The following is a 60,948-nucleotide window of genomic DNA, read 5'->3' on the forward strand; positions in this document are numbered from 1 at the left end:
GCTTGCTCCTAATGCTTTGATTTATTCACGGAATTTAAATGTTGCCAAGAAGATGGCATTCTCTTTATTTATTTTTTTAAATTAAGAACATAAAAGAAAACCTGGGAATTATGTGAGAAGAGCTCATTTGCTTTGCGAGAAAATAGCCCGCCACCCCGGTTGCCTCCAGGCATATTTTTTGTGTGTGTTTTTTTCCTGACGTAATTGATTTGCTTTTTTTGAGCTTGTAAAGGAGAACTTTGCCTTTTTTTTAAAATGGGAAATATGAGGAAAGTTAAAGGCTTCTATATTGTTTAAATACTCTGTTAGAAGTGCTTCATACCCGTGTCATAGGGCATGAATAAGGGCATTATTAATAAAGCTGAAGACAAAGCCAGAGGCTGCAGAGCAGGTACTCACCACCATCCATGGTCTTATTTCAAACAGAGATGAAGTCACAAGGTTAGCAAGAGCATCGTATGTCCCAGCGCAGCCTCAGCGCGTCGCAGCTCCTGCCAGAGACCCTCTTTGGGAAACTCTCTTTTATACTTCCTGCACCTCTGCAAGAAGCCGATGACACACCCGGGCGTCACTGACATTTAGCAGACCCTCCTCCTCCTCCTCGTGCTTTCGCCAGCACAGAGAAGTTGTGCTGTGCGCCACGCTGCCTTCAGACGCTCCGAGTGTTCAGGTGCTTCCTCAGCACTCGCAGCTGAGGGCTGCGCACACACACGCACTTTTCACCGAGACTCAGTAAAATGAAGCAGTTTCTGCTTTTCCACTAGCACATGATCACTTGTCTGTGGTAGAGGCAGAAGAGGAAAGAGTCTCCTTTCTTGTTATCTCTCCTCTCCACGGCAGATCCTGCTTCATCTGCCAGAGCATCCACCAGGACCCAGTGCTGTAGCAAACGGGGAGGATTCCCACCTCCTCTGCCAGAGCTTTTCTGGAGAGGTGTTCAAATACCACACGAAAAATCTCAGTCTGCAGGACTGCCAGTGGCCAGCATCCCTTTGCTCTTCTCCCACATGCTCACAGCGTCCTCACTAGATCATCAGCTGCTCAAGTGAGTAAGTGGACTTCCCCCCTCCTTTCTGCTTTTGGGTGTTTTTGTGTTACCATCTGCTGACTATCAGCACGCACCATCTTCCTCAAAAGGTTTTGCAGGTCTGTGGTCCCACGCCTTCCCCACCGTCACGTTACTGCAGAAGTTTCAGCCCTCAGGACGTAGCCCTGGGAGGACATGCAGTGCTGTCAGCTCCGGTCCCTGCCTCGACAGGGAGCCACTTCATCCAGTGCTGGTCCCAAATGGATCGGCTTCAATACAAATCAGTGGCTTTTGGTTTGTGGCTCTCAGAGGTAGACCCCCACTCTTGGAATGGGCTTCTCCGACAGGTGGGAACATCACCAGCTCCTCATGCACTTGCTTTCCTTCCAAGGTGACTCAAAAGTATTTGCTTTGGCATCTTGTCCTCTGCATCATCATCTTACAATATGCCAATGCTGTTACTGCAGCCAGGACAGATGGAAAAATAAAGCGTCACAGGATGGATCCCAGACAGAGCTTACAACCCCTAACAGCTTCAAAAGACCTGGCACTTTGGGGCGCATCCTGGGGTTATGCGTGCGGGTGACCTGCTCGGTGTCGGAGGAGGGTGAAGCAGCTCAGCCTGGACCCAGACAAGCCAGTTCACCGAGCAGGGGACTTCCAAAGCCAGCCGGAAAGAGCTGTCCCGTGGAAGAGGGAGAACACGGTTCAGGCAATGTTGATGTGCCTGGGAAACACCTAAAAAGGCACTATTCTGCTTCAGCAAATTGAAATAAAGGAAAACCTGTGCTACCTATGTTGCATTTAGGCTAATTTAGAGAGAATACATGAACTCTGCATCAGACAAACAATTGCATAATTCAATAGCTGTTAGAAAAGGCTTCTGCGCCAGGCAGCCAGTGCCTGGCTCCCGTGCATCACTGGCCTTTTCAGGGTAATCTGATCAGCGTCTTACTCAGTTGTCTGACCGTTACGTGGGATGCTTACTGCAAGGAGCAGGTAAGTCACATAGAGTTGATCAGTTATGTCAACACCAGCACCTCAGCCCTGCTGCTCATAGAGCCTTCAGAGGCGGAACCCAGCCCCCTGCAAGCACCTTCAGCCAGCGTCCTAGCAGGAATCGCCTTGGGAGTGATGCCCTTCCAAACCATTAAAGCACGGCGACCTACGAGTGTTCGTTAGCCCGTGGCTCTCGGGAAGAGCGAACGCTTTTCCCTGCTGGGGAGAGCCGATTTCTGTCCCTCGAGCACAGTTTAGCACTGGGAGATCTGAAGATTTCGTGCTGTTAAAACCCCTCACAATATTACAGTGGGATGTTTCTATTTAAATTACTTTAAGATAACATAATTACTAACCACAGCCAAAAGAGGACTTCAGTAGAATTTGAGTACGTGTAGGAGTCTGATCCTGAAAGTACTGATCACTCGCTGCCTTGCCTTTAACACCAGCTGCTTCAGCCTGAAGCCAAATGTTTCACTCCCTAATCTCTCAAATTAAATATATCTGAGGATCCTGTGGACGGTCTCAGATCCCATGTAAACACCCAGCCACAGTTTCAGACCCTCCTTAGCCATCGTGGCAGCCCAGCTGTCACTTAAAAACCTTCTCAGCGTTTCCCTCCCGGTAGGCCAGTGCCACGGTGGTTCTGATCCCATCCTGGGGCACGCAGTGCGCAGGGTGCTGGGGCTCAAGGGCTCTCAGCATTTTTACCTGGCTTCGCAGAAGATGACCCGCACTTCCCTTAGCACTCGTGAGTGGCTTTTCAGCGCACTCGCTTTTGACTTATCTCGGCAGGCAGATGCAGTTCTCATCTCTCTGATTATTTATTGCTGTTTTCCTTTTGTTCATCAATTATCCAAGCCGATACGCTGCCTTTGAGAGTTTTATCTTCTAACCGCTTCCGCCAAGAAGGACTAGAGATGAAAGACTTCTCTCAGGTACAGGCAGAGTACTTAGAAACGGTGGGTGTAAAGCCTTTAAACGTAGTCACGGTGCTGTCGTGGGAGCGGTGGGTATGTGGAGGTGGGCACGGCTGCCTGGATTCGCTCAGTGCTCACGCTGCCGTCGGCGCGAGCGGGAGAGGCTGGCGGGCAGCACGTCGGGGAATCCGGCCCCAGATCCAGGCTGGCTGGAGCCAACGACAACAAGAGAAAGGCAGCAGGCAGATGCTTTGCAGTTTGCTTTCTGCACGTACTCCCAAGCTTTAACTTCAAAGTTTCGGTACATGCCGAGTTCTGTGTTGTCGGAGCCAATTCAAGTAAATTGTTTTCCTTAAAAAAGAACGGGAATATTTTAAAATAAACAGTTTACTATGTCTTTATGACACTTAGTCTTCTTGTACAGTCATGTTTTGCACCTAGGGAGTTCTCAAAACATTTATTAAAGGCTTGCTTAATTTCATTGTGTATATTTGCAGTCTATTTCATGCCGTAGTGATTCTGTCTCTTTGACATATTCCCTTTAACGCATGTGCCCTGTGAGCCATCTTTTACAAAAATGTGATCCTGCATGAACAAACGTACCGCACTTCTCAACAGCTGCAGGCCTGATCTGTGCCCCCGAGAGCTACACTGTGCCGTTTGCTCGCTAGAGCACATTTGTTACCCTAAAGTCAAATTAATTAATTGGAAAAAAAAAAAAATCAAGTTAGCAGGTATTTTCAGTCTCATGTTAGAACCTAGGTTACTCTGCTCACCCCCACTGCAAGAAGAATGGAAACCAGCAATTAAAATTCATTGCCCAGGTCACAGTACCAGAGCTAGATGGCAGTTGTTCATCAGCACGGCTTCTCAAAAGAAAACGCAGTTCCTAATAAATTCCACAGGAAGTTAGCTCAGAAAGAAAGATTTTAGTTCTGGTTGGTTCCACTTGAACTGAAACATTGAATTTGCTGAACTGAACTGAAACATGTAATCTTGAATTGATCTGACATTGAATTGCAACTCATTCAGCGATGAAATATCTCATGGGAATTCAGTTCCCGTATTTCACATCTATGTCCCGTGTATAAAATTGGGCTTCTTGCAGTCTCTCCTTCAAGCGAGTCACACGGGCATCCAACAGCAGAAAAGATCCCAGTGCCTCACGGGAGATGGAGCCTGGCCAGCGCGTGCAGGCTGTAGGGAGTAACGGGTATGATCTTAGAAAGCAGAACTCGTGAGGTTCTACCACTCCTCAGCATGGTGTAATTCATTCTGAGAAAAGCGCAAAACAAGATGTTTTTACATCCTGAATTCAAAGCCTTCCTGTATTTTCCACGAATTTTGCTTTAAGTGAATAGAGATGAAAACAGACTTTGAAATACCATTTTGTCAGCAGGTGGAGAGTCCACGAGCTGCAGCCAGCCCTGCTCAGGGCTGCATAAGAACCCGCGCACCACTTCAGGAATCGGCTCGCGCGGCACAGAGAGCAGCACGAGCAGTTCCAGGTAGGCAAACGAAGATTACTGCAGTCCAGCTTCAGGCTGAGCGCCGAAGGAGGTTTTGCATGCAAGCAAAAGCATCACAGTTCACATCCAGGTATTGTGGGTCCCTCGCAAGCTGCTGACCCGTCCTGTCCCCTGCACCCTGCCACAGGCTGAGACAGCGTGGAGCACTGAGGGAAACACCAGCTACATCCTCCTGCTCTCAGTTCAGTTCTGCCGCTGACCCAAACCGCCGGGCAGGGTTTCTCCCCTTCGCTGTAGGGAGCCCCAGAGCTTTGGTGAGTGAAGCTGAACCTTGCTCAGCTGCCCGCTTCCCAGTAACGTCCCTTCTCGTACGTCAGCGGGGGACCCTGACGACTCCTCTGCGGTTTGGCTTTGCTCAGCGATGCCAAGCCAGGCCGCTCGGGATCTCCCACCTCCAGGTGCCCAAACAGGCCTCTCGGCTCTCGAGCCACCGAGCTGGCACTGGGGCGCATGCCGGGAAAGGTGTGTGTTGAAGTCAGTAGGTTTACTCCGGGAGGGGCCATGACACAGTCATTCCTCAAGCAAACAAAATAGCAGAAGTGAAATTGTGAGTAAATTCCTGACATTAAGAGTGGTACCGAGCTGGAATTCCTCAGAGAGGAGTTCTTAGGGCAGTTGTAGGGGATGCCCTGGAAAAAAAAAAAATCTCATGATTGTGATCTCACTGTGAGGTTATTAAAAGATCCTTATCCTCCCAGCAGAGGAAGTAATCGGTGCAGCAGGCAGGCTTCTGTCAGGGACACGCACTTGCCCATGTTGCCTGTTGGTCAGCCACAGGAGGGAAGGGCACACGCTTGGTGTCACTGGGAATTCACCTTCCTCACGCCTGCGTCATGTCATGGGTGATGGCCTTTCTCTCCAGTTCTTTTTCTGGAGGAAAAACAGTTTTACCAGATTGACGTCTGCTCTGCACTAAAGCAGCTTCCTCAACCTGCAGTCCAGGAATTGAGCTGTGAGGAGGGAAACATACCCGGGAACGCAAGTGGGGAGAGGTCAGGCTGGCACACACGCAGGCGCTCTGCTTGCCCCCGCCGAGGACGAGCCGGGTGATCGGCCACTGACCGCATGTGCTGCTGGTTCCTCCGTCCCCTCAGCCCTCAGGTCAGGGCTGGGTGGCTGCCCGCGAGATCTGCTCCGTTCTGTTTGCCCACAACACCGTGTCCATTGGTACACGGAGGGGCCTGTGAGGAACGGTCGGATCCCTCCTGGCCTGAACTAACACGAGAGGGACAGCGGTCACCCCAGAATGACAGGTGGGGAAAGCAGAAGAGATAAAAAAATAAGAAGAAAAACTCCCAGGACGTTGTAGGAACCGTACTGGGGACTTGTGCATGACCACTGGTTGTGACTAAAGAGGGTTTTGAAGTCTTCCCTGCACTTCGTTCCCACAGGATACCAAACACTAGGGAGCAATGAATTGTTTAGGGAGATAGAGAGAGCATTATGTCTGCGAGAAGACTTGAGGGTTAAAGTGCCCGCTGAGCATACAGCAAGCAACCTTCCCCTGAGCCTATGCTGTCCTGTTCAAAAGGTGCAAGATTTAACACCAATCCCCTGCGGTCTTCAAAACAAGGCTGGATATAGAAACGGGGAATAATCCCATCAGTGGTTCCTCCAGGAAGAGCTCATCCGGTCCTCTGTCACAGATCTGGCATTCTTCATTTCCAGGCTTAAAAAAACCCACTGCACCATGATTTTTCACTCTATCTACTCTATTACTGTCACTCTTTCTGGTTTGGTGTGTTCCCCCCCCCCCGGAATTGGTGCCAGGATTAAAATGTTTTTTTTCTTGCCTTTTTAATAGAATTGAGTGAAAAAAGGCAAATTGAAACTAGCTGTTTACAGAAATTACAGACTCCTATAAGTCACAAGTGAAGCGGTACGTGATAGTTTACAGCAAAGTAAGACACCAGCCCAATAACTGCAAAACCACTTCAAAAAAACCCCTTGAAGACCATGGAAAAAAAAGTGTCAAGGTGAAAGAAGGGAACTGAGAACAAAAACAGTGAGACACAGACCCAGACCAGAGCAGGATCCATGCTTTCAAGCCTCCAGTCCAGTAGCTGGTCTGCACTTGGTTATCAGTACGAATCCCGCTGGGCAGAGATTTGCAAGAATCACTGTCACTAATACTCTGCATACGCAGGGGAGACGTCAAATCCAGGAATCAAAGCACTTGATTAACATTCAGAACTGTGATCAAGTGTTGCAGGCTCCTTCAAGGCACCGTTACAGCTGCGATCGGTCGAGAGTGGAACTGGGACTCGGTGTGTGCCTGCCCGGGAGAACAGAGCGCAATTACAGCTCCTTCGTCTGTCTGACGTGATTAACCACCACACTTCTGCAGTGCAGCAATTGCAATTTATATCCAAGGTGCCTAGAGAGCTTAAAGCCGATTTCTAGCCTCTGCTGAAGTTGTACCAGCATCTCTTACAGCACTCACGCCTGCATTCCTCTGTCTAGGGAGGCAGGAGGAGGCACCGAACAGACAGCAAAGCCAAGGTTCAAATCCCAGATTCCCTGCTCTCCATCTCTAACTGCGAGAACCGTTCCCGACAGCTTATTGAGCACCACACTCGCCTGTCCCCTCTCCTGATGGGAAGCAGTGCCGTGCATGTTGTACAAGTACTGAATTAAAGATGTGGAGCATTATACCCAGTTCAGCGGAGAAGCTACCACAAGGCAAGGCTGAAGATGGTTTCTGTTCAAGGTGGGATCCAAGGCAGTAACAAAAACCACATTCTAGCTCACAGCAGGTTCACATGCGAGCACAAAATCTGCGAACTGCTCTCCTCAGCCCGTTACAATCTCATACTTCCCAGCGCAGTAGGTTACCAAAGGGAGATACCCAAGCCTAATGGCTGCAGGAAGCCTTATCTGCTACTCACGAGGTGCTGCAGGTCACTCACACGGCGGCTGTCGCACGGTAGAATCCTAGGAGGGCCCAGCTCCGTGGTTTTTAATGCAGTACAGTTAAAAAACAACAAACCTGGATTGTTTGTGCTAGCTATTGCTCCCACACATCTCATCTCCACAGCGCTGCCCGAGCCAAAACACTAGTGCATCCATGTTACCTTGCTGCAAAATCCTGCCCTTCCTCAGCAGAGGAGACAGTTTGTGGTACAAAACATAGGTAATAAATGAGATTTATTTAACACTTGCACTCAAAGAGCCCAGAAACTGTTACTAACAAGCTTTGTACTCGATTAATCTTTTTTCTCCTTAAGCATAGGAGCATATACTGATAAATTAACACTCACAGACTGAAGTGGGTTAGTTAAACTGCATTAAGCCCACGCAAAGGCACTCTTATTCAGAATTAGCGTGATCTTAATGCAATTCAGCTTAATTCACATTGAAAGTTAAATTAGCGTAACTATGAACTACCCTTATTGACTAATTGAATCAACTGTGGCAGGATTACTGGGAAGGTCATGTCAAGTTATCCGAGAGCAAAGGGGAAATTACATCAGTTTGCCCAGGAAAACAAGTCAGACCTGCAGCAACAGACTGACTTTTTCCCTCTCCAAACAGCAGAAAAGGTGTGCTGGGCTGCAAGATTCTTAGTGGAGCTTTTCCCGCGGTCAGCCCATCCAAACCTTTGCTGGTGCAAAATTGGTTTTGTGCTCTTCTCTTTGGTCACATTTATCCAAGAGCAACTTAAACATAAAATCTAGGGTTAATATTGGAATTTCTGCCATTTGTGCAGGGATGTGGCTTCAGATTGGTTCCATCTTCCGGACAAGACATGGAGAGACCCAAACCCCTATCCCGCAGTGTTTTCGTGAAGACAGTGCTGGAAGCCTGAGCCTTCCTCTTGGCATATACCACCTAAAGCTTCACCTACGCTCCAGTAAGGCACGTCTCTCCGCTTCCTTACAAGGTATCTTGTTCTTAAACAACCTTTCTCAATGCCCCCAGGATTCTTCCACGGGATGCCTTTGTCACAGGTGAAGCATCTCACACTACAGCTCACTGTTAGAAAGCCAGAAAAAGAAAAGGAAGATTGATTCCAAGTTCTTTTTAAGGCTTTTAATTTCCATTTGCCATAATCAATATGAAGGTAGAAACCCGTAACTGCCACTCAGTCCTAAACAGAGGCACGCAAGTCAGGCAGCCTGCGCACGTTACGCGAGGCGTTGGGATAACCAGCGGCCTTACAAGGTGGGGGGAGTTAAACTCGCTGACCGCAGTCATAAAACGTGTGCTGCAACAAATAGCGTTGCTGCTGGCTGGCACTTACTACGCATTATCCAAAAAAGAGAAATAACTACCAGGAATTTGCGGCCGGGGTAGGACGCTGTTCTTCTCCCGTAACGCGTCGCCAGCAGGCGCGCGGCGGGGAGGTTGAGAGACGCCTGGTGGCAGCGCTTGTTCCAGCTCAGGCACCTCTGCAGGCGCAGAACCTGCACCGGTTCATCTTGAGTCGGCGATGAGGAGCGTTTTGCTCAATATTCCAGCAGTCAGGACTGCTGGGAACACTTGTCAGTTAAAAGGATGGAGGGAGAGGGAAGCAAAGGAGCAGAGCAAGGGCAGTGCAGTTCGAATGGCGGCGTGTCGGGCACAGGGTTTTTAGAGTGACAGCCAGTCTGAAGGCATTTGCTTTAAGCAACTTTTGAGAAAAAAATCCAAAATGACTTTTTTTTTTTTTTAAAAAAAGCCTACCTAGGTGGGGGTTCAGGACAAAACCTGGTAGGAAGAAAAGGAGACATGAACCATCACCAATTCCTTTTGAGACAGGGTAGGCACAGAAGCTGCTCTGCCAGTGGAACACTCACAGCTGGTGGGAAATGAGGAAACCCCTCATGATGGGGCAGCTACGAGACCCCATCAAACGCCTGCTTTGGACTGAGCGGAGATCGGGTCTGGACCCCGCTGCGTGCCCCAGGAAGACCTACTGCTCATCAACACATCGCCGCCCTCTCGGGGGCTCCCTCAGCCTCAGCGCCGCACAAGGGCGCGCGTCCGCGCGTTAACCGCCCCTCGCGGGGCTCTAGACCTGCCCCACCTAAACCCCGAGGCGAGGAGGGAAACGGGGTCTTTCCACTTCTGCCCTAAGCCGCTGTGCGTCAGTGCAATACGTGCTTCAAATGGCAGCTCGTGTTTCCTTTCGCGTAGCAAGCTGCCCTGGCCTCCCCTCTGTGCCAGGGTTTGGTTTTACTTTGATATTTTATCCCCCTAAAGCTCTATTAATCTGTTTTACTTTTTCTATCGTAGGAATAATCCCTTATGTAAGCACAGCTTCTACAGCCGAAGTCCTCGTTTTGCTTGGAGCAGATGGGCTTTACAAGACTGTCCCACACAGGTGATTTTTTTTAACCCTTGTTTAGTTTCTCCAGAAGCTTTTTTTTAATGGTTAGCTGCTGTGCAAACATGAGATTTTTGTCTTTCATGGGAAGCTAACCTCATAGCGCTTTAAAAGGGCATTTAGGTGCATGAAGTCCCTAAGAAGCTAAGTGGGAGTGAAGCACTTGCCTGTTGAATTGCTTTTGGACAATCTCACAAGGTACCTAGTTCATATTTTAGCACCTAAACACCTTTTCATGCTTACCTTTGGGGCTGGCTCCGTGCTCTGTACCTGTTACTGTATTTCAGTTTTGTAGGCCAGAAGGTTTTTTGGGGTGATAAAATCTGATAATTACATTAATGCAACAACAACAACAAAAAAACAAAATAGAAAAACTTTTAAGAGCAATTTTCTGTAGCCCAAGCTTCTTAATAACTTTTACTAACTATTTTTGTGGTAAGATAAAAGCATTTTTTTGAGAGCTACCCAGTATAGAAGAGAACCTTTGCCTACTTGATTTTACCTGCAGAACAAACCAAACAGCAGAGCTGTGGTGATGTCAGAGGTCACAAAACATGAGTCAGACTCTCAAAAAAAGCCTCTTTTTTTCTTGAGGAGAAAAACAAACCAAAGAAAACAACTCCCTCCCCACGATGCAGCGTTTTGGATTTGCCTCTTTGCTTCCTTGTCAACCCCCTGTGGGTGTGAAGGACTCGCCAGCTCTCGGGCACCCCACAGGAGATGGCTCAGCCCCCCAGAGGGGACCCCAGCAGTCCCCACATCCACCCCCCCACGAGCACTCACCACAGCTGGGGGAGGACGGACCCCCAGAGCGCTTGCACCCACTTGCCAGACAAGGCAGACGAGAAGCAGGCAGCAAAGGCACAGCAAGCCGTGGGCTTTATCTGCTCCATCTGCCTCGTGGGAGGGTTTCGGGTCCTGCTGAGGACCTCCAGGTGGGCATGCTGGCCCGTCGGCACGACCAGCTGCCCGCTGTCGGAGCCGGGTAGTAGCCGCTCGGCTGGAGGCGTCACACGGGCACCGGGTCCCAGCTGCAGCCTAAGGCACGGTGGGGCTGAGAAGGGGCTGGCACGGCAGCACGGCAGAGGAGCCGGGTTTCTCGCGAGGCCGGTCCCTCTCCTGCACCCGGTCCCTGATGCTCGTGTCCCTTGCGGGCACCTCCGCCAGGCATCACGGGGGTCGGTCAGTGTTCGAACGCTACCCACCGGGCGTTTGTTCGGAGGTTTTCATGGACTTGGAGAGGTTATTTTACCCTTGAAGAAGACACTTACTCGTTTGGGCACACGCCCTTAGCTGCAACACACCCTGTCTTTGCCAATAATTACTGTTATTTACGTATAACTTGAGAATATGTAGCAGATGAAAAGCACAAATGGCCTTCAAAAGCCAAGGCTGTTGCACAAGAAGCGCTTGCAGCACCTGAGGTGCCGAGTCTCCTGCTCTGCACCAACCCGCTGCACCTGAGCCCCTGTGTGGTCGCCCGGTCCGGGCAGCAGCCGGTATCATTTAAGAAATCAAAGCTTTATGTTGGCAGCAACAAGCGTTCAAGAAAATGATTTTTTGGAAGAGCAAAATGCAGTAAACAAATCTTCAGATGTGTAGCTTGAGATGTAAAGCAATCTCTATATAATCAAAATGGTTTGTTAAAGGGAGCTCAGCCGACGGGAACAACACTTCCATTAGTTTCTGCGGGATCTGGAGCACTAACAGATCCCAGGATGGAATTAAGGGAATAGAACAAACAGGAATGAGTGATCCCATTTGTTCTTTTAAATCTGAATTACCTTTCTGAAATGCAACATGGTAAATAGAACTTCACTTTTAAACATAAGGGCAACAGCGGTGTCTTTTTACGGCCTTCCGTAGTTAGAATAATGTGATTTTAACAAAGAACTCACAATTTCAACGCAAGGGCTACTGCTTTCTCATAAAGTCAGTCACACCGTGGCCTCTGCAAACAAGCTGTCTGAGCAACCAGACAGGCTGAAGTCGAAGGAAGTAAATCCAGTCAATCTTGACTGGGATTATTGCATGGACGTGGAGAGGTCAGACCGTGTTACAGAATAATGAGCACCAGAGTCTCAGGCAGCAGCATCTGTGCTCTGGGCTCTTAGACAGGCGTCCAGGACACGGGTTATTCTGCGATCCACATAAAATACTTCATAGCTTGGGGACAGCTTTCCGTGAAGGACAGGCTGTGCAGTCTTGGTTCTAAGTTTTGCCTTCGGTTTTGAAAATCTGAAAGTGTTAAAATAGTGGCAAGAACGGCCTTATTCCGTGAAACAAGTACGTATCTGGTGTCTGCTTAACGGGCTTCTCTTTCACCCAAAGCAAGAGACTAGCTAGCCGAAGGTACACGCGTGTCTGAATTTTCACGTTACATTTCAACCAGCGTCTGTTAATTTTTGTGATGGAGTTTCCTCAGAGTAATGAGTTAGTGGAACAAATAACCCTCCTCGCTTAATTACTAGCTTTTTGGCATAGTTAGTTACAAAATATAAAACCCAAATGGGTTGCTAGTAAGTCCCCCCTTCTTGTGAGTGCCTCAAGATGCCTTTTTCTAAAAGCAATCCTTTTAATTGCTGGAAGTAGAAACTCCTAAGATGCAATTTAACTAGTACAACTGCAGGTGCTTAAACATAATGGCAAGAACAACTTGCCCGCTCTGCCAAGAAACCAAAATTTTGAATTTAAAATTACTTTAATTTTTAAGTAGGTTTCACTGCCTCAGTTTTTTAAAACCCAAATTAAGGAGCAGCCGTGGTTTCTGTTTCCTCATAAGACGGTTCTTTTTGTGTCCACCTTTGTCAAAAGCACATTAGTTTCAGAACTCCTACTTTTCCTGAAAAGATGAGGAAATACAAGCCTTCCCACGTACGAAGCTCCTTGCGTGACAGTACTCAGGAGAGGAAGGCTGCCGTCGGTGACTTCTCTTTCAGCCTCGTTTCTCTTGTGTTTTGCAACGATCTCCTCTGCAGCAGCCGCTGGTAGAGAAAAGTGACCGCACGTTCGCAGACTGGAGTGAGCTGGAACCCTGTCTGCGGGAATCGATTCGGTTGCTCCCATCTACGTTCTCCCTCAGCACCTGAACGGGCACGTTCAGCTTTGCCCACTGGGGAGAAGTAGCTGCAGCGCAGAGCCTGGCACATGGTTGTTTGGGGGGGTCGGTCTGACATCCACGGTAAGGGTGTAAATTACTTCTCTACAATTACACTAAATTGTACTATTTCATAGAAGAACCAGCACACTCTTAAGAGCTACAGCAGGCACTTGAACAAGGAACTTCCACTCAGCACCAACGGCCAAAAGCTTTATTATCTTGGCGTACGGAATGACATTGCAAACTATGAGGCAGAGACTCTGAAGATGCTATTTAATCTGTGGATACAGAGACAGTGCCTAGTTTAATAACTGCTTCCAAGCAGAAATAAAGGCTCAAATCAGCTCATGAAATCTTGTGAACTCAGGGAGAATGCACAGCAATTAATCAGCAAAAAAAAATTGGCTCCAGATAGCGACTACTTGGACAACAATTGCATCTTCCTCTCTGTATCTGGCAAGTATGGTATTTTTTATCAAGTCACACCTCCCAGCCCTTTAGGTAGGAAATTTGACTTGGTTTAAAGTAACATGAAAGTTATTTCTGATAGCTTGGAGGGAGGTGGTGCAAAGCTCGCAGGCAAAGAGATTACAAGTTGACTAATACTTGCATTATTTCCTCTACAAATTCTCCCACTCATTGGCTTTTGTCAACAGCCATCGTCAGAGATCCTCCTAGACATAGCCAGCATTTAAGTAAAAGCCTAGAGCAACTCAGGAATTATTTTGCTTTTCAAAGTGCTTTTGAAGCTTAACTTCTTGTGTGTAGTGTATTTCAGCAATGAATTCTGTGTTTTACTCTCCTCTGGGCTTAACAGGGAGAACAGCTGATGAAAGCCCTAAATCAAATACAGGCATTACCTTAAAGGACAAGAACGACACCACTATAAGTTTAAAAAACCAAACATGTTGGACTTTATTATTTTTAGACCATTTAAAAAAAAAAGACCAAAAGGATTTAAAAAACATTACCATCCGATATACCCACTATTCTGTAAAAACATACTAGTTTATTGAAGCATATGCATCATGTGTTCTCTTGTAAGTCATGGAACAGCTTGTATCTGTTGTTGCAATTAAGTGGATTTTTTTTCTTCAGTAGGGCTTCTGCTTACACAGGGCAAAATGTGGCATTTTCAGTACATTTGTAGAGTTCTCAGAGGTTTTAAAAGCTCGTAGCAAGAAAAACTACTATTTCTTTACCATTTGTGCCATGTTAGCGACTGCCTGCTCAGAGGACATGTATGTGTTTAAATGCTCTCCTGCTTTGTACTTCACAATCTCTCTGGGTGAGGTCATACCAGGAGATTTTAGTAGCAAATAAAGAAGCTAATTAGTAAAGGAAAGCAAAGACTATTGTTGAAGAGAATCCTGCATCACAGGAAAAAACGCACAGATGTGTCATTTACTTCAATCCCTGTAGAACAGTTACTCCGTGAAAGACAAGAGATTACACCAAAAAAACCCTTAAGACCAAGTCTTTCAGCCTTGTTTAGGAGCGCTACTCAAGAGTAGTGAAAGCTTTCTTTAAAAGCAGAGAACTGGGCAACTGCAGTAGATGTCCTCACCTCCAAGAACTGAAACAGTGGTGCGAACACATACTGGGCTGCTGTGAGGTCTTTTGGTTTTGTTAGATCAAGGCAACGCTCTAGGTTATACCCAGTACAGGCATCATGTCTTTGCTTAATGCGAACGGCCGCTTCAGGACGGCTCACCAGCAGCCCAACCTCTTTAGAGGGTGAGCGCTACTAACCACATTTCTCAGCTGAGCCGCTTCGTCAGCCTCCGTGACCACAGCACGAGCGTCCTGGCTGCAAATGTAGTGTTGCACTACCCAGACGTTAGCGCGGAGTCAGTCCTGAGGTAAAGCCAGGTCAGGAGGTCTACAGCAGAAGTGATGCACGTCTGCATCTGCCAGCCACAAATGAACAAGAAGGGCCTTTGAGAAAGACTGCATTTTCATGTGGTCATGTAACCAGAAGAAAGGGAGGAGGCCTGATTTCCAATACCAAAACCCAAACCATCTATCTTTCCAGGGAAGAAATCCCAGCAATAGCATCTCTCCATATTGTATGGCTGTGTTTAGACACAGGAGGTTTTCTTTTCTGTCTAAGATCTCCTTTGCCTCTAACGGCCCTGTTAAGTCACTATGCCAATAATCTGAGATGTTATTAAAACCCAGTATCCTTTGGAGACAAGCGATACAGGCAAGGAAGATACAAAAGCTGTGTAGCCCATTTTGAAATCAAAACAGTACTTCATTAAAAAGAGACACATGAAATGAGTCAATATTTATTCTTTCTTCTCACTATCCTCAGCGATAGGGTCTGCGGGAGGCTCCTCAACTGTCGCGCTATTGCTCTCCGAACCAGTGTTGCTGTCACTGGTTCCCTCCTCCGCAGTGCTATCAACCCCTTCTTGGCCACTCTCCTTATCATCTGGGGTAGATGTTCCTTCTTCACCATTCTGCTGGTTATCTGTGCTCTCTTCTGGGTGAGGATCTTCTGTAATAAGATATTTCTTGGTGTCATTTACATGCTAATACATTTATTTAGGTTGTGCAATTAGAGTTTAGGAAGGAACAGAATCTGTAATAAATCTGCGTATTCCACAGCAGCTATTTCTGTCACTAGAATGTGCAGTGACAGGCACAGCTCTGAAAGACCTCTCAGTGCTTAGGGTGCACGTGGTCCTGCCGCATGGCATCCCGAAAGTCACCTGCAGCTGCCTGACCTCCGAAGTCTAGCCACAGAAAGCAGGGTGCCTTGTTAAACCAGAAGCACTAGAATTCAAACTCCTTGGACCCCTCTCCCTTACGCTCATGCTCTTACGGCAATGACTCGTGGAGGTATTAGCCACTGATACTCTTAAATACAATTTGTAAGAGCAGCATGGAAAGAAGTGCCTTTCTGTCATCCTTGCTAGACACCGACACCAGGACAAAGAAACACCCTCGGTTGCTCCCAGCTAACCTATGTCTGAAGGGTGAGCTAGGTTTAGAAAGCATTTCCCCCCCCTTGGATACATTACCCACAAAGCATTACAGATAGCTTTGTAGTATCTCATCCTCTCCCCTTGTAAAAAGGAGCAATTTAATGAGAAGAAAGCAGACACCTGTGTTCATCAAGAGGAAGTTAACTATTCTGAAAGTTGCTCTTCTGAAGCCTTTCCTCCTATTAACAGCAAAAATACAGGGCACTCCTCCTGGCTAAGCTGAGCCTCTACAGTGACACTTTAATGCGGATCCTCTGAGGATTCTGAAGCTGCTCTTCAAATGCAGTTACCTGTCTCCATTGGAGCACTCTCCTCTTCTTTCTTCTCCTCTGTCTTGTTAGCTGCCTGTTCTTCCTCAGCTGCTATGTTATTTTGGCTGTGTTCGGCTTGCTCAGCTGCTTCTTTTTCCCTTTCCTCCTGCCTCTTGCGAGCCTGTTCCTCAGCCTGAGCAATTTCAGCTGCAATTTTTTCCATATCCACTTCCACCTTCAAACTGCATAACTACCAATTAAAAAAAAAGGAAAGCTCTTTTACTACCTCAGTTACTTTGAGAAACAAAACGTCAGTAAAACCTAATTATGAGTTCAGTATTTCTACATGGAGCATAATTCTTTTGATTTCACAAAGTTTATACTAAAAGCTTCAGTAACCAGGAGGGAGATACAAGCATATTAAAAAGAAAAAAGGATAAAGAAACAACCTGAACTTTGTTATGGGAATGCAGCCAAGGACAGAGCAGGATGTTCTCCATAGTGGCTTTAGGCCACCTTCCTTGAGCCGCTCTCTAGTGAACCCAACTAGTCAAGCCTAAGAACACTTTTAAACTGTACTGGCTGAATGTCGCCACTAAAGGTCACTGAAGGAGCATGAGATAATAGACACACTGCGTGCTTTCCAACACCCACACGTTAAGACACTGCAGTCATTGGTCGCGTAATTATAGAGAATTGAATACAGAACTAAACAGAAGTGGGTAGAGAACTTGTAGAAATGGGTAACTAGCAGATTCCTCCAAGTGGAGAAAAGTGAGAGCTGTACCCTTTTAAGCTCGTTGTTAAAGGATTCTGTGCTTTCCAAAAACTTCCTCTTCTTTTCCTGGTGACGCTCTTCAATTTGCAGAAGCTCGGCTTCTAGTTTACGCTGGAAGGGAAATAAATGGCAAGAACCTTACTATGCAGTCATCGGAAGAACTGGACAAGGTTTACAGCTACGTACAAAAATATTTAAACCAGTTATTTTAAAATACACCCATATAATATATAAAAATCCTTATGCCTTCCTTGATCTAATACCCAACAGCTAAGAAGCTCATATTGAAAAGTACGAACGATAAATGGGTCTATGCAGTAATTCAGGGTCAGCTAGGCATACAGTAAGTGAAAACCAGTATGTACTTCAGATGAATCTTCCAGCATAAAATCTACACATTTTCTTTCATGTTCTACACCTCATAGGTATATATACACACACAGCACATCAGTTACATTCTCCAATGCAGAATGACCACAATGCAAAGGAAAGAAGGGATACCACCCCCCTCCACCCCTCGAAGCTTCTTGTGTTAATTAAGAAAAGCACAAACCTCTCTCTAATTCTGGTGTCTTAGTTTCTTCACTGGCATGTACACTGACAGTAGTGACAGGGTTCTTTTGTTAACGTGCTTGTTTGGAAAATACAGGCATATGCCCAGTCAAAGCTAGGTGAAAGGTGCAAGTGTAGCCTCACTGGATTTCCTTGTATGCATTTAACTTCCAATGAAAAATGGTACAAAACATTTTTTTGTTTGAAAAACAGGGAGGATTTACTGTAATAAAAAACCATTACAAACAAGATTATGAGTCCTAAGCTACCTGAAAGTCACAACTCTACCAGTACCTACTGAACAGAAGACTTACCCTACATACAGAAGGGTTATGTATAATAATGAAGAGCTACAGAATTAATACTGAAGATATCCTAAAGAACAAAATACAGAGTAACACGATTCTCAATAACAGAACAGCACAGGAGGTGAAGTCTCATGTCTTGCAACTCCCAAGAAAGCCCAGAGATTAGCTATTTGGGCGCACAGAACACTGACACCCAACAAGAACAGTCATGTACATGATCAAATGATCCAAGACTTGGAGTACAGCCCAACACCGTTATGTTTTAGCTGCCATCATATCATTTATCTTTACCTGATGAACCATTAAAGATTGAACCTGGCGTTTAAGAACTTGCATTCTAGCTGTAGTGACAACAGAGCGGACATCAGGCACCACACTTTCACTCAGTATCTCACTGATGAGACGATGGTTTCTTTGGAAACGAGCTGTGGCTGTGTGCTTCATAGAAAATCCATCGTCGTAATCTGAAACGAGTTTTAAGTGCAACTGCTTTAAATCCACAAAATGAGTACCAAGTCTAATCACTCTGTACCCACATAACCACTAATTAAAACCCTAACACAAGTTGCTGTCATGTCACAAAGTTCACGCTAGCAAATATAGAACGTCAGGTAATGAGAAAAAACACCACGAGGACAGACCACCATTCACCCTGGCACAGCTGTAAAACATGCATTTCCCACATGTCTGACATTGGGATTGACCTAGTTACCTACTGTGTTGCTTTCCTCATTTCCAGAGTAAGAGGGACTGTTAACAGACTGAGTAAGAAAACCCACATTCATGATTAATCATGTTTCCAGAACAATATCCAGTGCAAAATACCAACAGGAGAGTGACTCCTCTATGAATAAGCTTTGTAGCACATATCAAAAGGACTGACTTTTTGAAACACTGAGCAATGAAAGCATGAAGCGGTGATACATGTTTACTCATCACTGAAAATTCACAGCAATAAGAGTATTCAACTATTTTAATTTTTTTTTTAGTAAATGCAGTTCTCTAAAGCACAGTTACTAAAAAAAATACACTTCAGGAGAATGAGTACACAAGCACATAGGTCAAGTGCTGGTCTCCTCATAAGCTTCTTGCAGAGAAAAGAAATGACAGGAAACCCAACAGGAACTAAACTGTCTTGTCTGACATGCATCGAGAAGATTAACTACAAAGATCTAAGAATATTTCAAGTCAAGGATTTTTTTTCTCTCTGATCAAACTAAAAGAGTTTCTGATTATAGCAAGATACCGAACTCTGACAATTTTAATTTAGTTACAGAACAGTTTAACATGAACTACAGCATTTCGCAGTGTGCTAGGTACTAATTTTAGAAGTAAAATTCAGTTTGATGCTACAAAACAGAACAAAATAATATGTTTTCCTATATCTAGCAGCACTCAAAAGCTTTCAGCCCATAGAAGACGGAAATCTTCCTGTTTTTTCTATGTTACTTCAAGGAAAGCAGGCAAAGCCTTTTGACATAATAAAAATCAAAACACAGTCTGCAGGTTTGGTATCAAGAACCTATCTAGAAAACCGACTCAAAAAAATTCAAGTTAAACTAATTAGAATTTAAAGCACAGTAATTAAATAGCACTAAGTATTTGGTGAGGAAACAGAAGAAAGTTCTGAGAGTATAATTCATATTTAGTTGAGTATTAAAGTGTTAAGCAACAAGTATGAATTATCTTCCAGAATGATGTCATGTAGAAGTCCAAAGTCGAATTCATTTTATGTTTTTTTCCTAATGGAGATTACCCTCCAACTATTCACAGAAATCTTAAGGAGCATCGTAACATATCGTGCCAGAAAATATTACCAAAGAAGGTTAACTAGTTCAATGAAAGTTTCTATCTGCTTTATTTCAAAGTATGATGTTCAAGCTCTCATTGAGGTATCAGATTAAAGGAAGTGAAAAGAGAAAAACAGCGGGAAGATGACAGATTTGCAAGAGACCGTACTAAGCAAATTGGTCTTAAAGGTGTGCCTTCGTCCTCTTAGTAAGATGCCTTTTACGCTAAAAGTTCTCGATCCTAGTGACACGCAGGGTCGAACAGAAGCAACGTTTCTGTCACAGAATGTAACTTGCTATCTTGTCCCAGCTGTAAACAGATGCAACACGGGGGCTAGTGCAGCCGGTCCTGGCTGTGCTCATTTGGCCCAGGTGGCCCAGAGCAGAATCTGAAGTCCCAAAACGCCAGTGGCTGGAACACTAAGCGCATTCAGATACCTCACACTGGAGAAAGTGCTGTTTGCCACGAGCTTTCTCTCAAGGGTGTGCTTTTACAAGGGGCAAGGGGAAAAAAAAGGGTGTAACTGACCAAGTACATTTTTCACCCTCAGGTTTCAACAAGTATTTGGTCATGAATTTAGAAGTAGACATTAGGTGCATGAGTGAGTTTTCCCACTGGGTAGGGTGCGTTTCCTTGCAGTCAAATAAACTTTCAGAATTTTCTCATCAACTTGTCAACAGCAAGGGTAACGTATTTTCTAAACAATCTCAAATGACAGTTGAACACATTCAAAGTTCAGGTGCTCTTCACCATACCAGAACTCTGTGAGAATTATGTGCTTCTGGTAATAAAGCACAATTCCATTCAAGGTGGATTAAAGCACAATTCCATTCAAGGTGGATTAAATCAGGCATCTAAGCCTTTTATAATGCATATGTTAAAGCTGTTACAGAGCTTTAACCAGACTTACTTGTTTTAACCTGTAAGCATTATTTCACACAGACAGGGTTGGAGTAACTTTAGCCACTGGCTTGCCAACTTAGTTTTTGGAAACAAAGTCAGTTGTTAGCTGTATGAAATAAAACGCGGTAACGAAAATCAGTATTAAATGTACCAAAATACAAAGGAAGTCGCGTTAAGCGTTGACAAAGTTGTACGCTGGTAGTTTTCCGTATCTGGCATCTGTTTCTCTGTACTGTCAGTCCTGCAATGAGATTGCCTCACTGGGCATGCATACAGATTCCTTTCTGCTTACCATCTGGATCCTCTGCTGGCTGTATGCTCATGTAAGGTTCACCTTTCTCCATGCGTGACTGCCTTTGTCGGCTTTCTTCTTCCAACGCGGCCTCAGCACGACTTTTTGCGTTGATGTAGGCAAGGTATGCAGGAGAGTTATGGTAGGCCTTCATGGACTCGTTGTACTCTATCTGAAATGTGACCAATATTGTTTGATTGCACCATTGGACAGTTTCAGACGTGGCATAACTGTAGTCTGTGTCACTCAAACTGCAGTTATACAGACAAACCTATTTTGCATCACCTGGCTGATACACAAATGACCGTATTCTCTCAGTCTTTCCCTTTACAAATTAGAACTTGTAATGCCATTCATGTTTCGAAAACACTAGCTGGGCTTTTAGGTACATTTCAGTTATAATACCTGAGAAGTCTTACGATAGCTTTGTTTTTTGAGATTTAAAAATCAAACACCTCAGAACAAGGCATTTATGATCGGACGAACTCTGATAAGATAAAGAAATGAGTTAACTTAAAATACTCTCAATAATGCTCTGGAGTTTTAACTAGATCTCTGATTCCAATTTCTTCTCTTTCCTTACTCCAGTATGTCATGAACCAGTTTTCAAAATAACTTATGATTTTTCCGTTCTTTGATCCATCCCTGCGCTGGGATGATACAGAATGCTGCAGCCAGACTACTGTCTCCTCCTGGTAGCAGGACTGCATCACTATTTTCACCTTCTTTGAAGTATTTTTCCCTTTGTTTTCTTTAATCTCACTTTTAAAATTTGCCAAGTCTAGATTTTGTACAACGATTAGAGACATTTCCAATGAAAAATGAGATATAATCTACAATATTGTTAAAAGTACGTAAACGTCTTGTTTTCTTTACGATTAGGACTGGAATCTTTCTACCTAGGCACTGTAAAAATATAAACAAGATGGCCCCTGCCCCAAGGAGCTTACAATCTAAACATTACCAAGTTAAAAAGTAGAATATCTTGATTCCCCCCACCCACCCGCCCAACTCCTCTGTTGACTTGGAATAAAAACAGCTCAGGTTTGACCAGGTTATACACAGCCTCAGATGCCTACCAAGTTTAAACACAACAGAGCAGCTGGACAATTTTCCCTTCATACCTTAGGATCATAATAACAGTCTTGTAAAGGTCCTCAACACTTACCAACCTAGACACATGAGGTAGCTGTCATCTTCTGTCATGAAGATCAATAAAGACCAAAACAAAACCACAAGAAAACCCTAGAAGTGGTAGCACTCTTCTATTAAGAAACAAACCACTATGCCATAGCATGGAGTTATACCAGATTACGCCATGAAAACCAAACCCTACGTGACTGGAAGTCTTTTATGAACATGTTCATGACAATAGCAGTAGCTGCAGAGCACCAGTTTTGAAAGAGGATTCTGGTGTTGAGACAATCTTTTCAATACTGATGTTGTACAATCAAATCCATTCATTAAACAGTTAAAATCGACACTCAATTATAAATACTTCATTTTGAATTAGGTCTAAAAACTGACCAGTCACAGTTGATGTACAGTTATTTAAAAAAAAAAAAAAAATCTAAAGACGTGTCAGGACATACTTCCATTTAAGTTACATACAGGGGTCTCGTGAATGCCTCATACACCACTGCATGGGTAAGATGAATTTTTCTTCTGGGACCAGTTCCTAGAAGAATCAGCTGTAATAAACATCCCAGATTTCTTCCATTTACCTTTTCAGCTTCATATTCATTCAAATACTCTTGCTTCTCTTCATCAGTGAGATCTCGCCACATTCCTCCAATAATCTTGCCAATTTCCCATAACTTCAAATCAGGATTGGACGCCTTCACTTGGTCCCAGACCTTAACAGAAACAGCTGGAGCTTTACTAATGATATCTAAATACTTCCAAATTAAACATTTTATATTGTCATCTCAGTGTTCTTTCTGGAATCACCATGAAAAACAGGATTAAGTTAGGAATGAGTCTCGCTAAACTATCTCGATTATTTTCTGGGGCAGGAAGTCAGTAGGAAGCCATGTACTGAAACAGGCAATTGCTGAAATGGCTTTGGTTTCATGAGAATATTGCCTTTAACCCTCTTAATTCTCTTCTTAAATGCACATCGCTGCATCTCTGGGAAAAAAAAAGTGCTACTGAGTAAACACATCCAGCAGTAGGTTATGATAAAGAGCACTGAGCTTTTCAGATCAGAATGTAACATTTCAAAATATTTTTCAGTCTTGCTGATCAATTTGAGTTCCAACAAGTTCTGACTCCACCAAAAAAGTTTCTAACTTTATAGGGAAAAAAGAGAGAGCTGCCAGTGTTATTTCTTGCTGCGCCACTTGACTTTTTTTTGTTGATGGTTTTTTTGCCTAAGACAGACATGCTGGTAAAGATACTTTACCAGAAGTGGAAGAAATTCCTTCTGGCTCACCCGCTTCACACAGGCTGACATGCCCTCCCCATGCCCCATCAGAGTTCAGACTCCACAAGAGTCTCTCTCCTACTTTTTGTCAAACAGTTCATAGAATAGCGAAGTAAACGTTGCCACAGGCTAGGTTGGTGAAGGAGAACATGCAAAGTCCACTCATTGCTACTCTTCAGTCCAGCTACAGCACTGTACCAAGCCCAGTATACCGCAAGGAATACTTCCTTTATATAAAAAAGTTCTGTCAGTAAGTCACAGGCACTTCTGAATGTGGCAGGGTGGATCCTTGTCAGCAGAGACAGTGGTAGTAATTATCATTTTAGAGAAAACTTTTCCCCCCAGAAATTGGCAACTGTATGAACACACTACTGCTGCCTTTATTCTGAAGGGCAATGCATCTGTACTTTACAATTCCCTTAAAAGAATGTGCAGGCTGTTAGAAGTAAAAGTTTAGAAGCTGAAACTAAGATAATAGCAATTAATTGTTAGCACATACGAACACTAACTTTTATTATTACTTGTTTGACACTGTATACCCACCTTCCGGCTGTACCTCATGTAGGGCATCAGGGGCTTGTCTGGGGGTTTGGGGGGCTTTGGAATGGTAATACCAGAGGAAGCCTATAAGAGAACCGAATAAATCCATTTGTTAATGTGATCTCGGGACAGTCTCTATACATACTGCTTTTGGAAAACACTCATTCTTGTGCAGTTAACACAAACAAACCACACACCCCCACCAAGAGAAGCAAGCAACATCACCAAAAACACTACCCGAACTGTGAACGGGTACTAACTAGAGCTGGTCCTCACAGTAGTATTTTTCCAATTTAAGTTTGTCCTTCTATCTATAACTTTACAGATTAGTACCTAGGTAAATCTTCAAAAGGGCTCCATATCCTTAAAACTGAAATACACAGCTTAGAAATTTACATGGGAACACCGATCCCAGCAGGTTGTTTTTCTCTCTTCTGATGAGCAATTTATTTTACCTGTTTTGACAAATTTAATGTGGCTACTCTACAGGTGAAAAAAAAGATAAGGAGAAAGTTTAAGATCATGAAGTTAGAAACATATTTTAATTTTCAAATCATTTTAGCAATGCATTTATCTGCAAAATTTGTCAGTGGCAGTCTGGAGCCAATTAAACTACTCATTACAAAAAGAAAACAACCCTATGCAGCTGATCTATCAATGTGTGCATTGTTTGTATCCAAGCTGTACTCGTCCAAATGTCCAAAATGTCCTGTAATATCTTTCTGCGCTCTTATCTCCCTTATCTTCGTACACTGTCAAGCACACTGCTCGCACTGAACAAGAGGACACTGAGCACTAACTGTCGCTGACTGAAAGCTGCTGCATCCCCTCTCGTCCCCTCGATCTGCAGAACACCTGGGGTGTTCTTCTGAAACAGTGCAGTAACACTGCAGGCCCCGTCAGCTGCAGGCTCTGAAAACCTCCGCTCCTCAAGCACTTACGCATGCAAGGGCTTCCGTGAGATTAAGTGGGAGCACTTTCGTAAAAATATAAAGCAGTTTCAAGATTTTTCAGGACTACGGACACAGATAAGCAAATACTTGGATTTGTCCAAGAAGGCTTGTGTTCAGTATTCAGCTTTCAAATTTTTCCTCTTGATATTTTTTGTTTTGCTGAATTTATGGAGCCTTATGAAACAACGCATACAGAATTGTGTAGAGATATAAATAATGTACATGAGGTATATGCATTACCAAAATGTATACATATATACACATACAGATGGATTTGAAAAACATTAACAGAAATTGTTTAATGCTTTTAAATTAACAGGAATTTAAAGACACCATACATATATTGATATATGCATGGCAGAGAAGGCTGTATATGCTTATGACATACAGAAACGATGAAAATTCTCGGACGAAACCTAACTTATTCTTGTAAAAGGAAAAAAGCGTATGTTCAGTCACGTTCCAGCTTGTATGGGGAAAGTCTTTTCTGTAAATGTTTTAACAAACCAGATAAACTTCATATATGAAGTCTGAAAGAAGGTTTTATATGAGAGGCATAAAAAGAGTACACGTCATTAAAAGTACCACGTATTTGCTCCTTGAGAAATCTTTATATCACATTCCACACTAATCAGATGTTTTGAGATAGGAAATTTTACATAAAAAAAGCCTTAAAGTTACAAGAATTAGAGAAACTTTAAAAAAAAATCAGGGATTTACTCTATTTGTTGTGTTAGTTATGAAAATGTTACAATTCCACAGTCTGTTTTTGTTTCCTAACTGCATCCAATGCTCAGGACTTTATTTGTATTTGAAAGAAGCCATCACCTCTCATCATTTGACTCCATCTCACTTTGTTTACTCTGTGAAAAATGAACGGAGTATGCATTTTCCACACACTGACAGAGTACGTAAGGTCTGAAAGGATTCTATTGTGTTATCATCATACTTTTGTTGAAAAAAGATAATTTCTGAACTTGGGACTTCACAGTTATTACCAGACTAAGACTGGAAAGAAAAATAAAGGCTTGCATCTCTTGCACGGCTCAATAGTATGATGCAACTATCAATGACCTCCAGTTTGCAAAATGTTCTTCCTTATTTTTGTGCCAATAAACCTCAATAAAATGAGCAGTTCCCTCCCCTCCAGGAATTTGTACCGATGCCACAGAACTTTTCCCTAAGCATGCAGTGGTCACTGAAGACCACAAAGCCTGTCTTCTTGGAGTTCTGCATCCTACATTATTACCACATTTTTTTCTCTGCCGAGTAGAAGTCCATTTTCCTGCAAAAGGTTTCAGAGTGAAAAGGAAGGGGGGTAAGGGTGGGGAATAAGTAATTTTTTGTTTTTATAAAGAAGTGGCAGCAGCCAAGTCTCAGAAGAACCTAACTCTAAAGCCATTTCTGGTCAATTCCTGTTGTTTGCCGGATGATGTAATAGTTGAGTCTCCTACCGTGACCCGGCTGTTGGTGCCCGGGTTCCCTCCCAGCCTGTAGTTGTTGTAGGCCAGATGGCTGTATGGATTGTATCCCACAAACCCTGGTGTGCTGGGCATTTGCTGATGGAAACAAATGAGACAAAAACACGAATGAGAAATGAGCTCAAACGAGGAAAACACAGAAATGAAAATGAACTGCAATATGGCATGCAAAAGCAACCAGAATTTAAACAGGCAAATGAGGTGTAGCAGTTGGTATCTTCTCAACACACAAAACTTACTCCAGTATAAACCTATTAAGGAAACAGGATTTTTAAGCAAATGTGTCACTACAAATTTCTGTCTGAAATTGGTGATTTTACTTCTATTAAGTGTGTAACTCATTTAAACAAGTATTCTATAAACCCAGCTCATGGCTAATAAAATTTTCCAACATAAGCCACCAAGTAATTCAGAAGGACTCTTGTATCCGAAGGATTAAGCGTACAAGGCAACACAGCACACAGTAATCAGGCAGAAATCCCCAGTATCAACATTTACTACACCAATGAAAATCCCTGTCTGCTTTTCTTTCCATCATTCTGCCTTTCCAACAAACATTATACTGTCAATAAACAGGGATTAAAAAAAAAAAATCTCTCTCTCAAAGCACCATCTGTGCACCACTACCAGTATCTGAAGACTTTCCTGGTGGTCTGCAAAACGTAAATATTTAGGGGAACTGGCCTTAGAAAGCTAGGAGAGAAGACCACAGAGATATCCTTCTGTTATGAGGTGGGCTGCAGATTGGCACAGTTGAGGAACCACTGCAGTAAGAGCTACAGGTCAGAAACTACAAACTAGTCTTAAGAGATCACCGAATCAGAGAATTTCACAAGCTAATCAACACATCTTCATTCATTCTTGAAAGCTGATCGATTCATTCTCACCTCAGTGACGTAGAGAAGAATCCAATTGCTTTACAATCCCTTCATTATCATATCATCCCTTTTCATTACCATTATCTGTCATCTACACAAAATCAGAAGGTTCACTGTATTCTCCTCCTCACATGTATCTCCTGCCTTTTTCCATTGTCCTCCACTTCCCAATCAAATTTTGTTGGGAAAAAATGGATCAACTATTTAATAGTAATTGTGATCAAGCCCTGACTGTGGTGGTCCTGTCATTCAATTAGGATTCCCGATATCTTGTATGTTTCTAGACATATAAGTGTCATCCACACAGTATCCCACTCTTTCGTAGCACTTTAGCCCTAATAAGAAACACACATTCCAACAGTCTATTAAAATTATTTGCTGACTGGACCCACTCTAGATTACAGACACAAAAATTCTACAAATAGGTTCAGGACTCCAAGAACCAAGGTATGACAAATACAAACGCTGAAGAAAAATAACCTATAAGCTAAACTACATTAACTTGTGAAGTTTTCAAGTGGACGTAGACACACTGTAGTCAGTTTATTTCTAAACATACAGAGTAAAATTATCCTTTAACAGTCAGCCTTCAAAAATATATTTTATTGACAAACGTTTTAAGGTCAGTCACAGCAGTTGACACTCAATCTGTATGCCTGTGATTGAGACATACACATTCTCTATTTCATAAGACACCATTTTACTAAAGTTTTCTGTATTACCATAACAACAGGTTTTGAATATGTTGAACTACCCCTCTTCAATAAAATCGGATGACAACTGTAATCTCCATCTGCTTAATTCTTTATTTCTGCAAGACAGGATTTAAATGTTACAAGGGAACTACCTGGCATTACATGACGAATTTTTACTTCAGCTATAATACTGTAGTTATGAGAAATACTGGTATTTTGTTGACTGTAGTAACTGGAACTGGCTGTGGAAGAACAAGCAAGGTTATTTGTCTACTTTTATGACTTGCGTTTAACAGAGCACAGACCATCACCTCAAGGACTGTATAAAATACAAAAAATACAGAAGATGCTTGAAAGACAGGCAATGCATGTCACTAGCTGCAGCTTTAACATTTGTTTCATAGACTTTTCTGAAGACTTCTAACGATTAAAGAATGTACCACATCAATATACACCGTTTAACAACATCTGTATCCGTGCTACGTCCCAAAGGAATCACACATGCATATGCACAGCTCTCGATGCAGGAATCCAGTTGTAAGAGTGGATGCCATCATGTTCCTTCTAACATTGGCACAAATCTATTACGTTGTGTGGAAAATGAAAACTCTGAACAAACTATGCAAATAAAGTTTTATTTATGGAAATTTTTAAGACCATAACTTGTATTTATACATTATATCATTTTCAAGCCTCTCTAAATGTAAAGTATGGCACAATAACTTTGAAGGATCACATTTCATCTAAGTCCCATCCTGCAGTTTTCATCCCAGATGCAGAGATCAGGGACACTCTACTGGATAACAGTTTTCAAGTTTTCTTTGGTAAAAAAAGTTTCACTATAGTTTCTTTGCCCATTCTTCTGTATAAAAAGATTTGTATTTTCTCATCTGAATACACTACTCCTAAAATGCAAGCTATTTAGAAATGTAAACACTACAGAAGAGGTGTATTTGCTTTTAAATGCTTTTCTGACCACAGCATACTGTTATTTCAGTACCTTTTTATACACGCATGAATGCGGCTGGACATGATTCAAAGCTACTGTTCATGTTTTAAGTGTCATTCCATACCATTGTACTAGAAAGTAAAATATTTTTCATGCCATATACTTCAAACTACCAGTGATTTTCAAGAAATTTGAGTGAGACTGTCAGCATGAGTGTTTCATTATTCTGACCCAATATAACAGATTTTGCATACTCCTGCATTCTACTGGCAATCAGCTAGGCACAACAGAAACATGAGAAAATGCAGTTTGCTCGTGATTTGGGTGCAAGTTGAGTGGGAAGTTTTAGAATTAAATATATCAGTGTGTTCTTAAATATTCCAGTATACTGTTGCAACCCACCTGAATAATTTTTAGGCCAATTGACTGCTTACAGAAAGTTACATATCTGCAGGATCTAGCCTTAAAGGTGAAACAAGTTTATTCAGCTTCTCTTCTCTTAAACAATGCATATCATATTAATAATGAAGTGCAACTACTTCGTGTTTCCAATACAGGCAGGCGCTGCTAAGTCATTAAAGGCTATATTGCCAGTTCTGTGTTAATGAGAAAAATCACTATACTTACGGTTGCAGGAGCTGGGGTAGGAGGTGGGGCATAAGATGGCCTTTCTGTTAAGATATAAAGGTAAGCAATTTTTTTTTTCTTGAAACTTGGAACAAATTCTTTATACGGCATCTACTGTGGCTAACATTCTTAAGGAATTTAAAAAAAGACGACAGAAATCATACTCTCAAAGACTTTACATTTTGCCACTGAAGAGCATAAAGCGAAGAAAGAAAAAATTTAAGACCACACCATTGCTATATTGCTAGCCTTTTATTTAGGCATAAGACTAATATGAAATCCATTTATATGCATGTCAATTTAAAAGTGGGTAAGCAAAACCGCAGTGAAACAGGATTTAGAAGAAGTGGAGATATTTGGATTTCCTATTAAAACAATATGCTAGAAGTCAGCCACAGCAAGATTTAAGGCCAAGAGTTTGGTCAGAAATGACTACACTTCATAGCATTCCTTTTAATGCAAGGAATAATAGGATTATCTCACAAACAGGTTCTGCTGAACTAGATGTTTAATTCATCAAATTAAAATAAGAAAAAAACCTGAAAACTTACTTGACATTTTGATAGGCAAATTTTCAGCCTCCTGACATTATATTTGTACTTCTGAAAGACAAAAGAATATCATGCTATTAAGTATTATGCCTTTGCTTCCCCAAATCTCTAGTTACCATTAATACCAAAAAGCTTGCCAATTTTGAAATAAAGACAAAAGTGTCTAAAAACTAGGGTGCTATGTCTTTGAAAAATGAATGTACTTTCCAAGGAATGTGGCCTTAAATAGCTGTGAAATAACATTCGGGTTTATGTAATCTTCATATTAAAGGTTTTAAGGATATATTTTATATTATACCCCACTGTTTTATACTGCTCGTTTCAGAAAACCGCTACCAACGCACAAATACCCCACCGACAGTACCTCCCTGGCACGGTACAAAAGCGACGGCCGCTCGGGACCGCGGCGCGCCCCGGGCGCACTTCACCGTTCAGCAACGAGCCCGGCAGGGGCATGGAGAAAGCGCTATAACGAAGCACTACTTTTTTCGGGCCTTCTCTTCCAGTAACCGCGCCGCACTGCAACAGAAGCCGGACCTCCTTTGCCAAACAACGGGCTTCGCTGCGGACCCGCACCAACTCCGCGGCGCGGGGCTGCTCGTGACGAGAAGCGCTCAGCGGGAGCGCGCCCGGGGGCGGCTCCAGCGCGCTCGCGGCAGTTCCTCCGCCCCACCGAGCCCCCACCCGCGCTGCACGGCGCGGGCCGGGAAACGCCAGCGCGGAGGCGAGCGCACCCCGAGCCGGCGGCAGCTCCGAGCCGGCTGCAGGAGACCCCTCGCCCCACCATGATCACCTGTGGAGGGCGCAGCCCCGCTCAGCCCCAGCGACCCCTAAGGGAGAGAGGGCCGGGGCCTGTCCCCTCCGCTCCCCCCTCCAGCTAGGCTGCTCCCCAGAGCCGCGGCTGGCGCCTCTGGGCCTGCCCGCTCCGTAACGGCCCGGGCCCGGGCCAGGCGATCGCCCCCACCCCAACTCACCCGCTCCGGCTCCGGCCGCGCTCCCTTTGTTCCCCACCAGGCCGGGGCGGCGGCGAGGACGGCGCCTGCGCGCTGCGCTCTGCACTTTCGACACACCACCCCCGCCCTCCTTCAGCCTGCCAGCAGCTGGTCTCTTGTAAAGAGGGAGGCGATTTGCCTGTCCTGTTCTCTCCGGAGCCCCTGCCGGGCAGAGGCCTTCCCCGCACCCCTCCGGGGACGGAGGAGGCCGGAAAGGCTTGTGGCGAATCTGCGGGATGCAGAGGGCAATGGCGACCCGGGCGCGCGGTGCGGTCCCGCCCCACCGTTACCGGGAAGGAGGCGCCGCCTCGCCTGGCGGCGGGTTGTTACCGGCGCTCCCGAGGCATCGTGCGGGCCGGCCTCTCTCCGCCCCAGACTCGGTCTCCAGGCTCGTCCTCTTCGCCTCGCAACAGCGAAGGGAAGGTGCGGGTGGGGAAACTGCCGGCCTTCCCGTTCTTGTCAGCACTTTCCACAGGGGGGCTAAGCTGCTTCCCGCCTTTCTGCCGAGCCGCCCTCCCGCTCGGCAGCCCCAGCCGTTGCAGCATGTCCGCGGCGGCCAGGCCGGGGCGGAGCGGCAGCACTGTCTCCCGGTGGCGAATCTGCGGCGGCGAACAAGCAGGCGCGCGGCGGCCGTTGGCGCCTCGCGGCCGTTTGGCGCCTTTTTCCCCTCGGAGGGAGCGCGCGGCGGCGCCCTGAGGCGCTCGGGAGGCGCCTGGGAAGATGCTGCGCGGTAGTGTCGGGGCCCGAATAACTCCCCTAAAGGCAGCCGGTAAAGTCAGGTGAACTGTCCTGGCAGGGCTGGGGAACCGACCGTGTGTGTCAGGGGTCCAGTGCGGAGCCGAAGCGCTGGTCCGAGAATGGCATCTCTTCGAAGGGAGGGTGGACCGGAGCAGGACGGGGCCCTTGGCCTGGTCGTGCTTCCCGTGCCATGAGGAGAGGTGGGAAGATGCTGGTGTGTCGATGAAAGGGCGTGCACAGAGGAAGGCCTAGAGGAAGCGGGTCAGCCTGCGGCGTGGCGTGAAGGAAGGCTGGTCATACGGGCCATGGGAAGGGCCCTAGGTTAGAGATAGCTGTAGGTTATAATTTTGAACTAAATCAGGCTGACCAACCCAGACGCTTAGCCGCTGAATCACAGCACATTATCAGTTACAGGGTAGTGAGAGCAGTAGGATTACCCAGAACAGTTTCTCGCAGAAATTTGTGAAGGAGTTGCACATAGAAGTGAAAAGCTTTCAAATATAAAACACGGTACACCTTCTGGCTCTGAGCGTCTGAGGAAGATGAAGAATTTCAGACGTCTGTATTCATCGTAGGAATCTTTTATACAGAGAAAATTGTTAAAAGTGACCGAACTGAAAATGAAAATGTAAAGTTTGGCATTGAAATGCTGTCATATGGTTAATAAGATAAATTTCTAGGCATCCGTAATGGAGAATTTTGGTGGATCTGGTAAATGGCAGCGGAAGGAAAGCCGAACGGTGAATGTTCATGACAAGATAGCAGAAGCATCTTCGATTTTTTTTTGAACAGGAAAAGATAGATGATACCTACCTAACCCAAAAGGACAGTAGAAAGGGAAAAGAAGAAAAAACTAACTGAATATGATACCAGATTGCTGCAAGTCAGACCCATTTCTTCTTGATGCCTACAGTTTGTCTAGCCCAGTTTGCTTTCCTTGTTAAATAAGCACATTTTTATGAACAAATAAAAGGGACAAGAGCTCTGCTCTTGTCTGCTTATAGTGTGCTATCTGTGGATACTATTGAATTTTTTTTGACACGCAGCACAATAATCTGTGACTTTGATTTGATAGTTAAAGGAAAGTAAGAATTGAAAAGATTCCTCAGTCAGCCAGCCAAGTACGCCTCTCTTCAGTCTACAGTTTCGCCTGGGCAGAACATTTGTAAAGAAAAGGTGAGAAAATACTTGTTAAGAGGTGAAAAATAACCTGTCTGATTTCCCTCTGGTTTTCACCGCTTCATGCATTTGTCTCTCCTTTTGTAATAACATGGTTTTGTTGATAGTGTCAAAATGCATTTAGTGTTGATAACATTAAAACAAATTCTACATTTGTGTAGCTTATTGATATATTTAGTATGGTGTTCAAGTATGTTTACTGATACTCACTTGCCATGCTAATAGTTCTGAATTGTTATATGTGTTTTCAAAGCCAGCAATGTATTGCTTGCTTTGTTTTATTGGTTTTTTTTTACTTTGCTATTTGCCTAACAGGCCTGTTGTGATAGCCAAAGATTTTGCCCGTGTACACTTTTTAATATATTGTTACTGATTTAGTAGGATTGTTTATACCACATCATACTAACCAGGGGGCTCTAAATAGTTGGCTCTTATCCAACTCTTTTAATTAGCAACAGTTTCATAAGCTTTGTAATGAGGACATATATTCATTGGAAAGTAGGTTGAGGCAACGAAACTTGTTTTTATGTCAGACGTGCAGGTATTAGATGGCAGTAGCTGAGCTGGTCTGAATTTAATTAGCAGCACTTGAAGAATTCTTTGCCATATTATCAGGCTTCAGTGTTATATTTTTAAATTCAGCTTAAAAGTGACCTAAAATCAGGGTGAGATGTCATTGTGAATATTTCTTTTTCCTATGCCCATATGGAGTCCACATGGACACTAGTGGAAGTTTGAGTAGTTTATGAACAAAAGACTAAGCTCTTTACATTTGAAGAGGTGCAATTTGTGAATAATGCAGAAGATATTCATGTACTGGAAGACAGCTCATGAAATCAGTGTCAGGAAGTCCTGCATGAAGAAAGTAGCCTTGAACAGGTAAGAGTGGACTGCCTGCAGAATGGCATGTGTTAACAAGAAGCAGCTATTAAACTGCACACTTTTTTTTTGTTAGAGCACCAGGGTCATGATCATAAAACAGTGTAACTGGGTTTATGCCAGTTGTTTTAAACTTCAAACAGAAGCTGTGTATCTCATGAGCAGTTGAGCCCCTGTTAAACAATGGCAACTTCTGTGGGTGGAGTAAGTTTGTCACTAGAGGACAGCTCAGGATGTACTTGTGCTGTCATTGGGGTCAGGGAGATGGCTTCAGAAATTGTGAGGTCAGGCCGTTATATGGATGAAATAACATATATGAATAAGGGCAACATTTTTTTCTAGTTACCTAGTATACCAGACAATGTTTACTATAGATACAGTAATTTTTCTCATCTAAAATAATATGGAGGTTGTATTGCAAGGCAAATCCAGGTATGTGTTCTGTACTATGCTGGACGATGCTTCTATCATTGGGGAAAAAACCCTCAAGTTATGCTAGAGGAGGTAATACCCCAAGAAGTACTCTAGGTCAGAGAATAAGCCAAACACCCCCTGGTTAAAAAAAAAAAAAATTGTCTGTGAGTAAGATTATTCCATTATTGTTTACTGTAGAGAGTGCAATCCCTTCCATGTGTTTGTATAGTAATTTTTATATGCCTGTGCAAGCTCCTCCTGCATGAGGAAGTCTGCCTAAGCAGTTTTAAAGGTATATGTATGAAGCTAAGTTTCTGTTACATATTTGCTTGTTATTTATCTTCACGTTTCAGCTTATCTTTTAGCATGTAAACTGTGCATGCCAGATGCTGTCTTCTGTTCATTCTTGTATGCCACTCAGAACAAAGGACTTTAGATCTAGTCAGGGTTACTGTATTTACCAGAAGAAAAGTAATTTTTGTGGCAGGAGGACACTCACCTTGCTTGTTATGATAAAAGATTCTTAGGGAATTTGTGTCTAATTGTAGATGAGAGCTTAGAAAACACTTGGTTGCACTGCTACAGGTTTTCTTATCTACAACTTTTACTTTGTATTTCTCTTACTTCTTTCCTTTTAAGGTATACACATTAAAACTCACAAAATATGCATGGGTAAATGCCATTTTATTACTCTTTGATGTAGTACTATCATTTACTTCGGTAAATTTATATCCCTGTTTAAAGTGCCTTAAAGCAATTAAAACTTAGTTTAAATTCAAGTATTGTAAAATGTACAGAGTATAAGCACACAAAAAAAGCTGCATAGTGAAAATACTGGAGCAGGCTAATACATTCAGGATGCCAAATACTCGAGTATTAACAACACCAGATCAGTATTAAAGTTAATGATAATTAGCCAGCTTCATACAGTAGATATAGAACTGTGGGCGATATAAATGCATTGTTCTTACCATTAACAAAAGATAGAAGCGTAACTTAACAGTGAAAGAATTTGTAGTATCAGTTTCTGTAACACATGCCATAAGTAATAAGGCAAATACTGACACCTGAATTAACCTTGTACATGCTGCTGTGAATCCAGCAAATACGGTATGTGGTTTTTCTAGATTCTGAGCCCCTGCAATCCCAGTGCTTTCGGTGAGAGTTTGTGACATCCATGCCTCTTAAAAATCCTCATGAACAGTCATTCTTAATAAAATTTTGTTTGAATTTTTGTTTGAAATTCGTCCCCTAATGTTATGAATAGGTATGTCTGAGGTTTTATTTCTGTTTTTTCTGTGTACAAATGCAAGATCATCTACTGTACTTTGTCTTTGCCCATAGCTATTCTCAGTAGCAGTGGGGGATACTTAACAGGCATGGTAGAATGTTACTTTGGATATGTAGCCCTTATTTTGTCCATTTCATTTGAAGGAGTAATAGTGCTACCCTGGCATGACAGTGACTTGTTATATGTACTAGATCAAGAGCATTACTTACCTATAATATTTGTCTCATGAGGGATTTGTGAAGATATTTTAATTCGTATTGTTATAATAAACAAAATTAATTAAATACCAGCATTAAAATGGTTGGCTGACTCCTTACATTTGAACAATTGAAGAGTAAAATTTTACTTGCTATGGCTAAGAAAGTTGTAGTACAGATATGTGTGGACACATAAGAGAATGATTTTCAGTGGAAATTACCACTTCAAAATCAGTCGCACAGTATGGCTAAAATATTATTGATTTGTAACAACACTTTTCCAAATGTGTGTATAATTATGTAAGGGAAAGACATTTTTGGTCAGTTGTTGCCTAAAAAAATTAATTAAAAAATACCAGCCACTTTAAGAAGAAAATTCTTTGTTAATTTTTTAATGTATTTTAAGAGCATCTTCATACGTAGTTTTTGCTGTTAGAAACTGTTATTTTAAAATATATTTCAAGAAGTATGACAGTTGTGATATAAGTTATTACAAGGATTCATCAGTCATTATATGTATGCAATATTGAATAAGTAAGAGCATGAAATACGCATTTCGCAATTCCAGAAAGAGAAAACAAGTTCTCTTTTACAAAGGCAGAATATGTCAAAGTATAAAGTTATAGTTTAATTTTTGTAATATTTGGTGAAATTCTACAAAACAACAACAATAATGAGAAAATTGAAGGGCTGCACCCAGAGTATAAAACTAGTAGAAGCTAGGTTTCTTGGAATCTTAACTCCCTTGCGCTTCTCCCTTTCTTTTAAAAACTTGTATGTTTTTAGAATACTAATCAAAGTACTTAATAAGATTTTGTAGTTGTAGCAAGATAGGAGGCTGTGTAAGTCCATCTGCAGTTTATTTCCAGAGCCCGTTGGAGATGAACTTTGGGTTAATTTGCTGTAGGTTAAGATTTGATAGAAGGAATACTGCAAGATCTCCTCATTACCAACCTGACTTCAATGTCGGGAAGAGTTTTCTTTTTAGTGTGTAAACATCCTTCATCCGTTGCTGCTAGGTGGAGATCAAAGCGCAATGAAACTGATTTTTTCCTTAAGCGAGGGTTGTCCTTAAAGAATGAGCCTTCCCATTCTTTAATAACTTCATCCACTTTTTCTGTCCTGAAACAATAAAGCAAATGCATTTATGATCCTTCAGGCAATATGAAGTATCTCTCTTCAGGACTGCTTTTAAAATGTAGAGAGAAATTGCGTAATAAAGTGTCAAGTTATTTTAAAGGGGTACTAAGACACTAGAATTCTCTCCTCTTCCACAGGTTCATGCTCCAGAAAAGCTAAATAAAGGGTGAGAGTTCATTATATTCTTGGTTTTGTACTTTTAAGTAGACATGGATACAAAACCACTGCTCCAAACACAGCAGGCAGTTTGTTTCCAAGGATAAAGTTTGGAATCCAAGCTCAAAAACTTCACAAGAAACCTCCGTGCTATAGTGGGCAGGACAGAATTCTTGCATCTGAAAGACTTCAAAATAGCGAGAAGAAAAACCTAGTTCAGATCCAAACCTCAGAATGTCAATCTACATTACATTAAAAAAGAAAAAAAAGGCCAGAAGTAAAATATAGAGAATTGAAACCCTAGCTGATTTAGTAATACTTAGGTACCCAAATCCTATTGATTTAATCCTCTGAGTCAGGATCCACACATGAAAGTCTGACCTGAGCTTTACTCAGGTAAACTTTACCCAGTCAAGTAGCCCCGTTCAAATCTGACAGACTGTCTAAGATGAACAAAGCTCAAAATAGGCTTCAGATATGGAATGTGTATGGTGGACCATATGATAGCATTAATTTCTAATAGAATTTCTACATGTTTTCAATAGCTGATTACAGTTAAGCATTAGTGACATGGTATACAACAGTTTATTTTAAATGTAATGTTAACTACTAGTCTACAAAAGAGCTTGAAGAGCAGCAGAAGAAAAATAAGAGGCAATCCAACACTATTAATTTAAGGTGAATAATACGTACTAACAGACTTTTGCATGCCCACTTAGGAGCCAAGCTTTCTGTTCCCTGTTTGGTAATTTAAAAATTAAGGAATTTCCAAATAGCAAGTTAGAGCAGCCAAGCCTGAATTTATGTGCATAAATATGCCCCAGAGGGACTTCTCAAACATGGTATGGGCTCTTCTGCTTTCAGCCTTAATGAAATGAATTATTCATAGTTTCATTCTTAACAGAAATAGAAATTACAAATCAGAAGCATCATCATGGTCTTGTTAGCCTACAAAGTAAATGCTAATAAAAATAACTTTAAAATTTAATGTATTGTTAAAACATGTCATTCAATGTAACTTGAAGAACTATGCTGTTATTCTGGAGCTTCTTGGCTGTACGGGTATGATATAACAGATACTAAATAAAGAAAAGCTCAAAGCTACTGAAATGTAATGCCCGTCATTTACTTCCAATTGTTATTTTCTTAAATTGATGTTTATCTTACTGTACAGTGCCGTGAGCTTCAGCGCTTTCCTTCATAACATTTCCATCTAGGATTGCTTGTTTTGTCATCAGTTCCACCTTCTCAGCTTCATGCTTCTTTACACCATCTGTAAAAGAAAATGCAGATATACTAGGTGTGCAGAAGAGTAAGGTCAGGACACAGAACCTAGAGGTGTTTTTCCTGCTGCTGCATTGGAAGAAGATCCTTTTGTAATATCCAGTAATTTGTCAGTAGTTAGGAACCTCCTTTAGGGCCAAAATTCCCTATGGGGAAAGTGTCTGAAAACTCACTTGAAGGCAGTGTAAATGCAATCTTGCTAGTGGTAGGCTTTTGTTCGTCTTTCTGGTCAGGTACAGAGCAATGAAACCTGCAAAGATAAAAAATATTAGTCATCTAATAATACTGAATTACTTTAATCCAAAACTTGTCTTAAGAACAGCTATGAAAAATTTAAAAATATGAGAACCATGAGAAGTTCTGTTTGATTGTAGTAAATATTTGTTAGGATTTCTCATTCTGTATATAGAAATGAAGAAAGTTACTGAAAATGTCTGTGCAATTTCATCCTTATGACAGGTTTTAGTCAGTTTGATGTGTACCAGGAAGACCTATTTAATTTTCTTAATACTGAATTGTGTGTATTTTCACAGACTTAGAAGCATGAAATCTGGAACGGACTCCTGTCTGGAATCTTCTCACACAAATGTGTGAGGTTCCTGGACTGAAACCCGCCATTTTCTGTAGAAAGGGACGCAATGTTCCACTGAAAGACTTCAGAATCGCGTGCCTGGTTTTGTTAAGATACCAGGGCTGAGTGCAACTTGTGGTATTTTGCCCTTTCCTTACCCTCCTTGTTGTTTACATTTGTATAGCTGCCCCTCTCATGTCTACATTTCAAAATCCTGGTGTTTGTGTACCGGGGAAGGGGCAGACATGAAGAGTTACAACCAAAGCCAAATGCCACTGGAAGGCTTGTTCTTGGATAGCACCCTCATGTGTCCCTTAACACTGTGGATGACACGGAGTAGTGTGAACTCCACATGCAAATGGACATCTGTCATCTGATGAGATGAGAACTCCTCTCCCAGAACTTCATGTGTGCGGCCTTGCTTCATCAGCGGTCTGAGACTAACAGAACCCATGGCAAGCAGCTAAGGGGTTACAAAGTCTGCATCGACATACAGTGCCTTGAGTGAGGATGCAGTAAGCGTGCTATTATCTGCAATGCATCGTGGAGATACTCAACTCCAGAAAGTGCAGGGTCAGTAAAGTTATGTTACAATGAGACCACTTCTAAGCATTTTATACTGTAATTTTTTAATGATTGGTTCATGTATTTACAATTCTGATGACTACTTTGATGAGAAGTTCTGAAATGGAAGATAAATTTGAGTACTTTTTCCTCTAACAACAAGTACCTGTTCTCTTCCTGCTCAAGCAGACTGCGGTATGTTGCTATCTCCTCCTCCAGTTTCATCCTGGTGTTCAGGAGAATTTCATGCTCTTGAAGCTGTTTCTCAATACCTCTTCTCACTTCCAGTAGCTCTTTCTCTAAGCATTCAATCTCAGCTTCTAAATGTTGTAGTTGCATGTGGTACTGCTGCTCTGTGGCACGCAATGAACATTCCAAACCCTTTTCCTGTGAAATTTAACTCATATTTTAGGATTTGGAAAGTATATATGTAAAGATACTATATGTACTTTTCATTATCAATCTGTGTATTTTTATATCGGTTATTTTAAGAATATTATTTAGAAACAGGAGTAAATCTTTCAAGATACTTTTGATGAGAAATTTTCCAGTAAAATCTGTAATAATTTAAGATAAGATAAAAAAATGTAGCCTTCTGTTGTACTGGCAATCCACTACCATTGGTTTTACAGGTCTCTGATTTTACCTGCATGGTTAAAACGATATCCAGCTCAATCCTCTATGAAAACTGAGTGGCATTGGCCTGTGTGCTCTTGTAGCTGATATATATTCAGTAAATTGCTGTCATATTTTATCATGAATGTATTGATAAATTTGTTCCACACATTCAAAAAAAGTTATACACCTGATGTGAATTGGTTAGGCAGAATGACCAGGAACTTGATGAGGGAGTATCATGCAAATTCATGCTTGGCAGGTGTGAAAGCATGAAAACACGTGTATATTAAATGGCAGATCCTGAATCAAAACGTGATACTCTTAAATGGGAGCAAATGACTGGGTTATTGCTTGTTGGTTAGGGCTCTGTGTGATGAGCTGAAAGTGCACCGCAAAGCTAGCATTTCTGTGTGCGGGTTGCATCTCTGCTGTACAGTGCATGTGATTGTTACTTGAACTGAGTTGTGGAATAGTTTACATCAGGAAAAAGATTTGTTTTTTTCCAGGAGATTTCAAGTTTCATTTTATGATGCTTACCACAGCGTGGAGAGATTCAATTTCGATCTGCATATGGTGCCACTGCCGTCTCGCTTCACAGAGTTCTGCTCTGGCTGCCTTTAATGCTTCTGCATCTTTGTCCATTCTTTTAACTGTAGCTTCTTCTAACTACAGGGGATATAAAAAAGATAACAATATTTAAAAATATATTCAAATAATGAAAATAAAATAGATACATAAAAATAGCTAGTTGGAATTTTTTGAGTCATATAAATTTGTTAAAGCTAACAGTGATGAGCTAGTATTTTATGCACTGTGTAGATGGGAAGCCATTATCCTGCTGTGTTTGATGGGAAGTAGTTGGCCACCTCTTTATTCCCAACATATTTGTTGTAGAGGAATTCCCATTCAAATTAACCAGTTGTCTTGAGACCTTATTCACCTCTAGAGTAATGGGCTTAACTTCATGGCCGTTAGAGGAATTGCACTCATTTCAAGCTTCCATGTTTGAATGAGGTTCTTTGTTTTTAATGCATTTTTGATTTCTCAGAACAGCTTTATAGAGAGGAAGCACTTTTGAGTGATTCCATGAATGTATCACAATTGACAATTGTAATTATGGTTTTGCCTGATCTAGTCATTGACTAGATTTCAGATTGTCATTTGAGAGCAAGTACCTCCATTCATTTAAATATGAATAGCACCTTTATAAAAATCTACAACTTTTCCTTGTCCTCTAAGGACAGGAAGGAAAAATTTGCCATGATCTCCCGAGTGTATGCTGTCACCCATGTTAAATGTGATGATTCAGAAGTGAAGTGCCTGTTCTAAGCCTAATCCTGATCTAAAATATTATTTGAGATAATTTACCATCCTTAAGGCTCAAGTTTATTCTTAGGAAAAAAGTAAATAGTCAAACAAGCACTGTATGGTGCTTGCAAGAAAATTTTGGTTTTTTCTTTTTTTTTATCCTATTAAAAGTAGTTTTTTTAAGCCAACCCTGAGTATGTGTGGGGTCATTTTAGATTTGAGCTCATCTTTGATTTTGATAATATGTTAATGCATTTAACTTCCAGAATGATTGTTTTGCTTCTGAAAGTTATTTTTCCTTTTTGATTCTGAGTTTTACTTCAAGTGGTGAAGATGCCATAAACATTTGAAACCATACATCTTCGTTTGCGTATTTTACTGCTTTATGTAGGTTCTTACGATGCCATCAACTCTAAGGAAATAAACTCTTTAATTCAGGTCTTAGGAAGCAAGTAAAATAAGTTTCTTTTTTTCCCCCCTGTAACATACTGACCTACTGTCATTTTACCATGCCATCATTTTGGTGAAAAATCTAGATTTGGCTAATCCATAAGTGAATACTCAATATTCTTTGCTTATCCTTTTCTGCCTGGGTACTGCAGAATTTATGTGACAAGATCATATCAATACACATGGCTGCTTTGTGCCAAATACAAATATAAACTTGGTTTAACTATCTAGTTTGTAGCTGCTGTGTGTCATTGGATTACTGGGGAGATCAGCCAGATCACAGCAGTAGTCTGGCCTGTGGTTAAAAAACCCTCCAGAATTTCTGCAATACCCAAGAAATACAACAGGGTGATACAATACCTAATTTTCACCCTGAATTTCTTGGCATTTGATGGCTGAAAATTATTTTGCCATTTTATTTCAGAGTTCAGTTGGGTTCTAGAGATGGTTTTTATGTAAATCCATAATAGAGGCATTGTGTGTTGATAACATTTAATCAATCTGTATGAAAGGACAATTTATATTTGCTGAAGAGCATGACACAGTTTTACTGTGAACAATATAAAACAGCTCCTGAAAAGGTACCGTTTCCTTTAATATAGGTGCTAAAAATGGTAAAGCTTTCTGTATATAAATGGATTCTTTACATTGCCTTTGATTTTCAAGATTCTTTTTTCCGCTGGTATAACTAAATGCTGCTAGAGGTTACCATGTCACAGCATAGGTCATGGTTTTTTAAATCACAACGATACCACTGCTGCAGGTACAGAAAAACATCCAGATGAGTTACGCAGCATTCTTTTAGAGTGAACTCCATACCCTAAACAAAAGCCATTTCCGTATCTGCTAGTTTACCGCTTACTGCAGTAAACTCAAAAGCCCTTCCCCAGTAATACGCTGCATCGGCACGGGAATACTGTACCTCGTAGAGGCGGGGGGAGGGATTGCACGGACAGGGCTCGTCTCCTTTCTCTGGAAGGCGTCTGCCTGTCCCAAGTCATTACCTGCGTCCTTGCCGAGGCGCTGGTCTCTATCCGATGCCTGGAGGAGAGCGGTTCATGCCTTGCCCCGGCGGCACTGGGGCGCGGGGCCGCTTCCCTTCTCCTCCCATGCTCCGGCGTGGCCGACCGAGCCCCGCCGATAGGGCGAGCCGGCTGCGGCAGAGCCCGCGCCGCCGGCGGGCGCGGGGGGGAGCGCACCGCCAGCCCTTAAAGCTGCAGCGCGGATTTGTGGGGAAGCGCTGAGGGGTCAGGGCCTGCCAGTCGTTTCCAAAGGCAGGTGTAATGAAGCAAAGATCTGTCGCTTTTGCAGCGGTTAAAGTAATGACGCCTAAATGATGTGCTGAAAGGAACATATACAGAGTCTTTGTGTTTTTCTTACACTATAACGTCGGTTTTTTATGACCTCAAAATTGTGAGGTTTAAGAGAGAGAAAGCAAAGGACAAAATTACAGCTGCACAGAATGAGAGTGCGGTCGCAGAGGGGAAGGGAGGAGCCTCTCAGCAGTACACCTGTGGTGGTGGCAGGGCTGCTGGCATCTGCCTTCACCAGGCAGTTCTGCAGCGCTGGAGCAGGTTATTTAGGGATGTTACAGAATTTCCGTCCTTGACGGTTTTAAAGACTCGGCGAGGCAAAGCCTCAGGTGGCTGATCGGATCCAATGTTGAGCACTGTCCCATTTTGAAAAAGAGTTGGGTTCCGGGACATGCTCACCCAGCATTTCGGTGTTTTTACGTGCAGGAACACAAAATCAGGGAGAGGAGCCAGCACTACTAGTGGTAAAGAACGCTGGTGCACCTTGTGGCAAGGGGCTTGGCTCCTCTTCTGTAGAGCGCAAAGTTCTGGTGAATTAACGCTTCAAGCATAGCTAACTGCTGTCAGAAAAAGTGTCTGCTTTGTCTCTGAAGGTGTTTACAGTACCTCTGCCGTGGGTCAGCGTGTTCAGTTCACAGAATATCGGGTTATGTAGGGTTCTTAGACCTGTCCTGACAGCTACCGGGGAGGCAGGAAGTATAGGTTGTTTGCTGTGCTGTATTTTCTGCAAATAATTCTTAATTTCCTGGCTCACTGTAGCTACTGCATGATCCTAATGATCTTGTCTGCTAAGAATGGCTCTTAGCTATTTTTCAAAGTTGTTTTCTGTAATGCACAATACCAGATATTTAGTAAAAAAAATTAGATTTCAGTAAAAAATAAAAATTCACTTGATAGAATGCATTTTTAGGCTCCAAATAAGAACATACATCAGTAAAATGAGGAAAAAAGGCAGTAAATTTTTACAAGACACTTGTCTTTTTAGAATTTAAAGTATTATACCACTTAAAAGTCCCCTTGTGTTCATAAGGCTTCCTTGTTCTTGGCTGTGTCTGCTGGCACATGTAAAAGGATCCTGAGTTCTGATTTTATTTTTCTTAGCCGGCTGTTTTTCAGCTGACCTGGACTGAGAAAAGAATGTTTTGTTGTCCACTATCTTTTCTACAAGTGTCTTAATTATTCTACTTTTATGTATTTCTAAAACCAAAATATTGACAGTGTTTTTCATTGATGGTATGAGAACAGTCACATAATAAAAATATTAGGAATCCATCAAACAAACATAACATACTATACCTGAGGACGGTATAAACATTAATAGGGAGAGCCTATGTATTTAAGCAAATAAGAACTTGACATGGAATTTAAAATCTTCCTTTTTCTTGCTTTGCAGTACTGATTGTTTACAGTTTGCTTTCAGTTCCCTGGGACTCATAATGTCTTCTGTTTACATCAGGAGAAGTCAAGGCTGTCTAGCATCCCGTGACGCATCCCGAAATGTCTAAGTTTGAAATACAGTATAGAGGTCTGCAGGGATATTGGATTTGGTCCCACAAACCCAACTTTGTGCATCAACAAGCATCTATGGATGAATCTTCACATTACCAGGAGCTAAACATTTGCCAGTTGATACAATTTTTAAAAGCTTTTAAAAAAGGAATTAGCACTAATGGTTTCTTTTTCCACCTTTTTTTTTCAGGTGTAAAGATACAAGATCCCTGAAGGCTGAACGCAGGTAAGTGTAAGCAATTGTATCTTTACTAGGATTTATGTAATTTTGAATTCTTGCTACTTCCAATGTTCATATTTTATTACAGATGTTGGATTTTAGTTAACTTTATAGTTCAGATGCTGTGCAACAATTATTTGGATTCTGTGATACCGTATAATAATGCTGTAGTGATTGCAAACTGCTTTGGTTTACCGTTGTTGCTTGCTTACCAGACAATAGCTAGAGTGGTTTCTAGATTTTACATGCATCAAAACTGCACCCTCGGCAATTCTAAGTCATCTTTTAGACCATAATATTAAATTCAGGATTAATGTGTATGTAGGTAAACTATATAATTATTCAGTGGAAATATCCACTGAATGATGTAGGAAGTAATGGTATCACCACAGTCACCGTTGCAGTCCTTGAGGTATGTACATTATTTCATATTTCTTTGTATACAGTTATTCTGAAAGTATGTATGTCTGTGGAAGATGACAACAAGAGAGACATATTTTTCTCTTCAAAATGGAGATGCTGTCAATAATGGGGAAGATGATATGATTTCTGGTTTTCCACATACCAGAAAAAAAATTATGGTTAGGGAAGAAAGATGATGAATGCTGTCCTGTCTTAGGAGGAGAAAAAATTTCCTTCAGTCTATAATGTTAAAATTTCTCTATAACGGTACTCTTGGTAATCACACCCAACTACATAAACAACCTCCATTTGTCTATTTCTGGTATCATTAATTTAATTCAGATCGTAATTATTTTATTAAAAAACTTAGTCTACAACAGTATAAAATATTATTGAAATACATGGCATGTAGTAAGATTCTTTTCATTTATTTATTAACACTGCTTTTAAAGGCAGAAAAAAAAGAGGTACCCTTGTGTTCCATGCTTTTAGGAAAGAAGTTACTTAAACTGTTGAAGATGGTGCATTTACTCAAGAGGTTTTCAAGTTCTTCCCTCTTTATACTGGCATACATAGAAGATTCTTCTATTTCATTTCTTTGGGTTATTTATCACAGTGCTTTTTCTTTAACAGACTGGATTTTAGATCTTGCGATTCTATGATGCTGATTTAGTTCTTTGATTACTGCTTTAATTACCCTGGCTTTTATTGGTTCGAAGCAGGAAGCAGAAAAAATGCTAGAGGAGTGGGTTTTACAAAAGGCAGAATGGAAGCACAGTATGAAACCTGTGCTCCCGTTAAACTTCTAGTTTGGGTCCAGTGTCTAAGGGATGTGATAGAATGTGCAGAGCGTTTGTATTCTAGAGAGAGAGTAACACACATGTAAGAGGTCACACTAACTTCCTTGTCTTACCTGAGAATCACACGAAAATCGTCAGAATTGTGGCTCAGGAACAAAGGCTTAGGTGTAAATAGTAAATCGATTGTATTTTGGTTTATCGTTTTGGCTGAGATTCCTTTCAGTGGCTGATCTGAGTTGGTCTCGGGAAGCCATGCTGAGACTTGGCAGGATTGGGCCGTGCTCCCGCCAAGAGGGAGGCCCTCCGGGTCAGGGAACCGTGGCACAGCGCTGGGGCCGCTGCCTCCTGCCAACCCGGGCACCCCCTTCTTCTCCACTATGGTTGCAGGCTCTACAATATGTTGTTCTGTTTGCAAAATCTCTCTTGTATTGATAGCTTTAAGTTATAAGTTAGTGAGTATTGTTTTAATCCCACATTTAAGCAGGTTTTTTGACATGGATGTGTTCTAGCATTGGACTAGTTGTCCAATGTTTATTTAAATGTCCACTAGTTTATTTAAATTAATGGGGAGTACTATACCGCACACATAGTATATGGTAAAGCAAGATATCCAACAAAATGACAAATATGGATCAGGAGCAGCAGTCCTAAATGAAGAATAAAGGGAGACTAATATCTTAAAGCTTGCTGAGTCCTTTTTATTAGTCAAGAAAACTGGAAAGTGAAGTTAGAATAGCAAAATTATTTTATCTATTAATTGCTAACAATTATAAAAAAGCGTATCTAATTACATGCCTGATGTGTACATCATATTGAACACGTTATTGAACAAAGAAAATTGATATGTTTAAAGAAGACCGTGAAAATAATACAGGTAATACCAATAAACTAAAGAAGAAAATATATTGCATGACTGTTAAGAATGAAAATGCAGGCTTTGTTTTCTGTAAAAGAATCTTAGTGAAAAGCCAATCTATTTTTATCACTTCATACAAAAGAACAAAATTATTTATCCATTTTGGCTTTGAAAAAACATGGAGCAAACAGATCCTTTGCAATATCAGTTTGTGCCTTATATCTTCTCTTCAACTTCCTTAACATGAGAAGCAACAACTTTTCCATCTACCACTTCTTCAACAATTGTCTTGATCTTTCTAGTTTTGGTAGGATCTAAACATCATAAACAAAACAAAACAAAAATTTATCAAAGTGTTAAAAATTATAAAACAGAGCAGCACATGTACATGAACAGTTACATTCTTTTCCTTTCAAATTGGCTTCTTATTATAATGAACACTTAGAATAGCATGTATTATTTTATTTATAAGAATGACTTTAGAAAGAAAATTTTATTCAATCAAGTTCTACCTACCCTGAGAAGAATCCAGTGATTGTGTTTGTGATTTGGACCCTGTCAAGGATGAGCTTTCAAATGTAACTCCCTGTCCCGCACTCCTAAAAGTGAATCAGAGACAGGCAATATTGCAGAATGTTTGTCAGGATCAGGAGAAATTCCCTTTTCAACTTGGCATTGGTAGCATTATTTTAAATACTGAGCAGAATGGTTCATTCTCCTCAGAGTAAATCTGTATTATTTCAGAATCGGTGTATGTGCCTTACTGTCTTTTGGTGAACATACTGCTTGTTTTTACCTCTTTTGTCCTGGAAAGGATTTTGCTACAGAAAATAAAACAAAGAAGTTATTTTCTGTAAATTAGTTACTTACACAAACTCGCCATCCAGCAAGCGACGATAGGTTTCAATCTCCATTTCCAGGCGAGTCTTGATGTCTAGAAGCTGTTGATACTCTGCATTCTGGCGCTCCATATCAGCCCTGACCTGAAACAGCTGGGACTCCAGATTCCCAATCTGAAGTTGCATTTGTGAAAGCTGAGCACAGTAACCTCCTTCCGTTTCTGCTAAAGTGTCTTCAAGGGATTTTTTCTGTGTAAGAAGGATGTTAAACAATCTCTGATTGAGGGAAAAAAATCTTTACAACAACAAAACTAACTTAAATAGTTTAATGGGAGTAAGTATAGCCTCATTACTTAGAGATTTTTATTTTTTTCTTGAAATACCAGTTTGAAAACTTGCTGCTTCACTGAATGTGAACATAAAAGTTCATCTGCTTTATAACACGCTACTTGCAAGCCAATTATATATATTACTGCTATTTAGGAACGAAAAGAGTGCAGGATTGAACAGGAAATAAATGCAAATCTTAAATCCTTTAGAATATTATAAGCTCTAACAACACTTTTGAATTTGGAAAATTTACTCTGACTAGTTAGCAGCTTCCTTAGAACATACCATGGCAAGCTGAGATTGTAGTTCGATTTCCAAGCTCTGGAGAGTCCGTTTTAAATCTGTGATCTCACTCTTTCCTGACTGAAGCTGCTCGGTATTGGTGGAGATTTCCCTTTTCAGCTCCCCACTCTGAAATGACAAGGAAGGATAGAGTGTACTTTTACTGTCCCAAATATTTAACTTATTTTTACATGCATTTCACTGAATTTGCTATCTCTGGTTGTTACTTTTTCATTGAACCATGCTTCAGCCTCTTTACGATTTTGCTCAGCAATGACTTCATACTGTCCCCTCATGTCATTCAAAAGCTTGGTCAGGTCAATTCCTGGAGCAGCATCCATTTCAACGCTGACTTGGCCAAAGGCACTGCTTTGGATGCCCTGAAGCTCCTGGAGAGATTTAAAAACAAGAAAAGTTTCTGTTAATACAAGGCAAAATAGTTCTACCAAAACTATATGTAAAGAAATATATGTGATATATGTAAAGAAATATATGTGATATAAATTCTCTGTCAACAAGAATCCGTAGTATGTGCGCATATTTCTTTCACTCTTTCACTTAGTAAATTCAAAAAAGAACAGCAAACAGAACAAATAATGAAACCAAGGAACTCCCACTGGCGTAAATAAGGGAATCATTTGATATTTCATAATTCCCTCTGCCTTGTTACAAACTCACAAAGGAAAAAAAAAAGTACCTCTTCATGATTCTTCTTGAGATAAGCCAGTTCTTCATTCAGGCTTTCAATCTGCATCTCCAGATCAGCCCTTGTCAAGGTCAGCTCATCAAGAACTCTGCGCAGACCATTGATGTCAGCTTCCACACTCTGGCGAAGAGCCACTTCATTCTCATATCTGTAAATAAAGTAATTAAATATGATTTTTTACGTGGTTAATGAGGTCAAATGCAAACTATTACTATGTACTTATATAGCTTTTAATATGAAATCTGAATACACATAAGTATTATAATATTGTTTCATAATTATGTTAGTTAAATTAGTTAGTTAAATGTAAGTATTTTACAAGGAGAGACTTGTACAAAATATTTTTTTCCTTAAAATATTAGTAAGAGTTTTTGTAGTACTAAGATATACTTACTTCAGTCTGAAATCATCAGCAGCCAGTCGGGCGTTATCGACCTGCAAAATGATTCTTGCATTGTCGATAGTTGCATTAATGATCTGGAATACAAACAATGTTCAGAGAATGATTTTATAGCCCAATGGCTTTGCAGCTCAATGTAGCTATTTACATAACTGTTATCCTAAATACGACTATAATATTAAATGTAATTTGTTAGGTTCTTGTATAATTTACTGTGAAAACATACAGGACAGATTTTCAGCTTCTGCAAATCAGCACGCTTCGCTTAATGGTAGAATGCTGGTTCGTGTTCTATGACTAGGTATTTATAATCTCTGAAGACCTTACCAGGTAGTCTCGCTATTTCAGGAATATAATGTAGGAAATATGAAATCTATCAAAATTTAAACTCTGTAATCTCCAAGAGTTTGTGGAACTGGATCCCATCACCGCCTTCTCCTTTATTCAAATTGGACCAAGGCACACAGCATTGTGTGATACAGCTACAAGTCTACCATCAATATACAAGAAAAATTCAACACATGATACCAGTGCAGTGTGACAGCGGTTATTACAAGCATCAGTACTGTAGCATAAATTTGCTCTTGGTTTCTGGAAGGAATTTGTTATTTTTATCCAAAATATTACTAGGTGAATTACAAATGTAAAGATATGTTAAGTACATTGCTTTGTTACCTTGTTTCGAAGATCTTCAATTATAGGATAGTATTTACTATAGTCATTCCCGGATCCAGGGATACCAGTGCCAGGGCCGTTTTTCTCATACCACTCGCGGATTTTGCGTTCCAACTCAGTATTGGCATCCTCCAGAGATCGTACTTTGTCCAGATAAGCAGCCAGGCGGTCATTGAGGTTCTGCATAGTTTCTTTTTTTGAGCCAGAAAGAAGGCCACCATCCCCAGCACCAGCAGTACCAAATCCACCTCCAAAACCAGATCCTGAGCCACTACCAAAGCCACCTCCAAAAGCAGTGCCTGAGCTGCTGCCAAAACCACTTCCTAAACCTCCACCAAAAGCACTGCCTAAGCCACTTCCGTAGCTACCACCTAAACCAAAGCCTCCACCAAAGCCACTGCTTAAGCTGCTCCCGAAGCCTCCACCTGAGCTACTCCCAAAACCCCCACTGAAGCCAGAGCCTGAACCAAGCATAGAAGCAGCACCAAAACCTCCGCCAGATCCTCCACCAAACACAAGTCCACTGGCACCAAAGCCTCCGCCACCACTAGAACTAGACATTCTCAGAGATCCCCCGCCAAGTGCACTCCGAGAAGAGAATTGCCGGGATCCACCGCTTGTGCACACAGAAAGGGCCATGGTGCTCAAGGTGCCCTGCTCTATTATGCAAAGCGTACGAGACGGAGCCAGGCAGATCAGAGAGCAGTTTAACCTTTATATAGGGAAGCAGTGGGTGTTTCAGTAGTAGTCCCCACCTCCTAGGAAGGTCTTTAATTCTTTCTCGCTCTCTTATTTGGAGGGGAAGTCAGTTTAGTATGTCCTGACCAAACTAAATGATATGTGCCGATGTAAATTGCCAATGGGAGTGGAAATCTGGTGCCCTCCAGGTGTTTGCTGTATGAGGGGAAGTGGGTGGGGTAGAGCTAAGACATCATAATTAAGGTTTTGCCATGTGCAACAGAGCACAAAAATTTCTTTTTGCATTTAAATCCTTCACAAATAATTTTTTTGTCATTACATATTCATTGCTTTCTTGGTTTGGGGCTATTATTACAGAAGTATGCTCAAGTCAGTGGAGTGATCCCTTTCATATCATACCCAGTGTGCATGTCAAAAATGTGTTTCTTTTCATAACACTTTTCTGGCATGAACCTCTGACAGATTAGTGCTCCCTGTACGTTTTATTTAAAGAAGTAAGAAAAGTGATCAGCAGAAGCATATGAAGAGGCATATGGACATTCAGTGATCTGCAGGTTGATCTTTAATATGAAAACATAAATATACTTGATTATACTGAACATTAGTTGTAGTTGTGTTTTCTGCCCTAAACCTTTCATCGTTGAAATATCTCTGTGTGATATGCATAGCCTATAGCAACAGTTTATACTTCTGAGCTGACAACTAACTATTGTTTCTTCTAAATTGTTTGCTATTACCTCAAAATAAGGAAAATGTTTTCTGTATTTTGTGCTTTTTATAATATAAATCTAAAGATCAAATACAGCCCCTTCTGGGTTACAAGTTTAGGCATGGAAACACTTCAAAACCAATATACTTTTCTTTTGAAGTTGTTTTGGTAAACAGAAAATTGTTTTTTCTTTGTCTTGGCTTAATTATATAATTGGATTTTTCAACTGAAATGTATTCTTAATTTATCTACATGCAGAAGCATGGGTGCTTTTTTGGGCAGAAATGTATTCTGAGCAGTAGATCAAAGGTTTAAGTAAAGCATTTATGTAGAAATGAATTGATAGCCTGGTATTGGTGACTCATGATAGTGAACGCGAAGGATTATTTTCTTTGGCAGCTGTTTATGCACAGTAAATAGCACATTGGACAGGTGAGCTTTCAAAAGGAAGAGTTTTTTGTGTTTATGTTGTCAAGAATAAAACGCAGCCTCCTAGGACTGAGGACCTGGGTGTGGCATGGGAGTCTCACCCTGTATGGGCAAGGGTACATGCAGTTATTGGCAGAGAAAGGTTTAATAGGGATGGTGGTCTTTTTGTTTCTGAGCTGAAAGGCAAAATGTATTCTTATTGAATTAACTTATTATTAAATGCAAATTGACACTTCTTATTTATTTGGAAACCAGTTTTTACTGAAGTGAAGCTGCATTACATTTGAATGGTAGTTCAAGTTCAGAAAAGGTGCACTGAATCAGCATGCTAGTACATAAGAGAAAAAATAGATTGCTAAAATAGATTGCTAAACTTTGGATTGCAATTAAACTAACATATTCAATATTCAGTAGAAAGTGTATCATCTCTATCTGGTAAATTCTTTTTTGTAAAGTTTTGATGAGGTGTCCATCAAGGTTTCAGAAATAGCAGCCCTCTTCTAAAAACTTTTCATTTATTAATATGTTGAAAGTGTGAGAAGACATAAGGCACCAGATATCGAAGTGAGCTGTCTGAAAAAATGAAGAAAAACTTCTCATAGTGCTTTCAGAAGAGTCCACTACCATCAAGAGCTTGTTAAGCACATGAACAAATTTTGTCCCATGTCTTCATCTAATGACTTTCACCTGCTTAGCACTTTGAAACTTCAACAGTAATCATTGCTTCAGTATTTTTCTAAATTTAACTTAGATTATTTTAAAAGCTATAATAAATTCATGCTATAAGTCCTTCAGCTTTCCTATTTTTACTGAGCAGGTTTTTAAAAGTAATTTTAAGACTGATGTAAGTGAAAACGAATACTTCATTTTGTATCTGTTTTGGAAACAATTATATATTTACAACAGGCTGATTAGTTTTTTTTTCATTAATGTACTTCTTCACTATGTAAGTAAATCCAAAATCTTGTACTTTGTAGCTTACTGATTTTTATTAACACTCCCACACAAGAAAAAAAAAAGGAAAAAGATTGTTTGAGATGTGATAGTTTGGCATTTTTCAACTCTTCTGGGTTTTAGGGAGAATTAGATGGGATTCTTTATAAAGTTTAATCTTTTAGTTTTGGCATCAGCTCCAAGGAGCTCAGAGGCTGTCTCCTCTCTGCTGGTGCCATTTATGGCTTCTCTTCGATCTCTTTGATCTGAGAGGAGACAACCTTGCCGTCAACCACCTCTTCAACAATTGTCTTGATCTTCTTGACTTTACTTGATTCTGGTAAAGAAAGTGAGCAGAGAATTAATGAAATGCAATGTATATTGACAGAATAATATTAGTAGTAGTACTGTAGTACTAGCAGCAATTCCACCCATGAGAAAATGGACAAAGGCATCTTTTCAATGCACAGTTACTGTGGAGTAAACTTTTGGGCTGTACAGGATATGGTTTCTCTTCTTTTGAACATCCTGTATGTTACCCATAATACTATAGTGGACATTGTATTAAATAGTTTTGCTTTAGTTTAGCACAAACTTGTAGACCTAAGACCTAGGAATAGACTTACACTGAAATGGATATTTTTGCTACTGAACTAGGTAATTTATTTAGGAGCCTAGTCTCCCTGTGCAGTCAGGGGAGAGAAGAAGATGCTTCTGAAGTTCTCCAGAGGGTAATTCAATAATTCTCAGTCGTTCTTTTGGCTCTTTGAGGAGTCTGTGGTTTTACTTTGGGTACCTGAGTTATATACATAAAAACAGGCTTTGTATAATCCCTATAGGTTATCTATTCATACAGTTGATTTCTTTCTAGATGTGAGATTCCACCGGTTGATTATCTGCTCTGAAACCGTGTTGTTTTATTTCAGGCTACTTAGTTCCATAACATTTCAACAGGCAGACATCAAAAAATAAGGAAGTTGGTGTGACATACCTTTTTCAAGCTGTGCTGTAGATACATCTACTTGGAAATGTCTGTTCAAATGATAAATTAAAAAATATAAATATATGGCATCTAACATATTGAAGAAACATCCTTGTATGTTTCCTGCACATTTAAGCAAGGCAGATAATGTCCTTTCATAAAGACATTTAACCAGGTGCTTAAATGAGTTTTCTCTGTGGAATTAAAACTTGCTAAGCACAAGCTATAGGTGAAATTAATCTGCAGACTAATTTCTGCAATGCCATGACTTCAGCTCATGCAGATATGCCCAATCTAGTTCCTGAGCCAGAAAGTGGCAGATTTTACACTTTCACCTTCCATGAATATAGACAGTATTTGCAATGTTGTTTGCTGTCATATGAAACTAAACTGACAAGCAAGTGCGTGTATTTCCTCACCTGCTGTCCTCTCCTTCCAGCAGGCGGCGGTACGTGGCGATCTCCATTTCCAGGTGTGTCTTGATATCCAGCAATATACCGTACTCGTTATTCTGACCCTCCATGTCAGCTCGAAGTTGCCTCAGTTGAGCCTCTAAATTGGCAACTGTTTCCTGTATTTGGGTTAGCTGGTAATTATAACGTGCTTCAGTTTTAGCCAGAGTGTCTTCTAAAGACTTTTTCTACAGCCGATGAAAAGAACACATATGTATTATTCAAGAGGATACATTTTTGTGTTAAAATAGCATTTTGATTGAAAATTTGTCCATGTAACTGTCTACTAAACACAGTCCTTATTTCAAGTGTTCTTTGTTATTTACCATGTTAAGCTGGGACTGTAATTCTAGCTCCAGACCCTGAAAGATCTGTTGCCGGTCTGTGATCTCTCTCCTTTGGGCTTGCAGCTGTTCAACGTTGATCGCTACTTCCTGTTTCAGATCTTCTGTCTGAAATGCAAAAGTGGAGGGACTGTAAACTGCCGCCAGACCTGACTGAGGTTCTTGCTGATGTTTAAGTAATTGACCTTACCTGCTTTTCAAATTGTTCTTTGGCTTCTTGGCGGTTCTTTTCCGCCATTTCTTCATATTGTTGTCTCATGTTTTCCATAATAGTTGCAAGATCAATACCTGGAGCAGCGTCCACCTCTACATTAACTGAGCTGCCTGCCTGTTTGCGCAGTCTGTCAACGTCCTACAGCAATGAGGATGTATTAGCATCAGCTACAGAGAACTTTCAAACCTGAATGCTGGAAGCAAATTCAAACTCTACAGGCATAGAAGTAATTCTTAAATAGCACCTCAGGGCAAGATAACAGTCATCTTTTAAGTACTGGTTAGTGCACCTCATGTTAGAACATTTTACTTATTTTGTAGCAGTAAATGCTATATAATAGCTAAACATTATAAAAAGATTATTTCCTCAGGACCAGATCTATGGAATGAGTGTAGAAGTCATGGTTCCCCTTTGCATACCTTTGTGGGGTAGCAACTCCTAAACCACAAATTATTCTTAAAGAAAACCTTGATTCCTATTCAGCCTTTGATGCCTAATAGCTTGGATGTCAGTTAGTGCCACACACAGTTATACTGCTTCCAGAAATGATACAAATCCTTCAGTCCTGCACAGCACAGTTTTAAGTGGATGGCTAGGTTGGCTATTTTTCTAGGTTGGATCTTTCTGATACAGTACTTAAAGAACATATTTTCTGCAATGTGACAAGGAATTTGCACTTTTGAAGTTGGTCGTATGACATTAAGAGGAAAGCTTGGGCATATGCCATAACTGAGATTTTGTTAAGAGTAATTTTGAATTTAGGATTTCAGTTTGTGTCTTGGAAAGGGGAAATAAACAATTGTTGTGGAACGTTCTTACCTTTGTAGGTCTTTGAAACTATAAATGTAATGCTAAGGGTGAGGTTCAGTTTGAGCTTAGACTCCTAAGAGACACTGAGTACACCTATCTAACTTGCAGGTATCTCTGCATGAGCCGGAGTTCCTGCTACAACCAGTAGAGACCAGAGAGTGTCCCGGCTGACCAGCCAATAGGTGTTTGCTCTACAGGGAGCTGAATCACTCTATAGGCTATGTCTGTTTTATTGACTGTCTCTCAGCTGATTATAATAGAACCAAAAGCACATTCACATACATAATATATGAATAGGTACCTAAATTTTGATGTGCTAAACTGGAGCTGAATCCCACTGTAAGTGTAATATTCTTTCAGATTAATGATGAAGATATCATTATTCCTAGTGAGGCTGAGTTTATGTATGCCACTTAAAAAAATCTCTCCCTGACAGTGTTCCTCTGCTCTCACCTCCTCATGGTTCTTCTTAAGAAAAGCTAGTTCTTCATTCACACTTTCAATCTGTGACTCCAAATCACATTTAGTCAAAGTCAAGTCATCACGAACTTGGAGCAGTCCCTTAATGTCACTCTCAACACTTTGCCTGAGCAGTTGTTCATTCTCATACCTGTAAAACAAGGCTTGTTTTGTCATTGTGAAAATGCAACTGTTGATGTAAATGTTAGAATTGGTAACCACTACAGCCTTAGTTGTAAAATTTTTCTTTTTGTTAAACTTTATGTTAGAAAATGTTTACTTCTCAGCTTTGATACTAATGACTAGAAGCTTTCATGAATAAGAGGAGCATGGAAGAGAATTTATGAAATGATCATGGAACTTACTTCAGTCTAAAATCATCAGCAGCCAATTTGGCATTGTCAATCTGCAGGACAAGCCTTGCATTTTCCAACTGTGCAGCAGCAATCTAAAAAGTAACAGTTGAAAAGTGATGAATCTTTGCACATAAATGCACACTTGTTCCATTTCTGGAAATTAATACTGCATGGGGCTTAAGGGCTTCATCTTGCTTAATTTTAGCTGTCTAAGGTTTAAGCTAAGTTCCCTTGGAAGTGCATGGAAGGAGTTAGGGCTTTCTAAAAGGCAAATTATCCTGTCATAAAATAGGTATCTAAAATAGTTGGGATGAACTGCTCTTTGGAAGGGATCTGCTTTGAAAGGATGGGAAATAGAACTGGTGAAAAGTAAGAGGGGAAAGATTCAAGGAAATTCACTGGAAGCATAATTTGACAAGTCCGGTTGCTGTAGGAATATTTTGTTTTTATAGTGGTAATTTACTATTTCAAGTAGTGATCTATTATTTTTTCTGAGCATTGGGCATTCTTTTCTAAAAAAACTCTTTGAAATCCAGAGATGCTAAACTATATTTAAATATGTAAATTACCATCAGTATTTTCACTAATTAAAATTACCTAAGGCGAAAAGAATAGAATTACTTTTGATGCAAACATTTTTGATATATGAGATTACTCACATCTGCGTGTTTGTAATCTAGTATTACAAACTATGTAAAATCTGTCATTAATATGCATCTGATCAAAATAAAGCATTTATTTTTCTTAGCTAAGACAATTGCCATTTGGAAAAGTAGATTTTCTACAACAGATTATTATCTATCTCCCTGATAATTGCAATCCATATATTTATAGATGGCTATATGATATCTTACCTTATTTTGGAGATCTTTGATTGTTTTAAAGTACGAGCTATAGTCATGCCTTACGTCCATGGTGTTCTTCTCATACCACTCCTTGATCTGCTTTTCAATCAGGGAGTTTGCCTTTTCTAGAGAATGCACCTTCTCCAGATACGAAGCCAAACGGTCATTTAGATTTTGCATAGTTGATTTTTCATTGCCAGCGAGCAGCACATCACTACCAGTAACACTAAGCTGGAAGTTCCCACTGAAGCCTTGTCCATGGTTGGTGCTGGTGGATATGCGGGTGCCGTAGCCACCAGCTCCCCCATAGACGCTAGGTGCCTGAACCTTTTGGATGGCCATTTTCCTGGAGGTTAAACCACTGACACTGGGTGCGGTAGGTTGGAAGCGGGTGCTCGTACCCCACTGAAAGCTTCGGTTAGAGAATGCCATTTGTGTTCGTTGTCTTCTAAAATATACAGCTAAATCTAGACAGAGAGGGAGACGCTGAAGTGAAGAGCAGTGTGTGCACTGTAAACCTTTATACTGTGTTTCAAAGAGGAAGCACAATAGTTATAAACCCCACCTTTGTTGACACATAGTGTAACTGGTGTCAGCACAAATAGCACACAGCATATTGCCCCCACACTCCGCATAGTGTAAAGGGGTTTTCATCTGTTCATCTGTGTTTGAGAAAAACTCCCCAGGTAGTTTGGCTTGCTTTTTTGTTATTTTGAATAAAAGACAAAACACACACAAACTGCTGAATCATTTATAACAGTATACCTGCAGCCATACTCTACAGTCCTTTTGAACAAACGAGCAGATTCTTACCCCCACGTGCAGCATATAAAATTAAAATGAGAGTTGACTGTATGTGACAAGAGGCTTAAAATATTTATATTTGCAATCAAGGATATATTTCTATTGAGTAAGCAATAGTTTGGGCCTCAGGACAGTCTAGAACAGTGTGTAAATTATTAGAAACGAGGCATCTGTAACTTCCATGTTAATTCATTTTATAGTAAGAACAAAACAATATTCATACTGTAATTGGAAAGCGAACGTTGTTGTAGTTAGCTCGTATTGAATATGAATTCATTTAGTATTAGAAAACCAGTACAAGTTGAACTCTAGCTTTCAACACAGTTGAAATTAGCAGAAAGAGTATTGTTTTTTTCATAAATAAAGCAATAGGAACAAGAATATTGGAAATCTTAATTGCCCACTTTATTTCACGTATGAGATGCCGAGGTCCATAGAGTGACAGATGTTTAGATCAAGTTTCCAGCATAACCAGCTTCCAGCCCTCTTGTGTGGCTGAAGTTAAAGCAAAACAAGTATCCCTCCTGCGTCACCAGTATTCTAGACAAAGAGACTACCAGCTAACGAGTTCTGCTGCAGGGTGTGCTGTCACAAACCAGAGTGTTCCGTTCGTTAACAGGAAATCAACTGCCTTTGTTCAGTGCATGACGAAACCCAACAGTCCTGCTTCTAATTGTACTGAGGTTCCTAAACTGATACGGTGTATACTTCTGATACAGAAAATGCACAGATAAAATGGAAAGCAAGGGAAGAAACTCATTGCTGAGGGGGTTATTAGTGCTGCAGGTGTGCATTGGGCAGTATGTAGGTGTAGTTCCTTGGGGCATTGCACTGACAGTACTTTAGTGTATTGTTACTGTACAGCTAGTCAGGTAGAACAATTAACACGTATTGCTTGTATTAGTGAAACAGCTGCTGTACATACTGATCTTCAACCTTGGGGCAAGGAAGTTGGTGAAACACTAAGCTTTGGATGCATTAAACTGTATATTGGAAGCATCTTCAGGTTTCTGAGAACACCTAACCTGGGATATTAGAGAATCAGTAAGTTTTTTAAATTACTGTGCTACAGATTAGTCTAAATTTGTGCTGGATCAAGGCAAAGAGTTAAGCTGTCATGCTTAGCTATTCTGAAAATATGCATCTTCCAAACCACAGTGATGAGCGTTCAGGCCAGAACTTTTTTGCAGGAGGATGTTGTGAATTGTCTTTGGACCTTGAACTTCTCTGGGTGTAACTGATAATGAAAAACATTTATGACAGTTGAAACCAAAGTACAGTAGCCATATCATTTGGACTGTCACTATAGAAACTGAAGGTGGGTCATCTTTTGTTCATTAAAATTATTCAGACTGAGTAAGAATCGATCGTATTAGTAGGGCAGAGCTTACACCTTTAAAGCTGTAACAGGAATACTGCAAGAGATCCTGCTACAGTTACATCTCTTGGCTATATATTTCACTCCCTAGATCTCTCACAGTATTTTACGATACTGTATTTAAGAGTAAACATTCTGCTTTGTCTTCTTAGTATTTATTAAAATTAGTTTTCATGTTACCTTGATGGTATTTTTTCTAAACATCAATTGAAGATGCCATTTTTTCTTTTCTTGGCAAATGACAAAGGTTATTTGTTAGCTTTTGTGTTTGCCGATAAATGTAAAAAGATGTCATCAAAGGTCTAGGTTGGCTATTGTGGGTCAAATTCCTAATCTTTGTATTCACAATTATCCCACCTCCGTATGGAGAAGCATCTACATAGCTTAAATATCAAAAGCTAATTGCGTATGTTGTTAAATTAATGTCAGGTGTTTGAAATTTACAGAAGCTGGATACTACTTAGAAATGTAAGAATAACATAAAAATACATTTCAGGTTGATAAAAATCCACTGATACATATTTTAAACTTTTCTCTAACTTCACCTTATACAGTGATCTAAATTAAAGTGGATGTCAGGATTAGGTCAGACATAGGCATTGTGTTGTGGCTCTGCTACTTTTGGTCAAGCTGAACCTTCAACAATTACTTTTCTTCCAGAATCCTCTTGACTATTAAGCAAAAGCGTTGAAGGCGTATGCAATTGGAAGCACAGAGACCTTAGTACCATGTAGTACAAAAAGATATTGGGCTGAATTTTCTTAGCGTTTTTTTTCTTTTCTTGTCCAAATTGTTTCCTGACAATTTCTCTGGTCTTATAATTTTATATATGCTTATATTTAAAAAAATAAGCTGAAATATTTTCAAGAATATATGCTAAGATTAGGATAGGTATTGTTCGTACCAGATGTGGGTTTTTCTCCTATTTTTGGGTTCAGTACAGCTTTTCATGGAATATATCTTGAACGGTTGTGTAAATCACTGGAAGCTGCAAGAGTGAACACCAAAGACTGTATCTATACCAGCAGATGAAACAAAGGCAAAGCCCATAAACTGGCTGAAGGGCAAGTGGCTCGTCGTGGGTCACATCTACAAAGCTGTAGAGCTGTCAGCTGGGAGTGGTCATCAGCCTCCACTACCTCTTGAACTATGCCTAGGTGCTATCTGGAAGAATATGGGCTACCTTATTTTTTATTTTATTTTATTTTATTTTATTGGTTGTAACAATAAGTTATCTAAACAGACGTTGAGCAGCCTAAAAATATATTATCTGATATCTGCAGTTTTGATCAACGTTCAAGCAGTGCTCTTAACACTTTGCTGATGCTTTAGTTCAGCAATGCAGTTTCCAACTCAAGACTCAGTTGTGAGTGGACAGTCTGTGGATTCATGCGTAACGCTTCCTTTCAGTGATGTGCTCAGTCGGACTTGTTTGTTTGTAGTCATAAAACATTCATAGCAACAGTAATAAATTCTTTGATTTCATGAAGAAATCTCACCTTTGTGACAGAATTTCAATGTATATTAGAGAGCAATGAGGATAAATCATGCAGGGTTATGATAACATGTGC

At 41.1% G+C, this 60,948-nt stretch overlaps 3 protein-coding genes across 3 annotated transcripts; all 3 read right to left on the reverse strand.

Moving 5' to 3' along the window:
- Positions 1 to 15,174: 15,174 nt before the first annotated feature.
- On the reverse strand, positions 15,175 to 29,410 carry SMARCE1 (SWI/SNF related BAF chromatin remodeling complex subunit E1; the record flags this gene model as incomplete). The annotated part of the gene is made up of 9 exons (XM_082010558.1): positions 15,175 to 15,386; positions 16,167 to 16,377; positions 16,915 to 17,016; positions 18,057 to 18,229; positions 20,752 to 20,923; positions 22,476 to 22,607; positions 23,720 to 23,800; positions 26,124 to 26,228; positions 29,300 to 29,410. 9 exons carry the CDS (start codon positions 29,408 to 29,410, stop codon positions 15,175 to 15,177), a joined length of 1,299 nt encoding a protein of 432 aa, XP_081866684.1.
- A 7,038-nt stretch (positions 29,411 to 36,448) lies between these two features.
- On the reverse strand, positions 36,449 to 42,644 carry KRT222 (keratin 222; the record flags this gene model as incomplete). Its single annotated transcript, XM_082010559.1, has 6 exons — positions 42,636 to 42,644; positions 40,411 to 40,539; positions 39,422 to 39,642; positions 38,294 to 38,370; positions 38,004 to 38,109; positions 36,449 to 36,662 (listed from the first exon to the last, which is right to left on the reverse strand). The coding sequence occupies exons 2-6, from the start codon at positions 40,513 to 40,515 to the stop codon at positions 36,449 to 36,451; spliced, it is 723 nt and encodes a 240-aa protein (XP_081866685.1). The 5' UTR covers positions 40,516 to 40,539; positions 42,636 to 42,644.
- A 4,303-nt stretch (positions 42,645 to 46,947) lies between these two features.
- On the reverse strand, positions 46,948 to 57,647 carry LOC309413438 (uncharacterized protein; the record flags this gene model as incomplete). The annotated part of the gene is made up of 14 exons (XM_082010560.1): positions 57,205 to 57,647; positions 56,360 to 56,442; positions 55,989 to 56,145; positions 54,702 to 54,863; positions 54,494 to 54,619; positions 54,135 to 54,355; positions 49,964 to 50,675; positions 49,283 to 49,365; positions 48,880 to 49,036; positions 48,410 to 48,571; positions 48,186 to 48,311; positions 47,602 to 47,819; positions 47,248 to 47,330; positions 46,948 to 47,045 (listed from the first exon to the last, which is right to left on the reverse strand). The coding sequence occupies exons 1-14, from the start codon at positions 57,625 to 57,627 to the stop codon at positions 46,948 to 46,950; spliced, it is 2,811 nt and encodes a 936-aa protein (XP_081866686.1). The 5' UTR covers positions 57,628 to 57,647.
- Positions 57,648 to 60,948: the final 3,301 nt, after the last annotated feature.

This window comes from Phaethon aethereus (genome assembly GCF_964289735.1).
Source record: "Phaethon aethereus genome assembly, chromosome: 25".
NCBI lineage: Eukaryota > Metazoa > Chordata > Aves > Phaethontiformes > Phaethontidae > Phaethon > Phaethon aethereus.